At 35.9% G+C, this 72,089-nt stretch overlaps 4 protein-coding genes across 7 annotated transcripts; all 4 read left to right on the top strand.

Annotated features, from left to right (window-relative positions):
• Nucleotides 1-19,803: 19,803 nt before the first annotated feature.
• On the top strand, nucleotides 19,804-40,233 carry LOC145042167 (aspartic proteinase-like). Of its 2 annotated transcripts, none has more exons than XM_078990553.1 (14): nucleotides 19,804-19,906; nucleotides 20,094-20,474; nucleotides 20,579-20,639; nucleotides 34,865-34,959; nucleotides 35,249-35,361; nucleotides 37,770-37,938; nucleotides 38,123-38,162; nucleotides 38,246-38,310; nucleotides 38,815-38,928; nucleotides 39,011-39,075; nucleotides 39,192-39,348; nucleotides 39,435-39,554; nucleotides 39,765-39,853; nucleotides 39,967-40,233. In XM_078990553.1, exons 2-14 carry the CDS (start codon nucleotides 20,100-20,102, stop codon nucleotides 40,049-40,051), a joined length of 1,548 nt encoding a protein of 515 aa, XP_078846679.1. In that variant the 5' UTR covers nucleotides 19,804-19,906; nucleotides 20,094-20,099; the 3' UTR covers nucleotides 40,052-40,233. The 2 variants fall into 2 exon arrangements, with proteins under 2 accessions (XP_078846679.1, XP_078846678.1); XM_078990552.1 differs by having other exon boundaries at nucleotides 19,810-19,906; nucleotides 20,078-20,474.
• Nucleotides 40,234-47,362: 7,129 nt separating this feature from the next.
• Nucleotides 47,363-51,841, top strand: LOC145042166 (dihydrolipoyllysine-residue succinyltransferase component of 2-oxoglutarate dehydrogenase complex 2, mitochondrial-like). The gene is made up of 15 exons (XM_078990551.1): nucleotides 47,363-47,499; nucleotides 47,883-47,964; nucleotides 48,245-48,331; nucleotides 48,417-48,465; nucleotides 48,577-48,604; nucleotides 48,818-48,888; nucleotides 49,178-49,252; nucleotides 49,347-49,402; nucleotides 49,517-49,561; nucleotides 49,680-49,946; nucleotides 50,032-50,126; nucleotides 50,207-50,297; nucleotides 50,377-50,487; nucleotides 50,573-50,767; nucleotides 51,403-51,841. The coding sequence occupies exons 2-15, from the start codon at nucleotides 47,905-47,907 to the stop codon at nucleotides 51,592-51,594; spliced, it is 1,422 nt and encodes a 473-aa protein (XP_078846677.1). The 5' UTR covers nucleotides 47,363-47,499; nucleotides 47,883-47,904; the 3' UTR covers nucleotides 51,595-51,841.
• Nucleotides 51,842-52,724: 883 nt separating this feature from the next.
• LOC145042164 (orotidine 5'-phosphate decarboxylase) lies at nucleotides 52,725-56,274 on the top strand. 3 transcript variants are annotated; one of them, XM_078990550.1, is made up of 8 exons: nucleotides 52,725-52,825; nucleotides 53,235-53,257; nucleotides 54,140-54,386; nucleotides 55,172-55,294; nucleotides 55,384-55,542; nucleotides 55,609-55,781; nucleotides 55,862-55,967; nucleotides 56,115-56,274. In XM_078990550.1, the coding sequence occupies exons 3-8, from the start codon at nucleotides 54,165-54,167 to the stop codon at nucleotides 56,142-56,144; spliced, it is 813 nt and encodes a 270-aa protein (XP_078846676.1). In that variant the 5' UTR covers nucleotides 52,725-52,825; nucleotides 53,235-53,257; nucleotides 54,140-54,164; the 3' UTR covers nucleotides 56,145-56,274. The 3 variants fall into 3 exon arrangements, with proteins under 3 accessions (XP_078846676.1, XP_078846674.1, XP_078846675.1); XM_078990548.1 differs by lacking the exon at nucleotides 52,725-52,825 and adding an exon at nucleotides 52,881-53,005; XM_078990549.1 differs by lacking the exon at nucleotides 52,725-52,825 and adding an exon at nucleotides 52,914-53,005 and having other exon boundaries at nucleotides 53,213-53,257.
• Nucleotides 56,275-57,524: 1,250 nt separating this feature from the next.
• Nucleotides 57,525-58,907, top strand: LOC145038624 (wall-associated receptor kinase galacturonan-binding protein). The gene is made up of 3 exons (XM_078986926.1): nucleotides 57,525-58,379; nucleotides 58,463-58,501; nucleotides 58,641-58,907. The coding sequence occupies exons 1-3, from the start codon at nucleotides 57,584-57,586 to the stop codon at nucleotides 58,766-58,768; spliced, it is 963 nt and encodes a 320-aa protein (XP_078843052.1). The 5' UTR covers nucleotides 57,525-57,583; the 3' UTR covers nucleotides 58,769-58,907.
• Nucleotides 58,908-72,089: the final 13,182 nt, after the last annotated feature.

The following is a 72,089-nucleotide window of genomic DNA, read 5'->3' as shown; positions in this document are numbered from 1 at the left end:
ATGTTTTACCATTCTAAAATTTTCCAAATATCTAGCGCATTTAGAGGGAAAAGGGACTAGAATCGGTTTTGACTAAAATAATTAAACAACTATCAAAGGACAATCCAAAGTTTGAAGAGGATTGGTCGCTTGTGAGTAGTTGGAAGTATAGTATTGGAAATTATGGAAATGTTTCCATATTGGATGGACAATATCGACATCATTACGAATAGATAAGATTCTATTAAGAAATGAGTTTTCATATGGAAAATATGGAAGCGTGTCCATATTAGGAAGTAAATATTGAAAATCTATGTCTAGATTAGAAACTTTTATGCAAAAGGATGTTCAAAGGAATGTACTTTGAGTGAGAGACATCATATCTAAGGAATTGTCTTGTAACAATCTCCGATAGAGGACTTTGTAATATCATTGGCAATAGTCTTTGAGACTTTGGTGCAGTGACATTACAAAAGTATCGTTGCATAAAGTGTTAGAATCTAGTATATTCTATAAGTAACAAGAATTTGATATTTTTACACTTAAGAAAATGGATTTGGAGTTGTAAAATGAGAATGATTGGAAATGTGTTCAATTTGTCTATTTCACAAAAGTAAGAACCATAGGTAAACATTGTGTGCATGCTAGGAGCATGGGACAAGTGTTGGAATTCAAGTAAGAAGTTGATTACCCGAAACGACAAATAATGAGTAATCGATATGGTGATAAATAAAACGTGTTTTGTTTATACTCAAAGGTTTGAGGCCATATGGGATTAGTATTATTCTTGTGTTTCACCTTGCATGTTTTGACTTCCAGAATAATTGAGTTTATTAAGAATAATCGAATTATTCAAACGGGCCACAGTCGTTCATATGTTGGAAGTAGATATGAATGAAGACCGTCATGAATTGGTGTGTGGATTGTCTAGAAAAGTATTAGACATAAGCAAATGTTTGCTGCAACGTTCATGAGTGCTTATGAATATTATTTGAGCATTAGATTAAACCCACGCTCACTTGGATCACTATCTCGAGTGATTAGTGAGACGATAACATCTTATATTCTTGAAACCAAGATGTGTGAGTTGTATCTTGCTAATCGGTTGCACATTGATAATATGTAAACGCACTAGTAACTTGGTGTTATAAAACATATTGTTGTGTGTGATTTGGTTAGTGAGTGCAAGCAAGCATTGTATCAAAGTTTATCCGTTCCTTTTATCCAAGGTAGGATAGAAGCGATATCTTTGGGCCCCTCGATGGTTTAGTGATGACATACATACATGCTCAGCCGGGCTAGGGCTAATTTGATTTGTTCAATTACTCTGTCGTCATAAATCAGAAATCGAGAAGTAGTACAAAGAGAATGATTAGAAATCATATCTCATATGATATCTAGAATGGAGGAATATATGATCCCTTATCTAAGGACACGCGTATCTGATATGATCAGAGTTGACAGCGGCTTTGGAAAGCCACGATTGCAGATCAGGATCTGAAGTCATAATAGTTATTAGACTTATCCAAGTGAGAGACTGTTGGATTAGTGTCTAAGTCCATAACTATTTTGGTATGTACTTGACCCGATGGTGCATGGTCCTTTTGGGTTCCCTTCACCGAAGCAACTTGATTGGAGAAATATATATAGAGAGAGAAAGAGGATAATATGATTTATTAATATGTTATAAGAATAATATATTAAAGGAGAAATCATATTTGTTTAATTAATATTGGTCAATAATTAATTAAGAATTAGTTTTGTGATCAAATGTAATTAATTAAACTAGAGGGGCTGATTTGTAATTATGTGATAGTTACAAAATAAGGTAAGGATTATCTTATTTATATGGTGGACGAATTTAAGTTTGGAAAGCCTTAGAATTCGAGTATGATAAGGATTCAAGGATTATCTTATTGGTTGCTTAATGGATAATCAACTAGATAAGGATAATGACTGAAACCCTATCTCTACACCTATATAAACACCCCTAGGGTCATGAATTCGTGTATCCTTTCCCAAGAGGTCCTAGATACGAATTCTAACCACTCACCTCTCTCTTTATACCTTCTCCATTTGCTTATGGTGTTTGTAAGCCATTAGAGGAGTGACACTTGTGACTCTAAGCCTTCCAAAGTCAATTCAAGGAGGAATTGGGATTGTTATTGCTACATAACAATCAAGGTAAAACTATAAACTTATTCTCATGTTAATATGATTATATGTATGCTAGAATTAGGGTTTATAGTCTTGGATTCAAAGCATGTACAATAGAGAAACCTAGATCCAAGCATTAGGGTTTGTATGAGCACATAGGATGTCTTATGACCAAAACCCATCACGTACGTGTTGGATTGGGTGTCTAAGCCCATAACTATAATTAGTATATTGTTGGATTGCTATTAGCATCAAGGTATGAACTTTATACCTTCTAATGATGGGGAATGATGCAAAACTTCCATATCCAAGCTCGCTTCTAGCAATTGGATAAGATGGCTTTGTGTATGTGTGTATGTGTATGTGAGAGAGATTAATTTATTATGTGAATAATAAATTAAATAAATGGTTAATTAATGTATTATGAAAGTAATATATTAATTAGAAATCATATTATTTAATTAATAATTAATCAGAAATTAAGTGGAATTAATTTTAGGATTAATTGGATTAATTAAAAATGCAGGGATTGTTTGGTTATTTATTGAAAGTTGAGAAAAGAAGACCAATTACCTCGTTGGAGAGGTGGACGAAAATCACTTGGGCAAGCCCAAGTGTTTTCTGGCAAGCCCCTTGGATAAGGGGAATGGGCAGCTTAGTCACCAAGCAAAGGGATTTAGGGTTTCCTCTTTAAATCCTAGCTTTGGCACCAAGCTACCATAGCTATATAAAGGCCTCCCTAGCCCAATATTTCATCCATCCCTTCACTCTACAAGCCTTGGAAGATTTTGGTTCTCTCCTTTCTCTATACGCATCCTCTTGCTAGCTTAGGTGTGATTCCATTAGAGGCACGATAATTTTAGTGCTTGCTTCCAAGAGATCAACAAGAAGGTGTTCATTGTTATTTTTCTACAATAAAAATCAAGGTATGTAATCCTTTAACCTAATTTTGTATTTTCGAAAATATCCTAGTGTTCTTAGGGTTCGATTTTGATGTTCTTAGTTATAGATTCAATAGAGAAAACATAGATCTTTATTAGGGTTTCATGCATACTTAAGAGTTTAAGTTTTTTTTTGTTTTGCATATATCCCATTAGTGGTATCAGAGCTTGGCTAGTTTTCTATTGTATTTTGGTATAATGGTTGAATTGATCAAATTAGGGTTTATGACGATGAAACCCTCTAGGCCAAGAATTCCAAAATTAGGGTTTCTTGGACCCTATGTTTCGAAAATTTGGTGAGGGATGAAACCCTTACCTTGCATCCCATGTAATCGATTTTGGGCAAGGGTTTCTTGCCTTAAATTTCAACAAGGGGCTAGGGTTGTAATAACCCTAGCCTCCACCCCATTGTTTTCGAAAATAAGGTCTAGGGTTTGGAAACCTTAGCCTTCCTCCCCAAGATTTGGAATTAGGCAAGGGTTTTGAGAGTTTCATTATTTGATAATTCTAGTTTATTTGATTAAAAGGAATAATTACAATTTTGGAATCCTTAATTGATTTAATCTTTTTAATTGTTAATAATTAAATCGTTTATTTTAAATTAAATTAATTGAATATTAATTCGAAACTGAAATATAAACCTAGTATTTTGAAAAAGTTTTAAAATACACCTTATACTATATGTAAAATTAAAGGTTTAATAATTACTATATTTATAAAACTAAGCCAGTCGAACTGCTAGTACACCTTATTCACAAAGCTAGTCTATAAGGGAGCATAAGGAAACTACCTATAAAATGGTAGTTGAATGGGTGTTCACTCCCACTACCGCTTCCTTGATTAGTGGATGGTCGTTAGCCAAACGGGTTTGATAGGACAATTAATTATCATTAAAGTATAATAATATTAAAAAGTACTAGAACCTTCTTTTATTAAAATTCCAAATCTAGTTGCTTTAGGAAAAATGTGAAAAGTATGCTAATCCGTGAAAACGCACATCATACTATATATGTCATTAGTGGAGCGTGTGTGGACCGGAACACTAATAGGGACTATAAAGTAATATGATGGACATCTCAGAGAATTATTTATGTTGATGGAGAGTGTGTGGTTAACCGGCATATCAAGGTGATATGATTAATGAATTTTGTCAAGCGGGTTTGCATGGTTATTCATATCTTGTTTGTGATCCTCGGCATCCCTGTCACAAAAACAAAACCATAATCCGAGATTAAACATGCCATTGATTAGACTCATTGAACCTCAAAAGATCTAGGAGTTTCATAAGATTGAAATTGGTAAAAGCCTTACCTACCTAAAATAGATTCGAATTTGATTACGGCACCCCTCTTCAAAGTTCGAATTGATAATATGGATCGTAGCCTTAATTTAAAATTTATGGATTAATAATTAAGGATTAAAATCAACTAACTTGAATTCTCTTTTCTCCTATTATAGATGTCAAGTCAAGACAATAATGGTCTTCCTTATTCTTTTGGAAATGGTTTTCCTCTTTAATCTGAAGATGATCTTCCACTTTCTAATCAAGGTAAAAATGTTTTCTCTTCTTTGGGAAATGATGGAACTGGATGTTATGCTTCTCCAACTCTTCCTCCTCCTCCTCCTCCAATAATCTCCACATGTCATGTTTTCCTCGAGTTGAAAGATACAAAACTACTCAAGCCTTATTGCCATGTAGACATCAATATGGAAATTATGTGTGTGTGCATGTTTTGGAAATGAAATCGTACATTGATAAGTTGGAAAGAATAGGTGTCGTTTCCCCAATGGTGCAAGCCATTGATTTGGTCCTTCTTTCACTTCCTAATTAATATGGTTAGTTCATGGAGAATTTTCATATGAGGAATATCGACATGACGCTAATTGATCTGACCCAAATGTTGATTGTTGATGAAGCAGAAATGCTTAAGGGCACAAGAGAGGAAAAAGTGCTTGAAGGGTCTAATTCCAAACTTTCCATGAACATTGAAAATGGTGACAATGGTGGTCCAAAAATAATTTCTCTTCCCAATGGAAAGGGATCAACCAAGGTCAAACTGTTTGATCGTATGGTAAAGAGAAAGGCTAGTTCTGAGATAGTTTCATGTGTTAACCCTAAAGAGTCCATATGTTTCTATTACCAATTGAATGGACATTGGTTGTGAACCTGTCCAAAGTACCAGAATGGTCTCAGAGATAGTGAATCCAAGTTGTGTAACTCTACTTCATGTACATCCATTATCTAACTCCATTATCTTAACAAATTCCTATTCATAGACTCTTAGTTTATGATGTGATGATCACATTTTGAGGTTATTGTAGGATCTAAGAGAAAGGAAGAAGCTTAAGAAAAGTGAGGTAAATATGATCGTGAGAGGTGGACTTTGGTCACATGATTCAATGATCAGAATTTGGAGCTACTGCTTGGGAGTTAGGATAATTTAATATATTACTTAGGAGATGTCTAGAAACATATTTTTCAATTTTATGAATTGTAAGGACAAGTTCCATTTTTTCATTTATTATCAATAAAATTGAAGATTTGGTTTATCTAGTTGTCTTACTTTATATTTCATTACAATGGTATTTATGAAAGTGTTGGTTGCATTTCTATTATTAGCAATATTAATTGTTGATTTGATTCTTATGATATTGCTTAAGGTATTTTCATAATTAACTAAGTGATAAGGAATTCTCATCAACCAAGTTTCAATTGGATAGAAACTTGGAATCATGCAATCTAATTTGTGTGATGTATGGGAATCTTGATCATTGAAAAATTATGACTAATTCATTGATCACATGTTTATATAAGTCAAGTGAAGGACTAATGGATCTAGTACATGTTGATATGGACCATTCAGATCCACTACAAAGGATGAAAAATTTGTTCTTCATGATTTACTGATGTTTCAGTAAATATGATTGTGTTTAAAAGATTAGGCATATTTCTGATACTTTGAAAAGATTCAAAGAGTAGTAGAATGTATAATAAGAATCTATTATGCAGAAAGATAAGAGTTTCTTCAATCTGAAAGGAAATGAGATTACTTTAGCATCATGTTTATGCTCATCTTAATGATCGTTGAACTATATCATAATTGATCCTCGAAGTACATCTTAGTGCAATTGTATGACTAAGAAGAGGAATTAGATTTCATTGAAATTGTTCATTTGAGGGATGAGTCACACTTCGTTCCCAATCAAGTTTTAGAGCCATGCTCTAGTTACTACAACTTGTATCTTGAAAACTTTTTTCATACTAAGTAGGTTTATAACACCTCATGAAATGTGGAGTAATAATGTTTTCTTACTGTAGCACATTTGGAATTGGAATTTTTGATGTTTTGGTTAAAAAAATGGATAAAGTAAGAACAATTCCATGAAGTGTTTTCTTTTACAGAATCCATACATATTTTTTGATAATTTGTGTTAGCTCGTCAAGGAATATTCCTTGAGAGAGAAACTTATATGTCAATAAGTCAGTGGGAGTCTTATTGATCTTGGGAGTTTCAAGAACCAATCGACAATAAACCTTTTAGTTATCATTATCACACAACCTGAGGTTGACAACATATCGTGTTGAGTTGACACTTTCTTGTTTTTGTGTACCTTCCAGTTGAGTTGACAATTCTTATGAGTTCTATGGTTCTCATTTAGTTGTAAAAAGCAAAGAAAGTTGGTTAGTGAAAGTATATTGATCAGTATGGGTGAGCTGCTTAACACCATGGAAGCATTGGTAGGCCATTGTGCTACCAGATGGCAAGAAATTTAGAATAACGAAGTTTGGTCCATAAAGGAAAGCTAAATTTGAATTTGGTTTTCCCTAACATTATCTTATAATTGTTGGTTGGAAATGATAGATTTACATGGATGAGAATGAATACACCATAAAATCTTGGTGGAAAAAGGTTTCACTCGAATTTATGAGAATAATTATGAGAAAAACACTTTCCCTAGTAGATTTTAAAGATCTGATAAAGATCAACATGGTTAGTGGTTATGCTAATTGTGTTCTTAATTCATAATATGATTACAGCATCATTCTTCGTATTTTGAATTGTGAGAAATGGAAAGGAGTTGTTTGAACTTTCAAGATATATATCTATAAGTTTTGAAAGGGTGTAAACACACATGTAAGCTATCCAATGAAGGTGTATAAGCTAGGGGTGTTTGCAGTCTGGTTTGGTGTGGATTAGAGTCAAAACCGCAAACCACACCACATGTGCAGTTTGAGCTTTTCGAAAACTACAAACTGCACCACATGTGTATGTAGTGGTAATTCATCCTGGGGGATGTTTGGAGGTATTGTCAGTGTATCGGGTTTTCCAACCCGAGGGTGCTAGAGCCCGTTCAGCATGGGGTAAGAGATTGCGGAGGGGAACTCATGAGAGTTGCTATGAGATTAAGTGATGTATCATCCTGTCAGCATGGAGTGGGTAAAGTTGAATTCAAACCGGGATTCTGGTGGTTCAGGGATTAATTCTAACTCACATGAGTCAAATGATTGTTGTGAATCGGAGAGAGTGAAATATCAAGGAGTGGTACTCGGTGGTTAAGTGTGGTTATCAAAGGATGAGGCCGGTGGCCGGCTTGAAGCGGTGGTCGGGACACCACAAGAGGGAAATTTGGGTTTTCGGTTCCTATGACTGTGTTTTGAAGAATCTGGTCTAGTTAATGCCAGCAGGTGCATTGCAAGAGTAGTTCTAAAGTTGTGTTGCCGTAGGCTTCGAGGATGAAGCCTAATTTAATTGGGGGAGAACTGTAACATCCCAAGTCCAGGAGTGCAAGTTTGGGTTTCAAAGTGTAAATTTGAAGGGCAACTCGGCGAGTCCATGGGTGGACTCGGCGAGTAGGGTCGCGACTCAAGTCGTGTGTTAAGTGGCCAACTCGGCGAGTACAAAGTTGGACTCGGCGAGTAGGCGTTGTGCGAAAAAAAAAACCTAATTTCGGGGAATAATCCCTATATAAAGGACATTATACCCTCTCCCCAGCCTCCTTACCTTCCCTTGAAGTCCAAAAAACCCAAGAAACGTGATTGTGAAGGATTTGAGTGCATTTGAGCCTTGGAGAAGAAAGTTGGAGGAAGATCTTGGAGAGTTAGGAGGCTTGGAGCAAGGGGCTTTGTTTAGATTCGGATTTCCTTGTTGTTAGGGGCTTCTCTTTGAGGTATTATCTCGTTTTTGGGCTGTTATTCATGTAGATTCATCATTTTTGGGTTGTATGGAAAGTTTGGCTTCTGGTATATGGAGTTTGAAGGTTAGATCTGAGGTTGCTACCTCAGATCTGGAATGGAGAAGGTCTAGAGTGCATTAAAGTCCCTGTTATTGAGTGATTGGTGAAGCCATCTTGTCCCAAACCCTAGCCCTAGAGTGTAAAATGCCTAGATCTCTTTGGATTCACGTAAACTTTGCCACTTTACGTGATGGAAGGGTTGTAGAAGGGTAGATCTATGTTTTGGATCAATTGCATGGCCTGAAAGTCTTCTGTATGGGTTAAGAACAAGTGGTACTCGGCGAGTCACAAGGGTGTACTCGGCGAGTTGGTTGAAGGCGGACAGGAACTCGACGAGTTTGAAGAACAACTCGGGGAGTTGGTTGAAGATAGCCTTGGACTCGGCGGGTCTGTTCTTGGACTCGGCGAGTCTGTTCTTGAGGTCTTAGCCTTTCCTGGTTAAGCTAAGAATCGCTGAGTCAAGGGATGACTCAGTGAGTTGGAAGGGGGTCCTTTTCAGTATTGGAGGACTCGGCGAGTCAGCGTGCTGACTCGGCGAGTAGAGTCAGCCAGAAGGTTGACTTTGACCTTGACCAAGAGTTGACCAGTTGACTTCCAGAGGTATTTTGGTAATTATTGGTATTTATTGAGCTCAGTCTTTTGGTATTATCAGTGGTGGAGTTCGTGTCGGAGGTTGGAGCAGCGTGATCTATCTTTTCTGTCAGCAGTTGCGAGGTGAGTTATCCTCACTATATCAACAGGGTCTAAGGCACCAAGGCCGGCCCTTTATCGGATTGTAATTCGGGTATTGTTGTTATGTTGCTGTTTTACTATGTTTGCATCCTGGTAGTTAGTATGGTATTCGTTAGAGACCTGGTTAAGGTCGGTATCTTGGTATATAGGATGATGCTATGCTAGTGACCGGTTAGGTCGATATCCTGCTTAGAGTATGTTGTGTTACGTGATCTGCTAGATCGGTTTGATTGAATATGAGTTGTTATATGATTGTATGTTTATATGCACATGGTTGTTTGACTGGGGTTGGGTTGAGGCGGGACCTGCTTTGTGTTGTAGGCTAACATACCCAGGGCGGACCGGTTATTCCGAAGGCCCAGCGAGCGGTCCGGATAGGCTGTAGGTCCCACAAGGGCGGACCAGACGTGCCGAGGCTCGGAGAGTGGACCAGGCCGACTGAAGGCCCGGTGCGGGCAGACCAGTCATACTGTAGACTTAGAGAGTGGACCAGGTGGATTGAAGGCCCGGTGCGGGTGGACCAACCACCCTGCAGACTCGATGTATATGGCTAGACGCGGAGGGTGGACCAGGTGGACTGTTGGCCAGTGTGGCTTACCAGTCACACAGTAGACCCGATATGCATGGTTGTTCTCTGATTCGATATGATATAGCATGCTATATGTGTGGTATATGTGGTTGGTATTTTGGGGGTATCTTACTAAGCTTTCGGGCTTACAGTTGTGGTTTAATGTTTTTCAGGTTCTTCAGGAGACCGTGGCAAGGCAAAGGCGTGATCCTACCGCTCCTCGTGTTTACGTTTTATTATATGGACCTGGGAATACTCTGATAGTAAATGTATTGGAAACCTTTTTGTAATAATGTGATTAAAATAGGTTGTTTTTGAAAAGTTAAATTTTGTTGAAATTTTTGGTTGTTACAATATATATATATATATATATATATATATATATATATATATATATATATATATATATATATTACAGTGTAGTTTGAACTACAGTTTCATATTTAAAAGTCACAAACCGCACCGTGTAGTGTGGTTTGACAAAAATAGAAACCACAAACCGCACCGCTAATGTTGCAAACTATGTTATGTGGTGCGGTGTGGTGCGATGCGGGCGGTTTATGTGGTTTGTGCAGTTTTCTGCACAACCCTTGTATATGCTTAAGAAGTCTAGTTGGAGACTTATCGAAGCATCATTTATCAGAAATTTGCACTTTAGTAAGAAAGTCAAAAGTATTGATTTCTAGAAGTCCAGTTGATTTCTAGGTAATTGTTAAGCTAGTGGGAGCATAACTGTTATGTTAGAATTTTGTGTGTTGGCAATACTATTCGTAGGAAACAAAGTTTTGAATTTGCAAATTGAAAAGTTTGGGAATTGTTTATCTATGATAGACTTAAGGGAGAGGGCACTCATACTTCGTTTCAAATCTGAAAGTTTAGATTGAAGGGTTTCATAGAACTTAGTCTTGGAAATGTATAAATATCATGTTGAAATGATTCAACAAAGGAAATTCAGTATATGAAAATACCATAGCAATAGATACAAGGTCCTTATGTAAGATAAAAAAAAATCGAGTCCCATATGCTTCAGATACCGGATCGATTATATATGCTATAATATTCACTTGTCTGATTTTTCCAAATGTCTTGTGTATTGAGATGGAAAAAAGACTAGGATTTTGTGTGACTTGAGTTGTTAAGCAACTATGACACTTGATCAGAATTGATATTCATATTCAATGCCTCTAAGGTTTATTAATGTTCATAAACCTTAGAGGCATTGAATAAACCGTTCATATTCAATACTTGTGCAAATTGCAAGACCTGATGCAAGATAGGCGACGTGGCAACATCTGGACCGTCCATCGCTGATCAGTGCATGCTTCGGATTCAGACACGTAGCCCCTCGCATTACGCCCCGCGTACCTTCGGCCTTATCCAGGTCGTGTCCGAGTGTGAGCCAGTTGTGCACCGTTGGCAACCTTATCCAAGACTATGCCCAGCGTAGCTGTTGGACGCGCAGTATAGTCCGAGGCTGCTGGAGGCTGTAAATAGCATGTGAGCCTTTCCGAAAATTTCACACCTTTCTTCATTTCTTCTCTTACTACTTTCTCTCTCTAGGGTTTTGAACCCTCCCTAAAGTCTAGGTGAACCCCTAGGACCCGAAGGAAGCCCCGAGGCTCCCGAAGTCCCAATAAAAAGGGTCTTTCGGTTTCGAAACGTTGCTTCGAGCAAAGTCCGGTTTTCTTTAAAATCCGCTGTAAGTGAGCTACGCATACGCAACTTTTAATATATCTTTTAAATAATTATAGTAACATTATTAGGAACTTATAATGAGTTCACCGGTGTACTCCATCCCTCTCATGGTTGCCTTTAGGACATTTATTGCTGACGAACCCCCTTAGCAGTAGTGTCCATCCCGATGATGATCCTTAGGCTAGGTCCCTTATGATAGATGTTTAGGGACATAAAGTAAGGATAACGGGAACAGATAATCGGGTTATTGTTGTTTGATGAAATTAATAGAACTTATTTATTGTGGGTTGAAAACCTTATGTGCTCACCAAGCTCTCAAGCCTGACCCACTCAGTTTCTTGTATTACAGGTAGTGGCGCATGAGCATAGATGTTTGGATGAGAGATAATAGATTATAGGCCTGTAAATACGAAATAATGTAGTAAGGCTTATGTTGTACTGTTTAAGCTTTTGATCTGTATCGAACATGACATCCCGAGTCTTTTAATGAAATACATTTCTTTGGAAATGCTTTTGATAAATCTTTATCATATTTTGCTTTGGGACAAACTCCGCAACATTTTTATTTAAAATGTTACTTTGATTTTCAAACAAAGCATAAATAAAATCGGTCTTTTCTAGCCGTGAAAATGGGGATGTCACAGCGGGAGGGGTGGATTCGATTTGGGTCATCGTTGATCAGCTGACCAAGAGAGCCCATTTCATTCTGATTCGGGAGAGTATTTCGGCCGAAAAATTGGCCGACATCTACATCTGGGAGGTGGTGGCGCGGCACGGGGTGCCAGTTTCGGTGATATCAAACAGAGATGTACGGTTTACTTCCAGGTTTTGGAAGAAGTTCCATGATGAGATGGGTACTCGACTGCACTTTAGCACCGCTTTTCACCCTCAGACGGATGGTCAGAGTGAACGGACCATCCATACTTTGGAGGATATGCTACGTGTGTGCTAGACTTCGGTGGTAATTGGGATACTTATCTCCCATTGACTGAGTTCTCATACAACAACAGCTACCACATGAGTATTGACTGTCCTCCCTTTGAGATGTTATATGGGAGGAAGTGCAGGACCCCGATATGCTGGGGTGAGGTTGGCCAAAGGGTCATGGGGAGCACCGAAGTGGTGCTCAAGACGACATAGAGGATTCAGCAGGTCCGGAGTAGGCTTCAAACTGCATAGAGTCGACAGAAAAGCTATGCCGACAAGCGTCGTTCAGACCTGGAGTTCTAGGTCGGGGATATGGTTCTCCTCAATGTGTCGCCTTGGAAAGGCGTCAGCCGATTCAGGAAGCGGGGAAAGTTGGGCCCCAGGTACATTGGACCCTTCCGGGTTATGGCCCGGGTGGACATGGTAGCATATAGGTTGGATCTGCCAGCCGAGCTCAGTCAGATTCATAGCACCTTTCACGTCTCCTAGTTGCGGAAATGTTTGGTGGACGATTCGGCAGTGGTGCCTTCAAAGGATATTTAGGTTGATGACACCTGAACTACATCGAACGGCCAGTGGCAATCCTTGACAAGAAGTCGAAGGATCTGAGGAACAAGAAGGTGGAGTTGGTAAATGTGCAGTGGCAGCACCGCAAGGGCTCAGAATGGACTTGGGAGCCGGAGGACGATATGAGGGAGCATTACCCCGAGCTTTTTCAGGATCGAGCATCAGACATTGAGGACAAAGTCTGAAATAAGTGGGGGAGATTTGTAACACCTGATTCCCGGTACGCATTTAATTTAAGCATTTATGTATTTCCTCTAGGACACGACGAGTTGGTGGCCCAATTCGTTGAGTAGGGTCGCGATCCGCAAGCATTTTCAGTGACCTACTTGACGAGTCGGGAGACTAACTCGGCGAGTAGGTGCTGTTTGAGGGAAAACCTAAATCTGAGGGTTTGCACCCTATTTAAACGTCTTATTGCAGCTTCCATTGTCCTTTATGCTCCCAGAACACCTCTTATCTAAACCCTAGCCGCTTTGAGTGATCTAAGGCCATTTTTGGTGCTTTTGGGTGGTTGTGAAGCTTGGAAGGAAGGAGGAAGCTTGGGAATTCGAGTTGGGGCTTGTAGATCCAGAGATCTTATCCCATTTTCAGCTCAATCAAGGTAAATGCCCCCTGTTTTGGTCTTTCTTGTGGTTGTTCATCTTTAGGGCTTAGATTTTGGGTTCCTTTAGGGCTTTCTAAGCCATTTCCGGATTTGTGATGGGATTCATGGAGTTCTACTTTCAGATCTGAGTCATTGGAGGGGTCTCATGGTATAAAGGTGCCAACTTTATGGCCATGAGAGCCCCATGCACATTGTAGAGCACCTTTTATGGATTTTTGAGCCAAAAAACCCCATGCATGTGCACCAAGTTTGGAACTTTACGTATAAAATGGACATTAGGAGGCCAGATCTATGGTTTTGATGTGTTAAGGCCCATTTAAATCGACTGTATAGTATTGGTCAAGGATGGACTCACCGAGTTGTTCTTGGGACTCAGCGAGTAGAGGCATGATGACCACCAAATCCATTCTACGAATGGACCAGTTGTTAGGGAGGGGAGTCCCGTTGATGTTTAGATGCGAAAAAGGACCTGAGAACCATGGGACTCGATGAGTGTATGTTCAGACTCGGTGAGTTCAAGGCAATCTCCCAACATTTGAAGATGAACTCGACGAGTTGTTCATACAACTCGGCGAGTCAAGGGCAGGACTTGTTCAAAGGATGGTAATGAACTCGACGAGTTGTTGATACAACTCGGCGAGTTGGATGAAGGCTCATTCGGAGTTATTCTAGAATGAGAACTCGTCGAGTCGTAGCCAAACTCGACGAGTAGAGGCATGAAGAAGGCCAGATGAAAGGATAGGGACTCAACGAGTTGGCGGCCCAACTCGGCGATTCGGGTCAACTAGAAGTTGACTTTGACTTTGACTTTGACTTTGACTTGGTCAAGGGTAAAATAGTCATTTTACCCTAAGAGAAGTTATTAGTGTTTGATTAAGTGTTTTATGGATTTATAGCCGGAGTACCGTCGGTGTAGCAGTCAGACATCTGCAGATCAGCTTTTCAGCAGTCAGCCTTGCGATGATAGCAGCCAGTAGCGGTGGGTCTACGACCACAATGTCGGCCCACCAGTAGGAGTTGTATGTTAGATGAAGGTCTTTGTGATATCATCTAGGTTTGCTACTACCTGATATGTTATATGCTGGCATGATATGTAATATGTGATAGTGGTAGTAGGAGGGGAATAGTCCCCAAGTTTGGTTGTTAGGACCGAAGGGTAGGTCTGACACCCCAGATATGTCTGACAGTATGTTTATGTTATGATATATGTGATAGTAGCAGTAGGGGTGAAATAGTCCCCGAGGTTCGGTTGTTAGGACCGAAGGGTAGGTCAGCACCCCAGAACGGCTTGACATGGGTTGGTCAGCACCCCAGAAGGGCTTGACACGGGTAGGTCGGCACCCCAAAATGGATGTACCGGGTAGGTCGGGCACCCCAGAATTGTCTGGCCGTATGTATGACATGTGATTGTATGGTATGTGGTACGTTGGGGGAACTCACTAAGCTTTGTGCTTACGGTTTACAGTTTTGCTTTCAGGTACCACTTCAGCAAAGGGGAAGGAGCTGGCGCGGTAGCTGCACATCATACACACTCTCGTTACCTTCCGCATTATGAGATATTCTGGGATTGTACTCTGACATGTTATTATTTTCAGTATTTGGGGTTTCAGACATGATACGTTGTTTATGAGATGATATGATTTCACATTGTTACTTACAAATGTTTTGCAAATCCATTAATTAAAAATGAAATTTTTAGACATGAAATTTTGGGATGTTATAGACCTAAGCTCAAGGGCTCTTCTTTTGATGCCGGCAGAAAACACGAAGGAAGGGGCAAGACAAATCAACGATGATCGGGGGGAGTCTGCTCTTGTGGATCCGAAGAGAAGGGAGGAGAAAAAAAGGCGGGGGCCTCTTGCTCTCTTCATTGTCAGAAGACGCCACCTCCACTGGAGGTTTTCTTGATTAAAATTGAAGGAGGGATGAAAGAAGCAGAATAGAACAACAATTTTTAAGGGGTGTTTTGTTGGTTCAATCGACAGGAAGGAGGTGGAGCAAGAGGTTGTTGTCTCTTGATGATTTTCGAGGAAACAACGCCTCCAAAGGAGGTATTCTTGGCCATTAACAAGGTAGAAAAAGGAGAAAGCGAGAGTGTTTTGCTGCTTCAATCCGATTTCTACATGGATTGACTTGTCGGTTACATCGTCGGAAAATTGAGTTTAACCGAAGAAGGAGATCAAAAAACTCATGTTTAGCTGGAAACAATATCGGAAACCGTAAAAACTCATTATTACCGGTCGTACTGGTATAATGTATATGTTTCAACAAGTTCAAGTATGTTTCAACAAGTTCAAGTGTTAATAAAACACGGAAAATAATTTAGTGACCAAATATAACCAAAAGTTAAAGTACGTTACCCTCACAAGTAATTATCATTTATTTAAACTCATCTTTTTTTTTTTTTTACCAAACGTCTCTTTTTTTCTTATTTGTTTAATAGTTATATTTCTTTTTTATTTTATATTTAAGCAATAATCATTTTAATTTTGAACCACTTTACTTAAATTTATTTATTCTTTTTCTTTACTGTACGTCTTTTTTGTCTTATTTATTTAAACCATAGTAGATTTTGTTTTCATACTATTTCGGAAAAAGAAAAAAAAAAAGTATATCATTACTTCGATATACTTGCCATCAAAATATAATATATTTTTTCTTATTATAATAAAGCAACACATTGGCATATCTTTCAATTATAAGAGATTTATATCATATAATAAAAATATATTATTACTACTTTATATGTTTCATAAAATAGAAAAGGTTGATACATCGTTTAATAATTTATTTAGTAATAAAATTGATAGTTATTTTATTTTCTTATTTTTATTAGTTTATTTTAAACTTTTAGCTCTTTTTAATTAGTTTTGCATTTTATATTTTTATTTTCTTTATCATGGATCGTATCAGAGATTTTTTATTTTGCATAAGAAATTTTATAGGATTTTAAAGTTGGTTGTGGTTGCGGTTTGGTTGGAGTTGGGCTTAGTAGTAATTGAATATATTATCCATAAATATATTATTTGTTTTATTCCCTCTAGATATTTCTAGATTGTATATTCCTTTTATACTTGTACCCACGTTTCTATTTAATATTCTCGATCAATAGAATTATGAATTACGTTGAAAACTTATTTCCATCAATATGGTATCAGCCTAATTCCTGGTCCTAACCCTATTCATCTCTGTTGGCTCTGTTCCTTGTTCCATCTTCAACAATGTCGACCCCTTCTTCCTCCCCTAAAACCTCTTTACCTATGGCTACCCTCCTCCACATGCTCACCATAAAATTAACCCCATCAAATTATTTATCATGGCGTAATCAAGCTCTACCTCTTCTAACCTATCAAGATTGGTTCCGTTTTGTTGATGGGTCGTATCCGGCTCCACCGCCAACCATCACTATTGCAGACAAAACAAACCCTAATCCAGAATACACCTCCTGGCTTGCCACAGATCAAAAGATAATGCTTCTCCTACAGTCGTCTCTCATCGAAGAATCTATGCCTGAGGTCATTGGTCTTACCACTTCTCGATCCTTATGGTGTGCACTAGAAGCCGCTTACAGCCACTCATCTTCTGAAAGGGCTCAAAACCTCAAGGATTCTCTCCGTCAATTAAGAAAAGACTCTCTCTGTCTCTGAGTATGGCAGGAAATTCAAATCCATCTGTGACCAACTCACCACTATTGGTCATTCTGTGTCCGATGATGACAAGACCCACTGGTTTTTACGTGGATTAGGACCGGCTTTTGAGACTTTCTCAACAACCCACAGAGCCGTTCAACCTCGTCCTCATTATCGTGATTTGCTAGCCCTTGCGGAAGATCATGAGTTGTTCATCGCGTCCTTACACGGACCATCACCATCTCCTGCTGCTTTCAATACTACTCATCATCCTTCTAATCACTTGCATGCTTCTCGTGGATGTGGTAAGTCTGGATGTTCTTCTGGTGGTCGTAACAATTCATCCGGAGGTCGTGGTCGAGGTCGGCGTCCTCCCCATTGTCAATTATGTAGGCATAATGGTCACTATGCTAATATGTGTCCCGAATTACCAAATTATGGTCGCCAATCCTCTTACTCTGCAGCAAATCTCACTGAAGCTTTTCAATCAGATTGTCGCTTAAATTCCACACCCGATTGGTATATCGACTCAGGTGCTACAACCCATATGGATCCTTCGTCTGCCCATGTGGACTCCTCCATACCCTATCATGATCCAGAACATGTTGCCTTCGATAATGGTACTATTCTTCCTATCTCTCGAGTTTGCACTAAATCACTTTCTTCTAGATTGCCTTTACGTGATGTTCTTATTGTACCACATCTCAAAAAGAATCTACTTTCTGTGAGTAAATTGACGAAAGACTTACCGGTTGATGTCATTTTTTCCCGTTATTACTTTGCTATTTAGGACACCCAAACCAAGCAAATTTTGGCAAAAGGCAAGCATAAGGATGGGCTTTACATGTTAAGTTCGGAGCATCAAGCTTTATTGGCTTCTACTATTCCTTCTTCCAAAGCATCGTTCGAGACATGGAATCAACGTTTGGGTCACGTAGCATTTGACATTATTTCTTATTTAAATAAAAATACTTGTTTAGTTGTTACTTCACTCTTACCTAAACCTGTGATTTATTCTTCGTGTCAACTTTCTAAACAACGCCATTTACCTTTCAATTCAAATGAAAAGCGTGCTTTGAAAGTTCTGGATTTAGTTCATTGTGATTTATGGGGACCAGCCCCGATAACCTCTACAGAAGGATTTAGATTTTATGCTATTTTTATAGACGATTTCTCTCGTTTCATATGGTTTTATCCTTTGAGGGCTAAATCTGAATTTTTTGGGATATTAAAAATATTCCTTGCGTTTGTTCAAACACAATTCTCTTGCAAACTGAAGGTTTTTCAAAGCGATGGTGGCACCGAGTTTGTTAATCATCACGTTAATAAACTCCTCTTGGAAAATGGTACTCATCACCAGCTATCTTGTCCCTATACCCCATAACAGAATGGTCGCGCCGAGAGAAAGCATCGCCATATAACTGAAACTGGCTTAGCAGTTTTGTATGGTGCCAATGTTCCTGCTATATTTTGGGTAGATGCCTTTTCCTCTGCCGCCCACATCATTGATCGTTTGCCAAGTCCAGTCTTAGCTAATAAATCTCCGTTCGAGCTTTTATATCACTCCACTCCAAACTACACCAATTTCCGTGTATTTGGATGTCGAGTTTTTCCATACTTAAGGCCTTACTCATCTCATAAGCTTGAACCAAGAAGTATAGAATGTATTTTTATTGGCTACAATGCTCACTATAAAGGATACAAGTGTTTAGATCCAACAACAAGTCGTGTGTACATCACTCATCATGCACGTTTTGATGAAGCAAATTTTCCATTTTCTGGAAAGGCTCCAAATATTGATCTGAGGGACTTCAGCAATAACCTCAGTGTTTGTTCTTCTGACGGACTTCGGCAGCCTCCTTGGTTGTTCTTCTTATAATGTCAGCAGAAAACACGAAGGGAAGGGGCAAGGCAGAGCAACGATGATCTGAGGGAGTCTGATGTTGTGGATCCGACGAGATGGGAGGAGAAAAACAGGCGGGGGCCTATTGCTCTCTTGACTGTCGGAAGACACCACCTCCAGTGGAGGTTTTCTTGATTGAAATTGAAGGAAAGAGGAAAGGAGCAGAACGTAACAACCATTTTCAAAGGGTGTTTTGTTGGTTCAATCGACAGGAAGGACGTGGAGCAAGAGATTGATGCCTCTTGATGATTTTCAAGGAAACAACACCTCCAAATGAGGTGTTCTTGGCCATTAACAAGGCATAAAAAAGAGAAAGGGAGAGTGTTTTGCTGCTTCAATCCGATTTCCGATTTCTACAGGGATTGACTGATTGATTGGCCGGAAACATCGCCGGAAAATTGAGTTTGACTAGTGATGATGATCATATACATCATGTTTAGCCGGAAACATCGGAAACCATAAAACCCACTATTACCAGTCATACTGGTATGATATACACGTTTCAACAAGTTCAAGAGTTACTAAAAAACACGAAAAATAATTTATTGATCAAATATAAACAAAAGATAAAGTCCGCTACCCTCTCAATTCATTATCTCTTAAAATTATCCATCTAAAACATAGGTCAAAACTATATATTAGGGGCAAATGCTCTAAATTCCAAACTGTAACGTGTTTTTTGGGCAAATCATAAAAGATCACAAGAGTGACAATTCTGTATCTACTAGAAGCCGGAAGAGATCACGTAACCGAGGAATTGGACGGCTGCAATTGAGACGTATTGTGCATTGCGTTAGCAATATATATTCATTCACTCTATATGAACCCTAAAATCCTTGCGATTTACTGGAATTAGTTCAGTCAATATTTTATTACTTTTTTTAATATTTTTCCCCATTATAGGTCAAGGGTACTTGAGCTTGCATGCAATCAATTTCGGGTTAGATTTTTCCGCAGAAGAAGAAACCGGTATAAACTGTTTATTATTTCTTTGCTTCTTATATCCCGAATTCGTAGTTTGCCATTAATCAAATGCATTTTTACATCTTGAGTTTATATTATCTAAGCTTAAACTCTTAACTGATCAAGTTTTGTTGCTTTGTTAAATACTTTTTAACATATGCTAATCAAATCTTAAAGGTGGATTGACATGCAGGTCAACATGACAAGTGCATACGACACCCTAGCAATTTTCCTCTTCTTGTCAACCCTTTTCTGTACTCCAGTAGTAATTTCCACATCAACCGATGGGATTGTTAGGATTGGACTAAAAAGAGTAAAATTTGAGCGAATCGATCGTTTTGCTTCACACCTTGGCTTGAATGATGGTGATTACTTAACGATGTCTATTAGGAAGTATAGACAAAGTGCTAATAATCTTGGTGATTCCGAAGACTCTGATATTGTTGCATTGAGGAACTATATGAATGCTCAATACTTCGGTGAGATTGGAATCGGCACCCCACCTCAAAAGTTCAATGTGATCTTTGACACGGGTAGCTCTAACTTGTGGGTGCCATCTTCAGAATGTGCTTCGGTAAGCTTGTCTTATCTAGATATTTTATAATTATAAATGAAGCATCCATGTATATTAAGTTATGAACAGAAAGTTAATTCCCTAGGGCTTTGATACTCCTTCAGGTATCTTGCTTTTTCCACGCAAAATACAAGTCAAGTCAGTCAAGCACCTACAAAGAAAATGGTTCGTAAGTTACTTTTATCTTGTTATGATGATAAGTTGCAACTCCTCAATGTCATATTAATCGGTCTACTGTATTAAACTTAGGAAATAGAGAGTATATATAATAGAGTCCTATATTATTCGGATCACCGGATGTAATTCATAAATTTGAAACAAAAAGATAAATAAACACTACTAGAAAAACAGGAAACCCGTGGTTATTCCTTCGGTAAAGGGAATTACCAACGATTTTGCGACAGTTTTAAGGACGTCACATTTCAGCTTATGGGTAATTTTTACCGACTAACTATACTGACCGTCAAATCTGTCGCTAGTTACTAACGGAATAGCGATGGTACAGAATCACCTACAGAATAGCGATGGAAGCACGTTAATTAACCTTGTTTCCCAATGGATTTCCAACAGCATTTTTAGTGATGGATATTTCCGTCAGTAATCCGTCACTAAAAGTTTCTTTTTGAAGCAGTAAAAATTTATAGAAGCTCCGGTTCTTTTTATCCAAAATATTGAAAAACCTGTTACATTAAACCTATAATATTCAACCACAAAACTAATAATATTACAATAAAACTAATAAATACCGTCTAATAATACATTAAACATCTCTACGAATACACATTAAAATTGTAAATACAGATGTTTTTAAAGAATAAAACTAAGAATTATTTGGTGGATTACTTGGTGAATTGTCTGTTAAATTGAATCGATAAAGACTGACAACTTGTTTTTAAAGAATAAAACTAAGAATTATTTGGTGGATTACTTGGTGAATTGTCTGTTAAATTGAATCGATAAAGACCGACAACTGTTCTTCAATTTGCGTTTTGATTCAAAGTTCGTCAATTGTTCATGTTTCAACACACAATAATCAATCATCGCAAAATAATAATAATAATAATAATAATAATAATAATAATAATAATACAAAGGGAAAATGACATATAGACCCTATAATACTTTTAGGATTTACCCATTTAGCCACTTTATTTATTTTTTGGCCTAATAAGGGAACCAAGTAGTGGGAACTTGTTTATTTAGCCATCTTCACCTCTTTTTCCCGGTTTTATTGACAAATAGTCAAAAATTGTCACATTAGCCATTGGAAAGTAATATCACATTTGAGCATTTCTTTCCGGACACAAACCCATCAGCCTCTCTTGTTTTATCACAGAAAATCTATCATTTCCTCCTTTTCAATTTCCAAATCCATTCTCCTTTCTGGAGACGAACCTATCATGGCTTACTCTTAATAGTTAAACCAGCACCACCTCTCCAATCATTTTCACTGTAACATCCAAAAATTTTACGCCAAATTTAAACTTTTTCAATCATAGATAAAATCAAATAGTATTTGTTTACAAAATGTTTTCAAATCATTATTCATCGGAGTGTCCCAATGTTTTCAAATCATTATTCATCGGAGTGTCCCAATAACTAGATCAAAAGGATGAAGAGCGGTACGGTCACGCCTTTGCCTTGCCATGATCTCCTGAAGTACCTGAAACAATAAACTGAAATTGTAAGCCCAAGGGCTTAGTGAGCTACCCCCAAAATACAAATACCACACTGATTATACCATATCAATAACAGACAATCAACAACATGCATACTGGACCATCGGCTTGACTGGACCGCCCTGCAGGGCCTATAATCTATTTGAATCTGTCCCAAGCCTTCGACATAACTGGACTGCCACGTGGGCCTACAGTCTCCCCGGACCGCTCATAGGGTGTGTTGGCCTTTAGCACAAAGCAGGACTGCCTCAACCCAAACAACACGCAAACAACCATGTGCGCATAACTAGCATATACTGGCATATATAAACACAGACATATATATCTCACTGATCATCAATCATAGCAATCTCTCATAACTAGAGCATCGACCTAGCAGGTCACTATCATACCAACCCTTACGGATCATAAGAGCATAACATACTATCTATCCTGATTCTGATATAACATATCATAACCATAGGTAGCATACCATAACAATAACAACTAAAGGGCCGACTTGGTGCCTTAGACCCTATTGATATAGTGAGGATAACTCACCTTGCAAATGTCGACTTGGTAGTTAAACTTTAACCCTCAGATCACCTCCCCAAACTCCACCACCTGATACCATAGCATAATCATAGTCATAAGTTCCCAACCTTTCAAGGTACCCCAACAGTCAACTAATCAAACCCTGGTCAAAATCAAAGTCATCAGTCAAGGTCAACAGTCCATGTTGACCTTAACTCGTTGAGTACCCTCGACTACTCGCCGAGTTCCTTGAAATACTGTCCACTCGCTGAGTCACGGAGTGACTCATCGAGTTCCTTTAGTTTACAATCGAACTCTAAGGCCACTCGTCGAGTTTTCCTTCTTGCAACTCGACGGTTACACACGCATGCATAAATTTGGGAAAGCTCATCTGACTCGTCGAGTTGTTCATCCAACTCGTCGAGTCTACAACAATCTATATCGGACTCGCCGAGTTGCTCATACATCTCGTCGGGTCCAGGCTCATCTTCGTGAGACTCGCCGAGTCAACCTTGCGAATCGCCGAGTTCCTACAGTCCTTAAGCCATACAGACTCTTTTAATTCATGCAGTGACTCCAAATTATAGATCCAAGCTTCTAAGGCATGCTTTTCACGTAAAGTTGCAAACTTTACGTGCATGCATAGCTACAAAGGCTCCAAATGTCAAATCCAAGCTCACAATGGGGTTTCATACTTCAAAGAGGCTTCATACATGACCATATTCGAGGCTTTATGACTTTAGAACCCTAAGAAGGGTCCAGATCTAAAGTTACAACTTCAGATCTAGCTCATATCTCGCATTATCATCTCAACCAAACCATAAAAACCCTAGATCTCAACCAAAAGAGGTCTAGAAGAAGAATGAAGTAAAGGTGACGACTTGATACCTCCAAATGATGCTATCTGAGGTAGATTCCTGATCCCCTCCCCCCCCCCCCACACACACACACACACCCACACACATATATACATATATATATATATATATATATATATACACACACATTCTCATAAATTTTCAGATGCATATATATATATATATATATATATATATATATATATATATATATATATATATATATATATATATAGACACACACATTCACAAACATATACACATTATGTATACATACATACATGATTGTAGAACTCGCTACTCCGTACCTGTTCGACCGACTACCGAGTAACGAGTACTCAGGGAGTACTCGGATTCAGTAATTGATGTAGAAATACTTTTAGGGAAATTATATATGTCAAAATCATAAGTTAAAACCATAATTTAATTGAAATATATAACAAAATTAGATACATGTGAATATACAAAAACTAAAAAACACACATGATGTCACTTCGTGAATAATTAATGAAAATTTAAGATATATATGTAGTAATAATCACATGTGTGTATGTTAAATAATAAATCATTAAGTATATTATACATATTAATCATCAAGTTGGCCGAGTTTTACAATATTGTTCGTTTCAGTATGGGGCTGATCGGGAAGTACTCAGATTTTGCAACTCGTCTCGATAAGGGGCCGAGTATAGATTACTTGGACGAGTAATCAGACAATTCGACGAGTTTAACAACACTGCATTCATACATAAATCCACATGCATGTATTGTTACTGTTGTAGTTATTATTATTATTACTCCCTCATTCCCAAATTAATTGTCCACTTTTGATTTTTGAAGTCTTTTTTCTTCAATTTTGACTTTAAATATTTATATTTGTTGTATATATTATTTGATGAAACTTATAACAATAGAAAGACATTTAAATACAATATATTTATATATTTTGCATTAAATATTATATATATATATATATATATATATATATATATATATATATATATATATATATATATATATATATATATATATATATATATATATAAGGTAAAAGTTGGAGAATAAAAACTTCAAAAGTCAAATATAGACAATCAATTTGGGACGGAGATACTATCATCATCATCATCATCATCTTTAGTAGTAGTAGTATCATCTTCATCATCATTTTCCATTATTCAAGTGGCAAATATACATTTTTTGCTTCATTATTTCACATATTTATTATTATTATTATTATTATTATTATTATTATTATTATTATTATTATATATATATATATATATATATATATATATATATATAAAAGCATACATATAAATTTTATATGTATACTTACATACATAACATGCAGCAATAACAATAACAACAACAACAACAATAATAATAATAATAATAATAATAATAATAATAAAGATTTATGTGCATATGCATTGTAAATATATGGAATAAAAGCATAGTGAAAAGACTAAGTTTAAAACTCAAATAATAATAATAATAATAATAATAATAATAATAATAATAATAATGTATTTAGGATGAGGCTTATAGCCGTAGTGGTAGTTGCTTCCCTACCAAACAACAATGGCTCGAGTCCGAACCTCGACATTTCGTTATTTAACTTTTAATTAATAGTGATGAAGTTGTGACGACAAGTAAAAAATAGTCATTTATTGTGGTTTGTCAGTATTCCAATTGTGTTTACCAACATATTTTCGATGGCGTTTAAGTCCGTTGTTATTTCGTCACGAATCATCACTAAATTAGGGCTTCTCGCTCTGTCTGCGAGTATTTTATAACGTAATGTTTCCGCACGAAATAATCTATAGGAAAATGCCAACTTTTCTAGTAGTGAAAGAAGATTAACATATTATCAATGAACACATTAGGGTCATTTGTTTTGTTTTGTTTTTTTTTTCTTTTGTGCTAGCTTCTTTGCTAGTGATGGATTCATACGGTCGATCCAAACATGTACCGATCGCAACTCAAATATATCGAAATATCAAACATTCTGTCCTATGAACGAAGTTTAAAACCCAACGGGTAACAAACTATGAGGAAGGAGATAAAAAAATGTGTAATCACGATAGCAAAACATACCAAGTTATAGAAAATTTTGGCCGCAAGCAAAGAAACATATAATGTCACTAGAATTTAACATGGTTCCACCATCATGAAGATAGTGCATGTCTGCATGGGAGAGATGAACAACTTGTACTATTGATCAATAGCTAACCGGTTATAAATCACTTGCAAGTAATTAAAATGATGAAACAAATGGGCACCTTAGGTTCTGAGCAAGTGCCGATGACTATGAGCTTTTGAACTTGAAACATTAAGAAAGCTCTAATTAGGGCCACTTTTCAGCTACCTCAAGTGTAGACCAAATCACCAGCGTGTCTAGGGCCGACCACAAGCAAGTTCAGGAGGGTCTCATTGATGGGTTTTATACAAACAATCTTATGTGTGCATGCAACCCTAATTTGGATCTATGTTTTGCTATTAGATACACAACATTATGAACACAAGAATAAAACCCTAAAGAACAATGCTATTTTTGAAATTAATATACAAGGTTAGATTACATACCTTTTGTTGTTATATTGCAATAACAACTTAAATCTTCAAACCCTAAGTCTTGAAAGCAAGCACCACAAGTGTAGTGCCTCTAATGGCTCACAAACACCACAAGCAATTGGAGAGGCTATAGAGAGAGAAGGGAGGAGGTGGAAATCATCCTTAGGACTTCTTAGAAGCATGTACACGAATTCCCAAGGCCTAGGGGTCCTTATATAGGGTTTAGATTAGGGTTTCAGTCCTTATCCTTATCCAGTTACTTGCCCACCAAGCAACCACAAGATAAGCCTTGAAAACCCTTATCTCTTGGACCTTGGACGATTTTAAGGATATCCTTATCCTTGAATTCATCCATCCTTAAACAAGGATAACCATTGCCCTATTTTGCAACTATCACATAATTACAATTCAGCCCCTCTAGTTTAATTAATTACACTTGATCACAAAATTAATTCGTAATTAATTATTGACTAATATTAATTAAACAAATATGATTTCTCCTTTAATATATTATTCTTATAACATATTAATAAATCATAATAACCTCTTTCTCTATTTATTTCTCCAGTCAAGTTGCTTTGGTGAAAGCAACCCAAAAGGACCATGCACAACCGGGTCAAGTACTTGCCTAATATAGTTGCAGCCTTAGACACTATCCATACTTCATTAAGGGCCCAAATATTTTATCCACAAAATACTAGCCTGTATTCATTTAATCATTTAGCCCAAATTCTCCAAACTCTTTACGCCAATCAAACAACGTATTCAGAAAGGCAGAAAGGAAAAATACAAAAAAAAAAAAAAAAAAAAAAAAAAACCCAACCATTTATCTTCTATAAAAAAAACTAACTCTTATATTATGTTTACATTTACAACAACCATTATATTATGATTTAACTTTCAATAAGGGGGTGTTTGGCTTATCTTTTGAGGGGCCAAAAGTTCTTTTTGAAAAAGATAGAATGCAAAAGATGTTTGGTAAAACCATTTTAAAAGCTATTTTTGGATTTTGTATATAAGGAAAAGTGACTTTTTGGAAAAGTCGGGAAATGCTGTCTTTTTGTAACTTTTGTCAAAAGGGCTTTTGCTCCCAAAAAGATAAGCCAAACACCCCTTAAAACCCACCTAGCGTGTTCTTTATAGAATGACCGGATGATTTAATGACATGGTATAAAATACATAAAAAAAGACCTTAATATTTTTAGCTAGCCCACATTAAATCCTTAGAAAATGCAAGATTATCATATTACCAAGTGTCGATGACAATGAGCTTTTAAGGAATTAAGGGAATTGGAATCCACATCTTTCCTATGTTTGGTTCAATTTATGCTAAGGAATCAAATTCCTAAATGAAAAACTTTCCATTAGTGGGAGGAAAGTTCATTCCATTAAAGGATGGAAGAAATTATTTTCAAAAAAGAAAATGCAAGATTATCATATTACTATCTACCACAAATACTCACCGTCACTGCCACCAACACCATCATCTCCCCCTACTACCACCATCACCACCATAGCCACCTTCACTGCCACCATCAGCATCTTTACCATTGCCACCACCACCACCACCATCACTTATCGATATTGTTACTATCACTGCTACTACCCATACCTACCACCACCAATCACCTCTGTCATCGCCACCAACACATACCGCCATGACCACCACCCATCTACACCCCCATCACGACCACCACCACCACTACCTGTGTCATCAACACTTATGTCGCCACCATAACCACCAACGCCATCACCACCTACTATAACCACCACATCCACCACCACTGCTACCAAAATTATCATCATAACCATTACTACAACCAACACCCGCCATAACCACCACCACCACTATCACCACAACTGCCAACGCCACTACCACCACCACCACAAACTGCCACCATCTACCCTCACCACCATATAACTTGTAAAAAATTAAAATTAAGCAAAAAAACAAGAAAATCAGATTTTTCATTTTACATCATTCCAATTTCATTTCCTTCCAACCACAGAGATTATGCAAATTAGATTCCAATTCTATTTCTTACTAACCAAGCAAACTATGAAATTAGATTCTCACATGTTCCAATTCCTTCATGAACATCATGCGAACCAAACGTCACTGTAGTGTGCCTTACTTCTCTTTTTTGATCATTTCTTTTGCAGTTAAATAAGAAAAATACACTCATCCTTCTTTTTTTTCCCGTTTCACCATAGTAAGTAAAAATCAAACCCCTATTTTTGTATTTATTTAGATTAGTAGAGTAGTTCGAATGGAGAGTATTGTCTATGGTGGTTGTTTTGTGGGTTAAATGTTAAGGTAGGGGTGGTACAGTAGTTGGAAGTTTTATAGTGGTTTTTAAGGGTGGTATGGAAGTGGTAACGGTCAAACAGATTTTTACGTTTGTGATGATGGCAGAGAGGATGGTTCTTGGTGGTGTTCGACTAGAAACATGTGGCTTGAAGGTTGTTGACAGGGATGTGTCGGTGAAGGTGTACTGGTGGTGTAGGGTTGATGGTTGATCACAATTAAAACAGGTGGTCGTGGTTATGCAACAGCTTAGAGTATTTCTGGTTGATGTCGTAACAGGTTCAAGTGAAACGGGATATGAAGATTTTGATAACATTGTCATATGATTATAATAAAGAGAAATTACAATGGTTCTAAATGAAAGGCATAAAGACTACAAAGAATAAAGCAGATATAAATATTAGCTAGACAAAACCCTAATGGGCTAAATACTAAAGAGCCCATAAACAAGTGGGCTAATAATATATAGGCTAACACCCCCCCCCCCCCTTTAACTCATAATGCCACAAAAATAAGCATTTAGAGTTTGTCACATAAGAACTGAAACCGAGAAGCCAATAGAGCCTTCGTAAAAATATTTGCAAGTTGCAAGGTTGATGAAACAAACGGAAGCGATATGGCCCCAAGCTGCAGGTGATGACGGGTAAAATGACAATCAATCTCAATGTGCTTCGTCCGCTCATGAAAAACCGAATTCTTTACAATTTGTATCACACTTTTGTTATCACAATGCAAGGGAGTAGATGAAGAAATATGAACTACCATATCTGCAAGCAGGTATCGTAACCAGATAATCTCACATGTAATTATAGCCATAACATGATATTCAGCCGCCATGGAAGATCTAGAGACAACGTCCAGTGTCTTGCTCTTCCGTGAAATGAGAGACTCTCCGAGAAATACGCAAAATCTAGTGGTGGACTTTACGATCATGGAGATCACCATCCCAATCGGCATCACTATAGGCACGTAACTCAAGAGAAGACATTGAGGGAAATAAGAGGGTCTGAAACTGAGTGTCACGAAGATATCTCAGAATATGGAGAACAACTCCCCCAATGAACAGAGGTAGGGGCAGTAAAAACTGACTGACAACATGAACAAAATGAGCAATATCTGGATGAGTAACTGTGAGATAGACCAAACTTCTCACAACAGTGTGATAAAGGTTCGGATCGAACAAAGGAATACCATCAGTAGGAGAGTATCGTGCATTGGTTTCAAGAGGAGTATCAACAGTCCTAGAAAGAATATATATTTAGTCTGAGAAATAATATACCCTTTCTTATACTGATCTACCTCAATACCCAAGAAATAACGCAGCAATACCAAATCCTTCATAGCAAATCGATAAGCTAGATCATGCTTCGAAGACTCAATACCACCGTGGTCATCACCCGTAATAATCATGTCATCCACATATAAGGATAGAAGAATTCGTCTTGCACTCGAGCATCTAATAAACAAAGCAGAATCGTGATTACTCTGGACAAATCCAAGACAGGTAATCACTATGGAGAATTTCTCAAAGCAAACACGAGGGTCTTGCTTGAGACCATACAGAGCTTTGCGAATCCGACAAACCTTACCCGTCCGGTGCTAAATTCCTGGGGGAGGAGTCATATAAAGCTCTTCATAGAGGTCACCATTCAAAAAAGCATTATGGAAATCCATTTGAAAGATCTTCCACTATCGAATGGATGCAACTGCAATCATAGTACAGACTGTCGTCATCTTTGCAACTGGGGTAAATGTCTCCTCGTAGTCAAAACCATACTATTGGAATACCCTTTGTTACAATTCTGGATTGGTACCACTCAACAAACCCATCAACTTTTGTTTTTATCTCGTACACCCAACAACAACCTATCGTATGTTTCCCAGGAGGAAGGGAAACCAAATCCCATGTATAAGTCTAATGAAGAGCAGTGAGTTCCTCAGCCATAGCATTCTGCCAAAGAGGATCTAAAACAGCTTCTCTATATGATTCAGGTTCAGACAAATGATGGATACTCGCTATAAATGAATCAAATGGTCCTGAATATGTAGAGTAAGTAAAATATGGAAGCTTGGTGGACTTGACAGGACGAGTAGATCTCCTGAGGGGTGGGGGTGGAGGTGGATCCTCAATTTAAACAATCGGAGGAGCAGGCTCAGGAACAGGGGGGTTGAGGAACTCTCTGAAGAAGTGGGTGTGTCATGAGCTGAAGGATCAGGTGGCATAGATGGATATTGAGCCTCTATCTCTTCATTAAAAGGATCAATATGCAGAAGATCGAACTTCGTAACATTGTGGGTTGTAGCAGAAATCGAGTGGAAAGGAATATGTTCCAAAAAAGTGGCATGCCAAGAAACATATAACTTCTGACTTACAGGAACATAGCAACGGTATCCTTTTTGTCCAATACCATACCCAAAAAATACACATATAGCATATTTTGGCCCCAACTTGTTCCTCTCAACATGAGGACGAAGAACAAAACAAGTACATCCAAAAACTCGTAAGGAAGAGTAGTCTGGTTGATGGCCATATAGCTTCTCAAAAGGAGACATTTCGGAATTCAATGAAGTAGGGATACGATTAATCACATACACAACAGTTAGGAATGCTTCTCTCCAAAAGGCACTAAGGACATGCGCAGATAGGAGCAATGAGTGGGCAGTCTCAACAATATGACAGTGTTTTCATTCTGGCATGTTGTTTTGCTGATGTGTGTCAGTACACGAGGACTGGTCTATGGTATCATCAAAAGAAATTAACTGAGTAAAATCATTAGAGGTATATTCACCCCTAACTCACACCTGAAGCACTTAATCACATCCACATGTTGAGTTTTAACAAGAGCTCTAAAATTACTGTAAATATCAAAGAAATTAGATCTGTGTTTCATAAGATAAACCCATGTATATCGAGTATAATCATTTATAAAAGATACATAATAGGTTGACGCACCCTTTGTGGATACTGGTGCAGGACCCCATACATCAGAATGAATAATGACAAAAGGAGCAGTAGAACAAGACATATTTTTATTGACAGGTAAAGCAGAGAATTTTGTCAGTTTACAACCATTACAATTAGAACTATCACAAGTGTCTAAATGACCCAAAACACCACTAGATGCTAAAACACTCAAACGTGATATAGACACATGTCCCAAACGAGAATGCCAAAGATAAAACTCAGACAACAAAGGACTCAAACGGAAAGAAGATAAATCAATGTTGCAGGCAGCAACAACAGATACTTTGAGAACCTCCAAGACATACAGTTCCCCCACCCTACGACCGATCCTAATCACCTTGTGGGTGTGTTGATCCTGTTTAACACAGACAGAATTAGAAAAGAACACCCAATTACCAGACTTACATAACTAACTGATTGAGGCAAGATTCAAAGTAAGTTTGGGAATCTAATAAACATCAGGGAAAGTGATATGAGAAATAGAGACAGACCCAACACCCTACCTAACATAGATGCATCACTAGCAGACTTAATAGAAATATATGACACTTGCGACAAAGAAGTAAATGATGACAAATGATGAGTCATATGATGGGTTGCACCAAAATCTAAAATCGACAAAGATAAGGGAATACCTTATGTACTAGATGAAGTAGGACCAGATGAGACATAGATGCAGACATGGCAGTGGGACTAGAGGCCAAATACTGTCTGAAACTCTCAAACACCTTGGGATCCAATGCAGATGGTGGCATGTTTCCAACATAATCTGTATCAACTGGTGGTATAGCAGCAGCAACAAACTGCTGAGGATGAGGGATCTATGGAGGAGTACCAGACGAATGTTGATAAAACTTCTATTGACCATACCCATTTTGTTGTCCCGGCTAAGGTTGACTAGAATTACCCTTGTTGACTAACAATGGACACTGAGCTTTCCAATGATTTTTTTGTTTGCAGAATGCACACTCATCATAAGCAACCCTTGAAGGTTGTCAAGACTGATTAAAGGAAACATTAAGCATAACAGGAGAAAGAGTAGGAATAGAGGTTACTTTAAACCTTGTATCTGCATGAGACTTGATACGAGTCTCTTCTGCAATTAACTTATGGACAACAAAATCAACTGAGGGAAGAGGAGGGCGATGAAGAATTGTTCCACGTAGACCTTCAAAATCATAATGCAAGGCCATCAACAACTGGACCAAGCACTGTTCTTCCCTCCTAGCAATGTAAGTCTCAAAGTATTTTAACTCTTTAGATTTAGTAAGAGCCAATTGATACCACAGATCAAACATAGCAACATAGAAATCTTGAATGCTCTGGTCATTTTGTTGAAGAGCATGAATATCATATTCCAACTGGTATTGCTTAGCAAAGTTAGACTGAGTATACAGCATATCCAAGTGATTCCAAACTTCCTTTGTTATGTTATATTTAGCTAACTTCATACCAATAGACCGAGTGACAGAATTATTAATCCAAGTAATTACCTTGGAGTTATCAGTCTCACAAACATCAAGTAACAAATCAAAATTTTCAGTTTGAGGTATTGAGGGTTTCGCTTTAGTCCCGGTGACATAGCCCCACATATTCTTTCCACGAAGGAAGTTCTTCATAACGTAACTCCAATATGTATAATTCTTTCCATCCAAACGAGTACTGACTGACTGAAGGGAATCATCCTTTCCAGTCATGTTGACAATGAATAAGTAACCACAATGATAGTATAGCAATCTGAGAATGAGGGGTAACAAACCAACAGAAGCAATCAATCGGACAACAAGAAATCGAACAACAACAACAAATCAACAACAACAGCAAACAAAATTCACCAAAAAAAAAAACACATCAACAATGAATCAATAGCAACCAACAACGAATACCATCTGCTGCAGTAACCCTAGAAAATTTCGATATGCACCACAGATGACTACTACAAAGGCTTCTAACAACGTATCAAACCTCTGCTCTTATACCATGATAACATTTTCATATGATTATAATAAAGAGAAATTACAATGGTTCTCAATGAAAGGCATAAAGACTAAAAAGAATAAAGTGGATATAAATACTAGCTAGAAAAAACCCTAATGGAGTAAAGACTAAAGAGCCCATAAACAAGTGGGATAATAATATACAGGCTAAAAGATTTTAACAGTAATGATGGTTAAATTGGAGGTTGTGTAGGTTTGTGGTATTATTAAGGGCGAAACGAAGTTGTATATGGTAATTGGTTGTGGTTTGATTTTCTTTATTTTCGGATGTAACATGTATGATGATGGGTGAAGGCAGGTGGCTTCTCAGGTGGTGGATAACCAGTTCTGTCGCTTTTATTGATGCCAATGGTGGTGATTCATATTAAGGTGATGATGATGGTATATGTTGGTAAAGGGTAATGGATCAGATATATAGAGGAGATGGTGGTGCATGGATGGTGAGATGGTGAACCAGTGTTGTCGATTTTTAGTCAGCTAAAGTGGGTGGTGGTTTCAGGTTCTGCAGGTGGTATAAGGGTGGATAAGTTGAAGATAATATGGGGGATTTTTATTTTAATGGAAACCAAATAAACATTAAAAATATCCATGACATTTTTTATATTATTTTATGCCAATTCTATATATCTAAATCATCATGTCGTTTTAAGAAAACATGCTTGGTGTCAGTGGATTTTATTGAAAATTTATAAGAAAACTGGATTGTGGGTTTTATTGATATGGAAGGGTAAATGATAATGGTCTTTCTCTGAATATAAACATAATTCAAGGATTTTTCTAAACATTAAAAGATAAATGGTTGAGTTTTTCTGTAATTTTCCTGCGTGAAATTGGAAAGTGGGGATTTCGTTACTGGGTTTCTCGATGATACACATGACATTAATCTCAATGATGGAAAGTTTGACACAATTCATATTCTTGGTAACGGTCTTCAAGTGGGAATTTCGTTTCAGCTTTCAAGAATATCAATCGACTATGTTCTTTGTCTTCACTCTTCGGCCTTCAAAAATCATTAATCACCATGACTATTCTATTATACTCTTTTAATATTTTTGTCTTTCACTTAAACCTTCAAATTTTACTAGTTCTGGGTTCCAATTTTTTAATAGAGTTTAAATATTATATCATAACTTGAGGGCATCGCTACATCAACATCATTTGTTTTGGTTAAATATCTATAGGGGCGGAACTTCAACATATGATTTGGGGGGGGGGGGGGGGGGCGAAAATATAATATGTATAAAAATCAGTAAGCCGGGGGCACCGCCAAAATTTTATATTTTTTGGTCTAATATGTATACAACGAAAGTATAGGGGCCTATTTGTAACAAAAAAAATCAGAAGGGGGGGGGGGGGGGGGGGGGGACAACCCCCCTCACCCTAATAAAGCTCCGCCCATGAATATCTAATCAGATTGCCCTATATTTCTACTCTTTATCTCGTCTTAAATAATTTCATTATACATCATTAGAAAAATACTTGTCTCTATGCTCACAGGAAAACAGGCTAGTATCGACTATGGTAGTGGATCAATATCTGGATACTTTAGTGAAGACAACATCAAAGTTGGGGATATAGTAATTAAGGATCAGGTGAATTTGGAAAAAATTTCGCCATGAGCCATTTTTCTTTGGAAAATTAAATATCTTCATATCTTTTGTTCCTACTTATCCTCCTGCTCCTATAAAATAATGACATGTTGAATCCACTAATTATCTCTCTTGATCTTTTTTCTTGATTTTGACACTTGTCTTGATCTAATGAGTAGTAAGATTAGTAGGAACAAAAGGTATGAGGATATTCGATTTCTCTTTTTCTTTGCATGTAACTTGGTTAAAAAAAATTGGTTTTGAAAATATTTTAAATCTATGATCAATTTAGGAGTTCATCGAAGCAACAAGGGAACCTGGTATTACATTATTGGGAGGGAAGTTTGATGGTATCATTGGGCTTGGATTTAAGGAGATCTCTCTTGATTATGTTATCCCAATATGGTATGTTTTTAAGTAGTTTTGTAGATATATATATAATGTTAAAAAAATCAACTATCTTAATTGTCCATTGTTAATTTCTCATAAACTATTTTATTGTCAAAGCCCATCAACTTAGATTTTAGTTATGTTAATGTGAAGAAGATTAGAAGTTGATGTCATCTTCTTAGGAGAGTGGTCCACCGATAATATTGTTACTCTTTATGCGTCTTGAAATGTTTTCAACATGTTGCAGACCTCAAAGTCAACCTCTCGAAAAAAACAATGACTTTTCTTTTGGTGTGAATGATGGTAAGATTAAGTTGATGGATTAGTTATAAACTGTAAGAAAGGCACCATCTCCTCCCTTAACCTCAAGATCACTCTTGGTACTAATCTTAGGAGGTTTTTTGATTGGGCCTTTTGATTGAGAGGTTTAAAAATGAACTTTCTTTTTGGAAAGAGAGAAGATTATCTTTTGGTGGAGGCTTACCTTGTCTAAGTTCGTGCTTATGACTCTTGGCACATATCTCTTTTCCATTTTTAAAGTCCAATACAAGGTACTCAACATTGTGGAAGGTATTTATAATAAACTTTTGTGGTTGGTTCTGAGGGGAAAAAAGACTTCAACATTCATATTCTTGGAATATGGTGGTGGTGTTTTAGATCAGGTATTAGGGTTCTTTGGAAGGAGGTATTTTTGGCTTTAAATGGTCCTAATATGTATAAAATATGAGACGGGTGTTAGGGTGATTTCCAGTGGACTTAATGAAAATAAAATATAGTTCTCGTTAAGTAAATTAGAAGATCCATTAGTCCAAAACAATTTCCTTAAGTTCTATACGGATCTGTGCTGCAATAATATTGTTTCGCCAAAAGTTTTCCTTAGGATTTTTACATACTTTCGACTGTTTCCTGAATTGATTCATTGATATATGATTCAAATTTTTAAATGCTTTGAGAAAATGTCCACTTTTAGTGGGGTTGAGAAGGGGTTCTAATAGGTATTAGTGATGACGGGGACCTTGATTCTTTTAAGAACCAATATTGTCAACTTTCTTTCAATAAAAACTGAGACAATTATATTTATATTACTATGGAGTTGGATGAGATTTTCTTAGTTGCATCCCTTAGAAGAACAATACAGGGTTTCTTTGGAAAATAACAACCTAGTGGATTAAAGAGGCGACTAACAAGGTGAATATGTTTGCTTGGAGTCTCGTCTAGGGAGGCTCCCCATGTGATCTGTTCTTCCTACGAGAGTAAGGTGGAAAATGAGGTACAATTTATTCTTAACAATTGTTGGGACTTTACAACTTGCGCAACCAATTTGTTGGATGATCTTTTCTATCACAACCCCTCTTTGACGGTCTCTAATTATCTATGAATGTTATCAACTTACAGTTAGACACTATTTAAATCAATTACTGCATCTTCTTACTCTGGTGTAGAAGAATAACTTATAATTTTGAATAATATCATTAACATAATGACTTGCTTGTTTAATAATGAGGGTTAAATCTCGTATAAATATGGACATATAAGGAGCTCTTGGCATAACCTAATCCCCAAGGACCTTGGGCCTAAACCATAGATGCTAACATACTAAAGGAGCTCTGGTTTAAGGGTAGGAGATTGTACTACTATTTAGGAGGAGAGAGACGACATGGGAAAATATTGAACCTAATGAAGGCACCTCTCAAGACTATTAGAGAAGGTTGTTGGAGGTCAAAGGTGGCGGCAACGAGTTGTTGTCAGCAATAGGGTTTTAATCTAGATTTCTGATTTCATGATATAATGACTTGTTTGATTAATAGGGAATGTTAAACCCATACAAATAAGGATATACAAGAGGCGTTGATCTAACTTAAACCCTAAGGACCTTTGGCCTAAACCATAGATGTTAACATACTAACAATATCTAGTATTTGTCTTTATCTAGAATCGCTCTAGGATTGGTAGCTTGACTTGATGGGAAAATATGTATTGTAGCCTAGATCATGACTTGCTCTGGGAGTAGTATGTCGATAAGATGGAAAACTTTTGTGTCATGCCCATCTTTGGATAATCGATCCCATGTAACCATGCATTTCTTGCTAGCTTTTGTTCCTCAATACAATTTATTGTGTTTCACAAAAAATTAAGTCATTTTAATATCAAAACAGTTTGGACAAGATTTAGTTGATCTCTCAAATAATTGGTGGATTTTTTTCAATGCCAACCCATATAACAAATGAAAGGAACCTATATTTTGACCTTTATTGGTAAACATCTAATAGAAACTGCCTGATTACAAAGATCGTACTAGTTATACAAATAGTGGTATTCTTATTGTCACGCAGGTTCATGTGCTTTAGTTGGTCGGGAGTTTCGATGGGCATAATGTGTGATCTAACTCTAATGTATCGATAGTTCACATTTATGTTATATAGGGACAATATGGCCAATCAACATCTAGTTAAGGAACGCATCTTTTCATTTTGGCTTAACCAAAGAGGTAAAGAAGGAGAAGGGGGTGAAATCATCTTTGGTGGTGTTAATCCAAATCACTACAAAGGTGTGCACACATTCGTTCCGGTCACTCAAAAGGGATATTGGCAGGTTCGTTTGTTAACTCCCTAATGGTAGTTCAAGAAATGAATGAGTATATATATATATATATATATATATATATATATATATATATATATATATATATATATATATATATATATATATATATATATATATATATATATATATATATATATATTCTAAATCCCTTTGTTGTTATGCTTTTTGCTAGTTTGATATGGACGACGTACTTATTGGTGGGGAATCAACTGGTATGTAACAGACCAACGTTATATTTTACTACATGTTGAATATTTGAACACATATATGCATGATGCCTAGTGGTTGTTTCCAGGGTTTTGTAAAAACAAATGTGCAACTATTGTCGATTCTGGAACTGCCTTGTTAGCTGGACCAACGGTCTGTAATTCTCATATAATCATTAACATATTATAATAGGTCAGCAAATAGTTTAACATAGATCTTTCGAGGAATAACAATTAAGATATACAAACAAAGTGTAATTTCAATAAAAATATAGTGATATTGATTTCTATAAAATTTGATTGATAAGAGCTTATTAGTAAGTATTTTTGTTGTAAAGTATCATTTTTTATGTAAATTTAATATTAGCAGTTGTTTTTCATAATATTTTTTATAAAGCTATAATATTTAATACACATTTCTCATGATTTACACATATAGTTTTTCAATAATCCGTATAAATACCGTTTCCGTTGTAATAAAAATCAAAGGACCTCATCTTTCCATTTGATTCTGCTTGGATTGTTTGTTACATTATCCAATAAAAAAAATTTTGTATCTAAAATTCTTATAACTAGGATGGGTGTGATCGATCTTATTATCATTAGTATTTCTAGTTCTTAAGTGTGCTCATCTACTTTTGTGCTCGTTAACTTTCAGAGTGTGATCACCCAGATAAATCATGCCATCGGGGCTCAAGGAATTGTAACCGAGGCGTGCAAGGGTTTTGTCTCTAAATTTGGACACATAATATTTGGGCTGCTTTCGACATTTGTATACAACTTCCAATTCCCACATCAAAATTTATTAGAAGTTCGATTTTTTTACCTCACATGTTAGTTTAATTCCTGAACAGGTCAATACGAAGACGATATGCCCATTTATTGGATTCTGTTTTCTTGATGGGGATCGTGAAGTTAGGTTAGCTCTCTAAAGCTTTCTTGTATCTTTTTATCTTGTCTCCTTCACCTAATGTAACATAGATAAAACCATCATCTATCTTTTTTCTTGAATGGTGATTTTATCCTTTCGCACAGTATTGGCATTGAGAGTGTTGTAGATAGGAGTGATGGTGTATCGCATCCATCTATAACCACACCAAATTGCATTCTCTGTAAAGCAATAGTAGGTCTTATGCATAAAATGATTTCCAACAACAACACACAAGAAATGATTTTAAAAACATTAGGCAATGTGAGTTTTCTTGCTAGTTGTTTTTTATTATTATTCGTCACATAATTTGCCATTTATTATATAATATGATGAGTCCAAATTTGCAGCTATGTAAACTGGTGCCTATCCCAGTAGAAGAGTCGATGGTTGACTGTGCGAGACTTCCTTATATGCCTACTATTTCGTTTACCATTGCTGGCAAAAAATTTGAACTTTTACCTGATGAGGTTTTATTAATTTTGTTGTATATATATATATATATATATATATATATATATATATATATATATATATATATATATATATATATATATATATATATATATATATATATATATATATATATATATATTATCTTTTACAGTTCATAGAAACACAATTTTATTTGATCACAAACATTATCAATACCATGTACTTAGTATGTGTTTGTTTCTTAGTACATACTTAAGAGCGGGGAGGGTGATGATGCACAGTGCGTGAGTGGTTTCATGCCTTTGGATATAACTCCTCCACGTGGGCCACACTGGTACGTGTGTCTCCTTCGGGTTTGACTATAGAATTTTACCTTGATTTTAGATGTTAAAACCTATAATCTTTAAAGTCAACTATTAGAGGATTTTTATGTTTCATGTGATGCAGGATATTAGGTGACTTGTTTATGCGTCGTTACCACACTGTATTTGATTATGGCAATCTAAGAGTTGGATTTGCAGAAGCCGCGTGAACAAGACCTTTTCATCTTAACCATATAGATAATTGTTCGGATTGATTTGATTTAATGAGTGGATCTATTATCATATTTTGGAAAACATATATAAATGAGAGTGAGTGATTGGCCATTAGTATTTTTATATTTATATGATGTTGGAAAATTAGTTTTATTAACTTAAAAAAATGTTTTTCCCATTTTTTAATAAGAATTTAGCACTTTAAATATAATCAAACCAAACAAATGATTTTATATTTGTGTTCTCTCCGTGATATATTTTTTTGATATATCACACGTCCAAAGCGGATTAAAAATGAATGATAAATTATTTATCAAAGTATGGTAGCTGGAAAAAAATAACAAGTGGGTTAATGACTTTTAACTCATCCTACATTGGTGAGAGTATGAAAAGAAAATGAGTTTATAACTATAAATACTTGTTAGTTTTGTAAGATTTATAAACTCAAGACTTATATCTTCCTTTTTCTACTTTTGTTTCTTATTTTTGCTCCAACCAAGGTATTTTTTTAGGCCAATGTATTTTCCTCTTACTTCTGCTTGGGTAATCTAGAAGGTATTTTCCTTTTACTTCTCCAACCAAGGTATTTTCCAACCAATTGAGGGTTTGGGAAATCTAGAAGAATCAACTCATTATTTATTTAAATGCATCAATCAACATATAATAAGAAAAAGAACACTTAAGTAAGATCTTGGATACCCTAACTTATAACTCTTAACACTCTTATAATATAACTCTCAACATTCTTTCTAGATCTAATACAAACAAACAAGTTGGTATATATGTTGGAAATTATAGAATAGATATTGCAAGTTGGCAAGTTTTCTCTATCCCACATTGGCAGGGAAAAAACGTTTTGTGAGCTTATAAACCATTTCTATATTTTCCTCTTACTTCTCCTTGAGGTTTTGGCAATATAGAAGGTAGTTTCCTCTTATTTCTCCAACCAAGGTATTTTCCAACCAGTTGAGGGTTTGGGAAATCTAGAAGAATCAACTCATTATTTATTTAAATGCATCAATCAACATAGAATAAGAAAAAGAACACTTAAGTAAGATATTATTATCTAAATGCATCAATCAACATAGAATAAGAAAAAGAACACTTAAGTAAGATATTGGATATCTGATGTGTGCAAAAATATATCTATCTAACTTTAAATTTATAACCTAACTACTTATCTACTAATTCACGTATAGGTAGTGTATTTAGTCAGTTTATAGTATACTAAAGTAAGTTGAGTATCAAACGCAAGGAATGGATTCAATATACTAAAATAACTACTAAAAATTAATCTAAAAGCAAACAATAATTAAAAGGGATTTTTATTCTGATTTTGCAAGTTTAGACCAACTTAAGCATTCAACTAAAAATGAATGTAATCAAGATATCCAAAAACACTTTCGTTTAGTTTTGAATCCATCTTTTTCCTATGGTTAGCTCTTGTTTATGGATTAATAAAGTTGGTTACCAATTTATATATAATTAACAATCTTTATCCGATCTACTAATATTTTTACCAATTCATGTACTACTATGTAATGGTCATACACAAGCAAACATAGAATTGATTAATAATGATAATTGGGCCATGTAAGATATATCTAGATAATTATCTGTCACCAAGACAATTAAACAACCACAATTATGTTCTCCAATACAAGTAAAATTGTTACCTTTATTACTTATCTAAGATGTAATCAACCCTAACTCTAGTAATTTAATGTTCACTAAACTACTAGGTAAGAAAGTTCATGCAAATTAATGGTCACTAAACTACACTTAACTTGACTTAATGCAACAAAAATCAAAACTTTAACACGCTAGTTAATGATAATCAAACACACGAATAAAACCAACTTCATAAAATCCATAAAATAATAAGCTAACTCATAGTTTTAAGGTTTCATCTAACCAAACGAAAGTCTACTAATTTAGCTACTCATATCTGAAAATAAACACACAAGTTCATAAGAAATTGACATGATTAAATAAATGCAAACCAAATGTAGTGTTTTAATCATCAAATTCTTGATCTTCAAACAATCTCTCCTTCCAAAGGATGTTTTTCGCACTTTTCTAACCTCCAAACTCGGTTATCTCTCCACAATATGTCTAAGACAACCTTCTCAATCGAATGAGCAAAGGAGTATTGATAGTTTCCAAAAATTGTGTCTCGCATCATGAGAATTAAGTTCTCACATCGTGATCTCGGTAGAATTCGTGTTCGGCAAGGAAACTGCATTCCGTGTAGCTATCTTCTAGAACAATCAATCTCACATCGTGAGATTATATTGCTCACATTGTGAGAACTACAGATTAGCATTTAGCATAAAAATGAAAGTCATCCGAAATTTTGTCTAGTTTTCAAATCATTTTGAATCTCATCAATCGGAGTTACGAGTCATGAAATATGGCCAAAATGTGACGAGGGGTCAAGCTGTCCACTTTTGGTTGCAAAAAACAATTTAAACATTATAAATACCAAATATCTTTGTAATTAACCAAACTATAGCTTAAAATATATTAAAATACTGACTCGAAATGTGTATAAATATGGCACTGTCAAAATACCCCACGCTTATCTTTTACTTGCCCCCTCCCCCCCCCCAAGCAAAACAAATCTTTTAAGTTAAACTTTCATCACTAATATCACATAAGACAATCTATTTAGAACCCAGCCATTACACCAAGACCGCAATGCACAAATTTGTGTCTATGATTCCTAAAAACTTCCCCAATCCTAGATACTCACACTCCTTATGAACATTCACCCCCTAGTTTATACTAAACTCATTTTTGCAACCCCTCAAATCCATCATCATAAATATTTCTTAACCTCAAGGTATTTTTGGTTAAGCTTCCTAAGCATACATATATTCTAAAAAGAAATTACAACTTTGATACCACAATGGAGCTCTTCGAATTCATCTATTCTTTGATATATTCTCTTTGAGTTCTTCGAATTCAACACATTTTGCTTGATTTTTGGTATCTTCAACTTTTGATTCTTCAGAATTTTGATCTTTTGATCTTCATACTTTGATAGCTCCAAAATTCTTACAACTTTTTTTGTAATTTTCTATCTTTTTTAATATCTCACTTTTTTTTGGTCAAATCCTACATGCTTAAGCAAATGAACCTTTATCGGTTAAGGTACTAGTCTAAGTGCAATGACTACATAAGCTCTCCTGAATAGATTTCAGGTACACGCTGCAAAGCTTTTTATGTCATTCAAACTACCAGATTAAATTTCATATCTTATGACTTTTCACTAAGAATGAGAAGCCACAAATATACTATAACATATGTTGGCTTAATTAAACATTTGAGCTTGCATTGGATCATCCCACGGAACACTAGCAACTTAAGTTTTTAATTATCACTAGTTTTTAATCTAAAGCATTTTTTCCAAGTCTTTTTGTTTTTAATTTTCAAAATTTCCTAATCTAGCAAAAATTTTAATTTTCTAATTTAAACTTAATTTCCTTTTTTGACCCCTACCCCACACTTACTTCATACAATGACCTCATTGTATGCACAAAACTATTTAAGCGGTAAAAATGGAGAAAAAAGAACAGACTCCCCTAGTGTAGTAGTGGTGGGATCAATTTCTTGAATGAGTGTGGAAAGTTTGAACATCTTGAATTTGTAACTTGAACTTGGACTTTGATGGTACTTGTGAATGTGCCGAATAAAATGTGAATCATAAACTTGCATCTTCAAAAAGTGTGGTGCAAAAAATCTTCCAAATAATGCATTTCAATGTGGGAAATCATATGCCACATTGTAACGTTGAAAGAAAAGAGTGTAATGAGCGATCTTTGATAACTCACGACGTGAGATTTGAGAGGTCACGACGTGGGTATAGTTAAAATCGAATTTTGAATTGCAATGGCATCTTCCTCACGACATGAGAAATAAAAGATCATGTCATGAAAACTGGGTCTTGGCAAAATACTTTTTTTTTTCAACAATTCTTCTATGTATGTGAACATCCATTGTCTTCTTAACTCATTAAGACTTGTTTTAAGACCCATTTTTATGGAACTCTTTCTTTTCTCTAATCGATCTTCGCACACGAATGTCACCGGTAACCCCACACTAATTAAAAAGTATGGTATTCGATTCTTATCTCTAACTCTCACGACCTTCTTTTCTCTCGTCATTTTAGTAATTCTGCAAACAAAACAAACCATTGGTTGCAAGAAGAAAACCAACATCTACCATTTGGTTACATGTCTTTAAACAATCCAATAAAAACACACCAAAAATAAACAAAGAAAAATTAAATAAAATAAAAGGATATAAATTCTTCAAATATCGGGTTGCCTTCCGATAAACGCTTCTTTTTGTGCGAGTCTTGAGCTGGACTCCCAACTTAATAAACTGTCAATCCGCTTGTTATTATGTAACAACACAAAAACTTAGGTGAAAGTTTTCATTTAATAATTAGAAATAACACCCATATTGCTTTCCAAAAATTCCTTTGCATAACACATTGTTCAAAAGATCAGAGTATCCAAAAGAACTAGTGCGAATACTGGAGAGTGCACACTGCGCCATCAAGTCGGGCCCTTTCCCTTAGAATCTGAATTACCTGAAACACCCAACAAAACTGTAAGCATATGCTTAGTGAGTTTCCAAAAATACACAAATCATATAATCATATAATCATATAAGGTCATGCACATATACACATAAAACTGCCATGGACTCCCTCCATGGTCTTCAACCGGGATGCCATGGGCTACCCCCATGGTCTTATACCCCAAGTATCATGTGCTCCCTCCATGTTCTTCATGTAAATCAATATACACCAAATAATAGACCATTGCATAATTAGTTATAGAAATTTCACATCAAGTAATGGACCGACATTGTTGCCTTCGACCCATTGATATAGTGAGAAGACTCACCTCAATCTGTTGAACACAAAGCTGCTCGACTACTAGCCCACGATCTTACACGGAACAATATACAATACATCCTAATTAGGATTGGGTCACAACTTAGACAAAGGCCTAACATCATAATTTATGGTCCACCATTAAAGCCCAAATGTCTAACTTACATTAATGGGCCAACGATCATAGTCTAAACTATAATAGGCCACATAGCCTAATAAGGTCCAATCATGACATCAATGCCCCAATTAGAACAAAAGTCCAATAACTATGAATAGGTCTAGGCCTAAGGCTGAATAGGGCCCAATAAGCTCGCAATCCCAATGAAGCCTAATTCTCCTATAGTACGTACGCCCAACATACCATATCAGTACACTTAGCTAACTAGACCCTTTGGCCGTACGTGCTGCGTACGTGACCTTACACCCATCGTACAACCATCCTTTGCACAAAAGTCTATTAAGATGTCAAACTTCGGATCTGAGACTATTAAGATGTCCTAGGGTATAAAGTTGGCAACTTTATGCCCTTACATGCCACATGGGTGCCCAATACTTTATTTCTCCCGTTAAGACCACATTTAAGACCTTAGACTCATGCATGGTCTCAATACAACCTTCAAGATGGCAACTTTATGCATCAAGCATGCTCAAGGAGCTTAGATCTAATAATCTATAATCCAAACTTTGGGTAAAATGACTATTTTACCCCTAAATCAACTTGCACCAAAAGCCCCAAAACCAAGAATCCATAAAGGCCCACTTATGGCCCAATTTTCCAAATCGGCCCTAATCCCTATATGTATCTTATCCTAAAGCCCAATACCCCTTTAGACCAATAATTAGTCCTAGACGACTCAAAAGGCCCAAAATACAGCAAGCCCAAAGTCCACTCCGAACGCGGGGCGTACTCTGGAGGTACACGTGGCGTTCCCTCACAAGGTCCAAAACTCCATTAAGAGTTTAATGGTTTAAGCTCTTACGTCTATGCTTTAGATCCAAGGCCAAATGATGATCTAAGTCATAAAGTTCCATACTTTATGACTTTGCATGGCTATAAATTGCTTAATGTACAAAACCCTAAGTTCTTGACCCAATAAGACATCACAATTCTTGCATGGAAGGATTAGAAGGGCCAAAATCACATTTTTATAGTTCGTAATAGCTTTATAATGGATAAAGTTCCCAACTTTATCCATTATAGTGGTCCCAACAAACAAGATCTAGATTTTAAGTCTTAAAGGGACCCAAAAGTTCATCTTTTTCAACTTAATTCATTAAGTACAAGTCTCCAACTTTCAAATATGAATCAAAATGATGTGTAGATGGTTAAAGTTTCCAGCTTTATCCTTAACAAGGTCACAAACTTCCAAGATCTAAACTTTATGCACTAAAATGACCAAAAACTCATAACATCCAAAACTAGTTAGATCTAACAAATGCATCAGCAAGATTCAAACTTTATACCTTTAGAAGATAGATCAATATGAAGAAAGTCCAGATCTACAACCTCTAAGGAAACCAACACTTCTCCAAGGTGCACCATGCATACTCCAAAGCACTCAAAAACACATTCTTTTAGCATAAAAGGCTCAACTAGGGTTAGGGTTTCATGGAAGGGGTGTTAGAGGGGTAAGGCTGAGAATAGAGTGGGTTTGGGGGATTTAAGGAGCTTAAATAGGGCTCAAACCACAAAAATAGGGTTTGGGCATTGATTACTTACGCCCATCATACTTCTGGTATGCCCAACATACTCAAGGGTGCTTTAGTACGCCTAACGTACTCCTTTCTGTACCCCCAACGTATTCAACATATCCCAAAACCAACCAAACTTCAAACGAGCATAACTTCTTCGTTCTAACTCCTGGCATTCTTTATATCCACGGAAAGGTAACGAGAAGCTCTACACATCTATCAAATTATCCTTACCTCAAAACTTTCCGAACAAAAATCCAGAATTCATAAAGAGCCTGAACTGCCACTTCATCGATATACCCCTTGACTCAAAGACACAACCCAAACTCCTGGATTACCTCAATTACATTATCCGTACCCAATTGGGTCTAGATTTCCCTTCTCCAAAGGCTCTAAGCCCTATGATAACCTATCTTCAGACCACAATATCGCGTTACAGTGTTGCAGATCATATCGCGGGTCGTGTTGAGAATTGTCATATCTAATATAAATGACCAAATATATAAATAAATAAACATAATTGACTAAATATATACACAATCTAAATTATATTACTTTTTGAGTTGGTTATCCCTTTTAGAAACTCCCATTTTTTTGGTAATTTTTTTGAAAATTCTCAAATATAAATTATATTTTTCAAAAATTTCAAAAGAAAAGCATATCCATAATTTTATATTTTATATAATTCCAGTCTTTATTGACTAATAATAATTCTAGAAAGAAGCTGAAAAATTGGCTGCTCCCCTGCTTGTCTCCCTCATCATTCGAATAAATTCTTTCCCGTGTATGTAAAAGAACAGCAAGCACGTTACATCTGGAGTTCGTCGTCGCAAAAAAACCCAGGTACACACTCGATTTTGACTCGATTCCTTCAATTTTTCATCTAATCCGTGTAGTGCTATATGCTTTTCTCGTGATGTGCGTTCTAGTTATTTAAAAGATCAAATGAATCTGCAAAAAATCAAATCCTTATTTTGTTTTTTCATCGTATCATCGTGGTTCGAAACCCTAACGGTCTCGCAATTTGGTATACCTGTTTTCTTTTTCTACAACATTGATTGCGATACTTCATTTTAATTATATTACAAATTAGGGCTGGTTTTTCCCTTGATGGTGTTTTAAAAGAGGGTTTCAGATCTTTATACGTGAGATCGAGAACTATGCAATCATTGCGTAGATTAGATTATATTCACTTGTATGGATATTGAATGTTTCATATTGTGTAGGAAACATTAGAGGCAAGGCACGATGCTGGGAATCCTTAGGCGGAAAGCTGCTTCTGCGAGCTCATATAATTTGGTGAATTACGTATGTATGCTTCACCATTTTCGTTTCTGATTTCTTCTTGTTATGAAAACCTGTAGCTTTATTCTTGATACGTTCTATTAGAAGATGTTACATTTCAAAGTAATTTATTCAATTTTTTCTTATGGAAACTTGTCAAATAGAAGAATATTTGGGGAAATAACAAACAGTGAAGCATGAGTAAGGATATGTGTGTATACGTATATGTACACACACAGTATACATGTGTGTATGTGTGTATGTATAGCCTTGCATATACATAACTTGTTTGAATTGTTTCCAGGGCTCTGTACAATCTATAGGGAGGGCTCGGCCTGCATTGACAGGATCCAAGTCCCATGGTTATGTTGAATCAATCTTGGTGCCTGAGGTAATGCATTCATCACATTTTTTTTTTCTCATTGTTTATCATATTAATTTTATTTATTTGTTGATGTCATGTGCCATTATTATAGGCACAAACTCTTGGAAGAAATCATAACCTAGTACCACAAATTCATCAAGGTAAGTTCTTTATTCCAAGTTCCAACACAAAAAGATTTGTTTTTTCACACTCAAAGCTTCTTGCATGCATTAATCCATTACTTTCTTAATCTGTTGCTTAAATTTTTACAGGTGCTCCGGTTTATTCAATGCCTTTAAGGTTTATATACTTTTGTACCTTTTCTCTATCTCCACACACACACACACACACACTCAATAAATCATTTTGAAGAAATTTGAGGGATCATGTTATACAAATTAAGAAAATGGCATTAAACATGATTAGTTTCTATATCATTGATTTACATTGATGCTAAATTGGAATAATCTGTTTTTTAACCTTTCTTTACTTAAACATCTTTATGTTATACAGGAACATTGCATCATCACTTAAAACAGATTTTTCAACACAAATGTGGACCCGATCTTTTTCTTCAGACAGTGGTATGTTTTTTCTTATGGCTAAATGCAAGACAACACATAATAACACACTTTCATTTATTTATATGTTGTAGCATCTTTTTTTCATTTCTTTCTTATTAATCATTCTACTTCAAAAAATCCTTCTCTTTTTTTTTTTTTTTTTTTTTTGTCTAACATTAAAGTACGAGGTTATTATAGGAAGAAATGAAAGTAGGATGCTGTAAATATAATAAACAAATAAATGAAAGTACATTTATCATTTCTTGTGCTTTATAATCACTAAATTATATCCTTTTTTTGTGTTATGAAGGTGACTTGGTTGATGCTGTTGTCCCTTTTATGGGGGAATCCATTAGTGATGGGACTCTAGCAACCTTTCTAAAGAGTATGTTTAAATTGAATAGACAAATTATTTCTCTCTTTCATTTGTATAATTTTTTTTTTCTTTTAATAAAAAACTTTGCTTTTGTTGTTCATAGAACCTGGAGATCGTGTGGAAGTTGATGAGCCAATTGCCCAAATCGAAACTGATAAGGTACTAATGTTCTTTTTTTTTTGATGATGAGGGCATTTTCGTCTTTTGCACATACAAGAGCTTGAGAACAATCTCTGTCTGTAATTATGAGTTCTAAATTTGTTAATCATGCAGGTGACAATTGATGTTGCTAGTCCTGAAGCTGGAGTTATCAAAGAGGTAATTATCCTCCTTGTTAAAATTACTCACATGCCCTTTTAACCTTACAATTTCACATTCCAATTCCTTTCAAAACTTAATACTAAACCAATTTTATTTATTTCTTTATTTATTTCAGTTTGTTGCAAAAGAGGGAGATACAGTGGAACCAGGTACAAAGGTTGCAATAATATCAAAATCCGGTGAAGGTGCAACCACCCACGTGGAGCCATCCGATTCCGACCCTCAGCCACCTACCAAGGCGGCACCTGAGCCCACTCCAGCCAAAGTTGAGAAACCACCGCCCACTCCACCGCCAAAAGAGGCACCAAAAGTATCCTCTCCACCACCTCCAAAACCCTCAGCATCTGAACCTCAACTTCCTCCAAAAGATAGAGAAAGAAGAGTAAGTGTAGTCAAAGTCAAAGTCAAAGTTAAAGTCAAAGTCAAAGTCAAGATTTGTTTATTTAATATTATGGAACTTACTGTAGGTCCCGATGACAAGGCTGAGGAAGCGTGTGGCTACACGTTTGAAAGATTCTCAAAATACTTTTGCTTTGTTGACTACCTTCAATGAAGTTGATATGTACGTCATGATATTATATATATATTTAAATAATTTATATCACATTTTCAATGAGTTAAAATTTATTTTATTTAATTTAGGACAAATTTAATGAAACTTCGATCCGAATATAAGGAAGCTTTCCTTGAGAAGCATGGAGTGAAGTTGGGACTCATGTCTGGATTTGTGAAAGTAAGTTACAAATCCATTGTTTCTTGCATTTTATTTTTTATTTTTTATTTAAATATGGTTGATGTGTATTTTTTATTAGGCTGCTGTTAGTGGGCTCCAAAATCAACCAATCATTAATGCTGTGATTGATGGAGATGACATCATATATAGAGATTACATTGATATCAGTATTGCTGTTGGTACTCCAAAGGTATGTTTCCACTTTTAACCTTTTATCTAGAAATAATATTATCGATATAAAATTAAAAAAAAAATAATATGGTTTTGAATTGTAGGGTCTTGTGGTTCCTGTGATCCGTGATGCTGAGAAAATGAACTTTGCTGAAATAGAAAAGACAATCAATGGTCTAGCTAAAAAGGCCAACAGTGGGTCCCTCTCAATTGATGAAATGGCTGGAGGTTCTTTCACTATCTCTAATGGCGGTGTCTATGGAAGCCTTTTGAGTACTCCCATCATAAACCCTCCTCAGGTATCATCATCATCATCATCATTCATTTTACTTTCCATTTCAATCTTTTTTCTTATTACAACATTCTACTTAAAACAAATCAACCATGTCATTGCTATGATTAGGTAGAGCTTTTAAACTACAATGTCATAATAAGAAAAAAAAGCCAAATAAAATTGTTTTTTTGTTCTACTAACATTAGGGGTCGTTTGATAGTTGCTAATTGAGTCAGATCTAATTAAGTCTATGGACCCGTTTGATAGTTGCTGTCTCGGCAAGTTTACTGACTGGGAAAGAAACCATGCTGTTTGATTGTACATCTGACTGTGCTAAACGATAAAAAATGACCATTCAGTCAAAAAGATATGGTTTTGGAGCTTTCTAGGAAAGATATATCTTACCGGGAAACACACCTTTTTTTATAGAATCAAACAGTCTTTCCGGCCCATTCATCCAGAAAGATATTTTCGAACCTGGAAAAATGTTTATCAAACGGGCCTTGAGTCAGTCAGACACATCCTCTTACGGAACATTTTGAATCTGTTACCAGACTCAGTAAGAGGCATATCGAACAGTCCCTTATGTTGTACATGTCAATAATGGTGTATAAGAAAAACTTTTTTACATTTTAATTTATTATTTTTTTTTGTGTGAAGTCGGCAATATTGGGAATGCATTCGATAGTGAACAAGCCGATGGTTGTTGGGGGTGAAATAAAGGCGAGGCCAATGATGTACATCGCGTTGACTTATGACCATCGTTTGATTGATGGTAGAGAGGCTGTGTTCTTCTTGAGGCGTATTAAGGATGTTGTTGAAGACCCGAGAAGATTGCTTCTTGACATATAAAGAAAGAAAGAAAGAAATGCAAGGAAGGAGATTGTGTTTATTTGTTTTTGTTTTTGTTTTGGTAAAAGCGGAATAAAAACGAGTCCTTGAGATTGTATAACAAAAGAGCCTCGTAGTACTTTAGGGGCTACAATGATTCATTTTGGGATAATATGTGCATTTGAAGGTTTATGTTGTTGGATTTTTTAGGGCAAATGATATATGCTCTCTTGTTGAAAAGGTAAACAATTCTACTTTGAGTTTGTTACATTTTGATTTTCAAGGTAAGACATTTTTCTGTTTCTTTTTTCATTATGTGTTGTGTACCAATGAGCAAGTGTTTATTGATTTCTTGCATTGTACTCCTTAGATTCATTCCTTGTTATATTCATCTTGCACATCTGGGGCTTTTAAAGATTGTATGCATTTATAAGATCAATAGATAAAAAAAATACAAATCAAACACGTTAAGAATCTAATCATGCATGTAAAACAACTAGCAAATGGAGATAATCTTTGGCAGTGTCTAGGTGAAAGTGCAGAAGGTTGTAAATAACTTACTTTGATGTATTGTATTTGGAGTATCACGTTCTTCACAATCATCTATTTCTTATGACATTTGTTGACAAGTCAAAGAAGTGATAGGATTATATCCCAAATTGGCTCCATGATTAACATAATTAAATGGAAGTAAATGAAAGGGATAGATTTCAAAGGGAAAAAAAAGCTCTAATTTTCTTTTCTTGTTTTCAATGAAACGTGAGAACATACTTTACATAGTGTTATAGATTAGACATAATTGGGTTACAAATTAATCGAATATATTATAAAGCCGAGTGCATTTTCTTGAAAAATGATCGTTAGTTTGTTTACAAGGTATGTTATATGTATGGTTATTTTTTTGGTGAAAAGAAAATGGTTTTATAATTATACTAAACATAATAGTCTTATATTTTTGCAGCTAATCCTCATATAAATTTTTTTAGAAATAATATACAAATTATATAATCTTTTAATACATAAAATATTATATATAACATTTTTTTTTTTGGTGAAGGAATGACTTTCTCTATATTTGTTGTCGAGAAAATAAAAGTTGCAAGTTGCAACTGGATTGAGATGCAACTGCCACGTACTACTAGGCGACCACACGGGAGAAGAAATCCAAAACACGAGTGGATCATATCGATTTGCATTTGTTGAAATGGCATTAAACATTTTTGGAGCAAAAGATTCATAGCCATTCATACAGGTTTGTGGCCCCATCGTTGATTCTTGTTCATTCTATATGCTTAATATCTATTTACATGTGGCTCTATGTATGTACACACCTCCTTTTCATCTTCTCAACACACATTTATTTCATTAAATTCCTCTAATAAACCTTGATTCGATTTTAATCTTGTTTTAAATTTCCACATATACTGATCTGGTGAGTAGCTAACCCTAGAACTTTTCATCTTTTGTTTCTTTGGATTTTTTTCGAATAACGTATTTGCGATCGAATATTCGTCGACGTTTCGTTGGTCAGTTGTGTTTCCGATCGTTCACATGCTACACCACGTTCTGTGAATTTTGGAGTTGTTTTGATTAATTCGTCTTTATTTTAGAATAAAGTTTGATTTTATTCTTAATTCAGCTACCTTTTGTTGTTGTTGCAGACGCCTTCATCTTCACTGATGAGGTACGCAATTCTTTTTTAAAAAATTTGTATATCTGTGTAGCAATGTTGCAATTGAATTGTTACCAAGAGGTTTTATTGAAAATTGGATAGATTGATTGATCCAATTTGGTGTTAGTTTATTTCATTCATCAGTTTCCTCGTTATTTTATAACAGGGTTCTCCCAACCTTTAGTGATAAAGAATCTGATTGCTAAAAAAAAAAAAAAAGATTAATGTTTACATTAGCAATCAATTCATACTGGCATGTTCCATGTCGTTGATTAGCTTAAGTTATAGGAGAATTTTCACAAAATAAGCATATAATCTTTCTTTTAAAGGTTAAATGCAAGAAATAACAAGGTACTTTTATTGATTTTGTTTATTATAGCATCTTATTTTCATTTCTTCCCATTAGAGCATTGTTCTTTGAAAAATCTACCTAACTATAACAATGTCATCCAAATACAAAACAATTTTCTCTACTATAATTGGTTAGATTTCCAAACTATATGTTCTAATAAGATAAAAAGTTGAAAGTATGATGCTATAATTGGGATTTGGATTTGGATTAAACGTTAAAGCTAAATGCAAGAAATAACCACATACTTTTGTTCATTAGTTTATTATAGTATCATACTTTCATCACTTTTTTTTTTTTTACAACATTCTACTTTATAAATCCTCTAGCAAGTCATCCAAATACAAACCATTTTTCATTGTTACAATTAGGTAAGTTTTTCTAAGTATAATGTTCAACAAGAAATACAAATCCAACGTACAATGCTATAATTGGATAAAAATTTCAGAATACAATGCTATAATATAATACCCCAACTAAATGAAAGCATATTGCTATGAAAATTACTGCAATTTAATCATGTATTAGAACTTGTCATTTTGAAGGTGGTAACCATATCATGGTTAAACCATGGTGATGATGACTCAAAGTCCAGGAGTTATCAACAACTTTTGCTTATTTACGGATATTGCCACTAGGCTCGATCCAATCACTCCTTGCAAAGTTAGTGTAAATTCTTGTGTGGTGACAAAGGGATGTTGCAGTAATGGATTTCAAAGTTCACATTTTTCCTCAAAAAATCGTGACAAAATTCACCGATCATCACACCAAACAACATCCAAGAAACTACTAGTAAAAAAAACATCCTCTTCTTCTCTTCTGTTTTTTTTTCTTCATTAAGTGTTGTCCATAAATGATGTTTTATAAAAATTTGAGAGAATCAGAACATTTCTGCCAAACTTAAGGACTTTAATGAATCAGAAATATGTAATAGGGTAAAACTGAACATTTCTGCAAACGTAAGGGCTTTAATGAACCAAAAATACTCAAAAGGGTAAAATTGAAATAAAAAAGTTGCAAACTTCTAGCTTTAATGAACTAGGAATACGCAAAAGGGTAAAACCGAACATTTCTACCAAATTTAAGGGCTTTTATGGGTTAAGAGCCTTTTTCTATTAGTTGTATATGTACTCTAATAATATCCCAATATTTTGAGTCAGTTTACGGTTTAATCTCAACTTTTATTTTTTCGACAGAAAAGTCCTGATTATTTTATATTTTGCCCAAATTAACGAAACAGTTCTTATTATTATTTTTTTTTTCAACAGAAAATGACAGATTATCATATAAAATTAGATAATTGAGACTCTTCTTTTCAAAAAGTTAATGTTAGAATTAAACCATAAACCGATCCAAAATATTGGGAGGTTATCGGAGATTTCCCTTGTATATATTAAAAAGTTCTAATTTAAGTATCTTAAATGTCAAAATTCGTCATGTCACATAGAATTAGTCATTTTTTATTCCACATCATTTGTAGACATAAAGGTAAAATAATTCATTTTGTTCAAAAAAAAAGAAAGTCATTAATCATACAACACTTGTCCCAATTACGTCTGTTTTCTTGAATAATTTAGTGCCAACAACAAGACGCGATTTCATCAGACGATGAAGAGTATCGATCATCACGCAACATAGCAATAAGCTTGTTTAAAAGATACCGCAACTTCATAGACAGAGGAGGAGCTGACAATCTAAAAGTAAACTCTCTTAATTAATCTTTTTTTTTTTTTTTTAAAGTGTGAAGAAAACAATTTTATTATTAAAATTTTTGAAATCATCCAATCAGGAATTCATTAGTGCTGGGGTAAACGCATATGCTTTGGGGTGCACTGATGAAGGGTTACGAAAAGAACTCACAAATATCAAAGAATCCGGTATTGAGATCCATGAAATGCAAACTTATGGTGGGGCCACCAGTCTTAAATCCAAGATTTGTTACCAAGAGGTAATTTTTTTGAAAGAAAAAAGGAATTTCCAAATATACCCTTCTCATTTATATTTCATGATACAGGTGAACGAGTGTATATTGTGGTTGAGTATCATCTTCATAACCATATTGTGTACACCACAACCCACCGTAGTTCGGTGGTCTCCAACGCCACCTGTCTCAGATGAAATCAAGCTTCAATGGAAAGGATTTTGTGCCATCATAGCCAACGCCTACTATTTAAGAGGAATGGCATGGTAAAAAAATAAAATAAAAACATTCTTTTATATCAAATTTATTTTAAAATCAATAAAACCTAACTTTTTTTTTGGGTAAGGCTTCCGGTGAAAACACTTCAACTAGAGCAAATGGCGGTGGTGGGGCGTGCGGAAGAGCCATCGGTTGTTGCTAGCCGAATGAGACTAATTTTTAGCACACTCGAGGTCAGTGTTACTGTAACAGGTTGTACTGTTTTTGGCTTGTATTAGACACTGATATTAATTAATGAGACAAAATTTGCAATTTTTCGTTAGGACAAATTGATTTTTTTTTTTTGAGAAAAGCTTACAAGTGTGTTGGTTTTTGTGTAGGTTGTTAGTCCACAATGGCCACGGGTATAGCATGGCGATTAAGGTTAAGGCTTTTAAAAATATTTGTTCGAAGTAAACGATGTGTAAAAACGAAAAACTGTTTCTGGCTAGCACTTCATTTATACTTGATTTAAAGAAAGGGTGATATATTTTGTGAACATTATATTTTGCATAGTGTTTTTTGTCTTTTTTTTTTCTTTGAAATACATAATAAATAGCATTGTATCTTACAATAATTGTTGACTTTAGACATGATGTGCAAACGTAAAAATAATCTCTATCTCACATGTTTTTATTTCAATATTAGTCATATTACAAAATGTAATGTTTGTTTTGCATTTTGTTAAAGAATATTATTGTGAAATCTTTTGCAAAAACCATTTACTATGGCTACAATTTCTTATCAGGGCTCCGATAATATAAGCATGTAAATAAGTTTGTTTGGATTAGTCTATAAATTATATATAACCAATTATATGACCTCAAAATTTTGATCATATACTGGGGTGGCTTTAAATCTATAAATTGTGAAGTTTGACATTCAAAAACCAAATTCCAAGAATGGAAAAAGTGAAAACATGTAACGCGTATTGATATCGTCATATACACATATGATGAAAAACAAAATCAACTTTTGGAAAAAAAACAAAAAAAAAAATAATAATGAAATAATGCATATAATAGATTGGTTCAAGTATATTACTATATTTAGGATTTTTCTCCAACACATCTGTTTATCAAAATACAACATTTTATAGAATATAAAAAAAGAATACTTAATTAGAATTCAAACACGATCTAGATGTGAGATACTGTTACTCCCTTTACATCCATCATATGTAATACCATTTTTGGAGTTGCTCCTACCATACTACGAACAAAAGGGAAATGGAAGTAACATGTTGCTAGCTTATTTTTCGAGCTTTTTTATGTTGTCGTGTTTGGTAAACAAAAAAGTAACTTATAAGCTAGCTTTCTAAAAAGCTACTTAGACTAGTTTTTTAAGAGCTTTTTAAAAATTTTCTAAATACACATCTTAATTAATTATAAAAACACATACTTTTATATGTCATTTTATGTAATTTTATATATTTCAGTTAGTTTATCAAACGTTATTTTTTATCAGCTAGCTTTTCAGTTATCAACTAACGTTTCAATTAACAGCTAGCTTTTCAGCTAGTACGCCAAACATAACCTAAGTATTATTATATTATTTACTCTATGATTTTCCATACAAACAAATCCCTTCTAACTTAAAAATCACTATAATCTTACTCTAAAAGGAAAACAAAGAAGAGGAAAAGCACTAAATGAAGTACCGAAAAAGGAAAAGACAAAAGAAAAAGTTGATTAAAATCACAAAAATACCCTTCAACTTGATTGTCTCTTCCTAAATCCTCACCAACGTACTCTTCTTTTTGCCTATCATATTTCTTCCTTCTTCTTCGCCTTCCTTAAAACTCTCTCCAATGGCCTCTTTTCTCATTACCCTACATTTTTTAATCTTTACACTTTGCACCCTTGTAAAATCCCAATCAAATCTCTGCAGGACCTCCTGTGGCGACACACAAATCAACTACCCTTTCGGCATAGATGACGGCTGTGGCAGCCCATATTACAGAAACATCCTCGTATGCTCCGAATCCAACCACCTCGAACTCAGAACCCCATCAGGAAAATACCCAGTTCGTAGAATCGATTATTCAGATCCCCACATCCTCGTTACAGATCCTTCCATGTGGAACTGCCAAGACGCTACCCATTTCAGACCCCCTCGACCCTTTAGCCTCGACACAAGCATCCACTTCTCACTTTCCCCACAAAACGACTATCTTTTCTTCAACTGTAGCGAAAAGGACGTGATCGTGGAGCCTAAACCGGTTGTTTGTGAAAGGTTCCCTGATAGATGCGACTCGACGTGTGATAGTGCTAGCTATTTGTGTAGACACTTACCTGAGTGCACACATGCATTAGGTGCTAGCACTTCGTGTTGTTCGTATTATCCAAAAGCCACTGAGTCGTTAAGATTGATGTTGAAGTATTGCGAGACTTATACTAGTGTGTATTGGAGGAATTTAGGAGAGTCACAAACGTATAACACACCCCCGGAGTATGGGATTAGGATCGACTTTGATATTCCTGTTACTACTCGGTGTTTGCAATGTCAGGATGGGATTAAAGGAGGTGGTACGTGTGGGTTTGATGTTGGAACACATGATTTTTCGTGCTTATGTGATCATGGAAATGTTACTACTTATTGCAAAGGTACGTTTAAAGATGGTTATTTGTTGTGACAACTTAACTTTACTATTGTTAAAGGAATCAACTTACGGGTTTATGTTTTGTAGATCATTCTCAACATGGGAAGAGTAATCGAGTAGTTGCTGGTGAGAAATTTGTGTATTCTACTTTCTTTTGTGTGTTATTGAGTTGAACTTAATAGTTAATACCTTATTCATTGATTATCGTGTCATTAGTATATAAAGATGACGGTGGGTGTTGTTAAATAAGCATTTGATTTTGTAGGGACTGCAACGGCAGTTTCGGTGGCCGGAGCAATTGGAATAGGGGCAGGGGTGTGGTACTTTAGAAAAGTGAAAGCTCAAGCACCAGTCACACATGGAGTTCAAAGCAATGAGAATAGGCTTTTTTGATTCTTCAATATATTTATTATTACTTTATAATATTCCTATACAATATATTTTATATGGTTCTTTTTTCTTTTTCTTTTTGATCTAAATCGTTGTGTCATATTGGTGATATTATATAAAATTTTATTAGAATTTGTTTAAAGTATGTGATTTCTAACAAGAGTAAAGATTGATATGTATCTAGTATTTGGTTGTTACACAATTGGAAAACAATTTATGATGGAATATTTGGGTAAATGTTGATCATTATAATTACTTAGTTAACCATAGGATATAAGTCAAAAAATTAGTAAGTCGAAAAGGTTGACCTATATTGAGGAAAAAGAGTGTTAGGGTACCAAACTATCAACTAGAGGTGAGCGTGGTGTGGTTCGATGCGGTTATTAGCCAAAACCTCACCACTAACTGCAAATGCGGTTAATCCATTTTCAAAATCGCTTGGTGCGGTTATTTTTGCAATGCGGTTAGGCAATTATTTTTGCGGTGGGGTTTATTTTTGGGGAAATGTCACTGTAGTCCCACAAACTTTTCCATTTTGGTTTAAAAGGTCCTTATTGTTATTTTTTGGCTTTGTAAGGGCATGAATTCTCATTTTACCGGCTTTTAAGGTCATTTTCTAGAAAGTGAAGGGGTCACCCGGTCACCCCTTTCCCAATCAGCTGATTATCTTGTACACGTCAGTAAAAAAAGTCAACTCATTTGCCAAATCGGATGCCACCTAATGTATCGTTAAATGAGATGAACATGAGAACATGGATTTGGGGGAGAACAACCATATGGAATCCATCACCATTATCATCACTTCCCCTCAAAATCGTATTTATCATCTCTTTCTCTGTCACTGCTTCTTCTTCGTCTTACTCTCTTCCAACCCCCAATCCCCGTTATCATTCCATCTCAGTTCTGAAAGTCAACTCCAAGAAACCCTCAGCGACCACCACCGCCGCTGGAGACATACTCGCACTCCTTGGCACACCTCAGCAGGCTGTATCCGTCGACCCCCAAGTTGCTACTGAACTTCAATCCCGCTCCAAGTTCATCGTTCCTTTTAATCATACTACCAACACTCCACCTGATTACTGTTTAGTGTTTTAATTTAATAAGTCGGTTGAGTCAATCCCTAACCAAATCAGGAATTCAACCACCGCCACTGCTGGAGACATACTCACACTCCTTCCTTAATTCTTCACCCACCCACCCTTCTTCTTCTCCTCCTTTTTCGTCTTCTTCCTCATTTCTTCCTCTAAAATAACCAGTGTGTGTGAGAGAAATTGACCACAAGATGAGGTTCTTCTTCCTCCTACTGTTGTTACAGTGCATTCCCAACTCATTCGCTGCCAAAATCAGGTTGATTACCGGAATACCAAGCACTAATTTCCCTCAAATCCGCCATCTTCGACGACCCTCAGTCCTCCATTTCCACTTGGGACCTTTCTACCAGCCATTATACTTGGTTCGGTGTCACCTACGGACGAGCTCACAGGCTTTTTCCTCCCGAAATAGGAAACTTAACAAACCTCCAACAACTCTACCTTGGACACTACAATGGTTACACCGGTGGTATTCCTCTAGAAATTGGTAATTTATCAAGCCTCATTCACCTCGATGCTGCCAACTGTGGTCTCTCCGATGAAGTTCCTTCGGAAATCGAGAAGCTTCAAAACCGGGACACGGTGTGGTGATTAGAGGCCACCATTGTTCATGGAATTAAGCTTTTCCCATTTCCCAATGTTGAAAAGGATAGAAGAAAAAATCTGAAATCTTTTTTTTAGGTAAGAAAAAGTGTCAGAGTAGTGCTTATATAAATCCCCAAAGTTTCTTACGAGGCAAAAGTCTACTAGGCTCCAAGTTTTGCTGATGAGGTTACATGTCATCATTTTCTAACCTATTTGGTAGATCTAACAGGTTATAATGGGTTCTTTACCCAAATTAGCAGGTAAAACACAAGTTGATGCCCTTAGAAAGCAAAAAAAATAAGATGAAGGACCTTTTAAACCAAAACACGTAAGCTTTTTGGGCTATAATGACATTTACCCTTTATTTTTTTGTGTAGTTTTTAACCATAGTTTAAAGCTCAAACGGTTTTAAGAGTTCAAACATATTACTTTTAATGATAAAAAACCATAAGGTATAAGACAATTAACTTAAATCACAAACAATTAATATCTTAAAAATATCAAATCAATAGTAATTAACAATAAATATCTTAAAATTATTTAATTTCACCATTTTTCAAAGTTAAACATAACAAAAAATCAATACTTTTGTCTTCTAGTATTTTATCTATCTTTCATCCATGAAACTTGTCTTATTTTTAATATTTAATATAATAACAATTAATAAAAAAAATTGTATGTAATATATGCGGTGCGGTGCGGTTTTTTTGCGGTTTTTGAAAACTAATAAACACACCGCACCGCAAATTTGCGGTTTTTGAAAAACAGAAAACCTCACCATCGGTTTTTATTGCGGTTGCAGTTTATCGATTGTGATTTATGTGGTTTTTACGGTTAATTTTAGTTGCGGTGCGGTTTTTGCTTACCCCTACTATCAACTCACAACTACAACAAGGCAGGGATAAAACACAAAGCATTTATACGATTCATTGGATCCGGATAATTGTGGTACGTTTGTGGTTTGCAGTCGAACTATAGATAATTTGTTTTATGGAGCAGTAGATCACCACAAGGTTGAAGCATACTAGATTGGAAGCATAATATTGTTAGGCCCAATTAAGGCGTTGTTCCCTCATTCTGGTTGGGGAGATCCTATGGAGGATCTTTGACTACCTAAGGCAATCCATGTATACTATAAACATATCAATATAAGAAAGAAAAAAATAACACAAAAGTTATTAAGTTTACATCTAAATTCTACTTTGACATTATGTTTTTTTTTTCTCAAATTTGACATTGTGTTTCCCAATTTGTTACAATTTTGACAATTTAACCGGTCAAACCGATTGCTTGCTGACGTGACATGATGATGTGTCGCTTTTGATGGTATGACATACTGACATGTTAAAATTGATTTTTTTTTTCCACAAAAGATACTAAGTTTTCACTTTTTTCAGTTTTAATATTAAGTATTTTTTTTTTTTTTTTTTTTTTTTTTTTTTTTTTTTTTTTTTTTCAATGTTGATCATTTTTCATTTGAAACCATATAAATCTTTTATTACTTTAAACCGTATAAAAACATTTATTTCATTTAAAAACCATATTTTTGTATAAATACAATGTTCTTTTAATAAATATGTATTAGTTATATAAAAATTGTATTTTGCATTAAATATACAACTTTAAAATGAGTTTGAATGTTTGGAGGCATGTATTCGTTCAAGACCTAGAGGCCAGGTTTGCAACCCGTAAAATTTTTACATCTCATATCAGATTCATAATATTATTAGGAACATCTTGAATCTCATAGTGTAACTCCCGAATGGTATCATGACTTAATCTTGAATGGTCATTTAATTATTGAATGACAATTTAATTATTTTGGAGGTATGTAATCACTATGTCTATTAACAATACTGAAAATCATATTTTTTAGCTCAATTTTTCAAAAGTATTTATGAATGATAAATATCACAATTATTACATATATTTAAGTATTTTCATTGAATTTTGATATTTTGTTATATATTTCCCAATCTCTTTTTCAATGCTTCAAGCGAACGTTAGATCCAACATCACTATATACCTAATATAATTATTTATTTGTAAATAAAAATTCATGTAAATTCTACATTATGGTTTGAATTTAAAAGAGCCTTGTATTTATACAAAATGTGGTTTTTAAATGAAAAAAATGTATTTATAGTCATATGGTTTAAAATGTAATAAAAAATATTTATATGGTTTCAAATGGAAAATAATCAACTTTGAACAAAATTGGAAAAAAAATGATAATCGATTTGAACAAAAGAATATAGTGTCAAAAATGAGAAAAAAAAAATTAAAACTTAGTGTCAAAACTGAAAAAAGTGAATACTTAATGCCTTTTGTGGAAAAAAAACAATTTTAACACATCAGTATGTCATGCCATCATGTCACGTCATAAAAAAACTAACACATTATCATGCCACGTCTGCAAGCAACCAAGTTGACCGGGTCAAATGGTCAGAATTGTAACAAACTGGAAAACATCGTGTCAAATTTAAGATAAAAAGCACAACGTATAACACCCGTTTCCTCATGTACTTTTCTCATATTGTTATTAAAGCCTTAATTTTATTTTGGAAAAATTGGTCCTACGAGGGGCGTAGGCAGTCACCTACGCATGACGTAGGTCAACAAGTCCTTGCGAGGGTTTAATGCCTTACGTGGGGCGTAGACATGTTTACGTATAGCGTAAGTGCACTTGGTTCAAACCCTAATTGTAGGGTTGTGACCCCTATTTAAGGACCTTAACTCTTTAAGACCCTCTCCATACTCAGTCTCCACCATTTCTTTCATTAATCTCGAAACCCTAGCCCTTTGGTGTGATATTTGAAGCATTTGAGTGACCCTTTTTGTGTTTTTGGTGAAGAAGGAGGCCTTAAGGGTATGCTTGGGAGTCCATAGCTTTTGGATCCAGATTATACTCTTCATCAACTGTAACATCTCAAAAATATTGACATAAAATTTCATTTTAATTATATAATAAGTATCATCGATTTATTGTTTCAAAATCGATACATTACAATCAAAGTACAAAATCCTATAACAAAGTCAAATGTGGAACATAAAATGTGTGTGCCATGCAATCAACCCAAGCCCTTCCTTTTTGAAAACCGAAGTACCTGAAACATAAACTGAAAACCATAAGTAGAAATCTTAGTGAGTTCCCCAAGATACCACATACCATACATACATAAATCACATACTGGGTCCCCGCCCTCAATCGGGCCTCGCCCGACATCGAGCCCCGCTCGGATTACAAATCTGTCATTCTCCAGGCTCCGCCTGACATTGGGCCTCGCCCGATACTCACATAATTATATACCCATATAGTCATATAATCATACAACCTACTAACACATGCAATAATCACAAAGACTATAGCATTCCATACAATCATCGAGCCCAGCCCGACATCGGGCCTTGCCCGGTAATCATGAGACACATAATGATAATTAACATATGATAACCTCCTCAGGCCTCGCCTGGCTTCGGGCCTTACCCGGTAAACATATCATCATATAATACATGCACGCGTCGAACTGTGACATCCCCAAAATCATGGCCAGAAAAGACCGGTTTCATTTATGCTTTTAAAATAATTTCAGAGTAAATCCTTTTGATTTAAAAGAGTTGCGGAATTTGTTCCCAAAACAAAATATGATAAAATAAAGTTTATCAAAGCATTTCATCAAGAGATGCATTTTCATTATATAACAATGTTCGGGATGTCATGTTCCGATAAACAGACCAAAAGCATAAACAACAAAAGATAGACCATACAACAGTTACATATAACAATTGGTCTAATATCAAAAGATCTTGATAAGTCATCCAACTTATGCTCTCGCGCCACTACGTGTAATACAACAAAACTGAGTGGGTCAGGCTTGGGATCCTGGTGAGCATATAGGGTCTTCAACCCACAATAAATAATTATATTTAATTTCACCAACCAACAATAACCCGATTACCCATTCCTGTTATCCTCACTTTACGTCCCTAAGACAACATCTATTACCAGGGACCTAATCTAGGATTTTCATTGGGACGGACATTACTACAAAGGGGTTTCCTCAATAATAGATGTCCTACAGGCAACCATGAGGGGGATAGAGTACACCGGTGAACACATCGTTCACAACACCTATAGGTTATGAACCTACTAGTGTTCCACAGGACTGTCTAGAAAGAGTCTATGGTTATCATCCATACTCCGCTAGATGACTAGGTCAACAACAACATCGAGGCCTCTCACCTGTTTATCACACATCAACTATCTACCCATGTTCTACCCAACATATTAGTAGATAAAAAAAAAATTTATACATAGTTTAAAACCTGTATAACATTCTCATTCAATACATATTCCAAACAACAGATGAGACACATATACATAACACGTATTTGATATAGAACAAATCATATCTATGAGATAGAAGAAAGTGAATATACATTCACACATATACCAACAAAATATACACATAACACGTATTTCATATAAAATATTTTATAATTATGCGTTAGAAGAAAGTAACTACACACTCACTTGATCAGAAGATGATCGGACAACACTATGGCTTTCAAAGTAGTATTCTTTAGTGAAACCGGGATCACTTCGCACACCGGGCTTCTCGCGGGCAGAGCTTCGGCTCGGAAACTCTTTTCTTCTCGGGATCTTCGGGCTTCGGGACTTGCTTCGGGTCTCGGGATGATACTGGGGCTTCAGGGGTACTTCTTTGCATGTAAATTGAGGTAGTATGGGTGAGAGAAGGGTGAATCAGCAACCTTGGCCGACTACCCCTTCAAATCTATTTATAGGGCAAATTTCTCATTTTCCACGTCGTGGACTTGGTCGTCACTGCATGCGTCGTCGTCCACTTGCTCTGTCAGGCTCTAGAAGGTGTCAGAAGCCATGCCACATCGTGGGCACTGTTTCCACGTCGTGGTCTCTGACAGTTTTGGGGTTTCGCGCCCCGAACTTCAAAAATTCATAACTTTCGCATACAAACTCCGTTTTCGACGTTCTTTATATCGATGTGTAGCTAAAAACAAGATATACAACTTTCATTTAGACTCTGTTGGCTAATTTTGAATTTATTTCTATTATATTATTTTTAGTATGCCGGGATAGGAAAACTCCGTTAGAAATTCATAACTCCTTCATCTGATGTCTGTTTTCGTCTATCTTTCCGTCGTTGCACTACTATTGATGAGATATTTGATTCTAATTTATAAAGTTTTGGATAAATATTTCTCAAATATTCAAACTTCGGGCTGTAAACTGTTAAGTCGAAACTTCGAAAAATCATAACTTCCTCATACGAAGTCAGATTTAGACGTTCTTTTTATGTACGCTCTTGGTTTAACATATTCTACAACTTTAGTTTAGATTACTAAGGCTAGATATCTCTCTATCTTAAATTCATATTTTACTTCAAACAGTATCCTGTCGGTTCTATCGCGAAACTTCGACAGATCTTACCTTCTTCGTTATAACTCGGATTTCGGCATTCTTTATATATTCGGAAACCTCGTCACGACCATTACATTTTCGTGTATCAATATTGGGTTTATATAACATTTCATTTTCATGCTTATTTTTATTCTTAATTAACTTAAGCCACACAATTAAGCAATTAAGCATAAAACTCATAATACTCAAATAATACATTCTTATTATTTCAAAATGGGTTACAAAGGTCAACCTAGACATTCATATCATCATTAATTCCTATCCTGGAAATACGGGCGTTACAATTCTCTGCACCTTAGAATGATTCCGTCCCCGGAATCACACATCAACAAACAAATGCGGATAGCGACTCATCATGTCACTCTCCGTCTCGCAATTGAGATTTGGACCATTCGTATGTTTCCAACATACAAGCACTAATTCGACCATCTTGCGTCGAAGATTTTTAGTCTTTCGGTCAATAATTGTCTGTGGTTCTTCAATTAACCTCTTGTTTTCATCAATTCTCAATTCAGAAATTGGAATTATATCAGGAACTTCTCCCGTGAACTTCCTCAAATAACACACATGGAAAGTGTTATGAATTCCATTTAGTTCTTCGGGTAATTCGAGCTTGTAAGCTTGGTTCCCAATCATCTGAAGAACTTTAAACAGTCCAATAAACCTTGGACTTAACCCTTTTACCAAATCTTATAAGTCCTTTCCACGGCGAGACTTTAAGCAAAACCGAATCTCCAACTTCAAAAGTCACCGGTCTTCGTTTTTTGTCAGCATAACTCTTTTGACGATCCTGAGCGGCTAGCATTCTTTCCCTAATTATCTTCAACTTTTCAGCGGTTTAATCAACCATCTCGGGTCCTATAAATTGCTTTTCCCCAGCCTCTAGCCAACAAGACGACGTACGACACTTCTGTCCGTACAGAGCTTGATAAGGTGCCATATTTATGCTCGAGTGGAAACTATTATTGTAGGAAAATTCTACCAAAGGTAAATGTTCATCCCAGTTACCTAGGAATTCCAGACTACATGCTCTCAACATATCTTCAAGTGTTTGTATCGTTCTTTCACTCTGACCATCAGTCTATGGATGGTAAGCTGTACTCAAACACAACTTGGTACCCAATTCCTCTTGTAGACTTCTCCAAAACCGCGAGGTGAAACGACTGTCACGATCTGACACAATCGTTAACGGAACACCGTGAAGCCTCACAATTTCCTTCACGTAAGCATTCACAAGATTTTCCATAGACCATTTATTATTGGCTGCTATGAAATCTGAACTCTTAGTGAATTGATCAACGACCACCCAAATCATGTCGTGACCATTTTTCGTTCTGGGCAGTTTAGTGAAAAAATATATAGCAATGTCTTCCCACTTACCCATAGGCACATACAATGGTTCTAAACTCCCGTACGATTTCTAATGTTGTGCCTTGACTCTCGCACAAGTCACACACTCGACCACATACTTCGCAACATCAAGCTTCATCGTCGGCCACCAGTAGTAGGGTTTCAGGTCCCTATATATATTAGTGCTACTAGGATGAATCGAGTGCATGGTCTTGTGAGCTTCTTTCATCAGAAGATCTCTGACTCCTCCTATCTTAGGAATCCAAATATGATCTTGGAACACATTCAGTTCATGACTGTTTATACCGAACACCAACATTTTGCCCAAACGTTCTTATTTTCGATCATTCTTCGCAGAAGCTTCCTCTTGAGATTTCTTTATACTCTCCACAATTGTTGAGACAACTTCTATTCTCAACGCTCTTGGCCTTTTTCTTTCAAGATTGGCTTTCCGACTGAGAACATCAGCAACAACATTAGCTTTACCGGGGTAGTAAAGTATCTCACAGTCGTAGTCCTTAAGTAATTCTAGCCAGCATCGCTGCCTCATGTTCAATTATTTATGACTAAAGAGATATTGAAGGCTCTTATGATCAGTGAACAATTTGCACTTCGTGCCATAGAGGTAATGCCTCCATATCTTTAGAGCGAAAACTACCGCTGCCAACTCCAAATCACGAGTCAGGTAGTTCTTTTCATGCTCCTTCAACTGTCGAGACGCATATGCTATCACCTTTTCTCTTTGGGTCAAAACACAAACCAACCCAACACCAGACGCATTGCTATAAATAGCGAAGTCATCAACGCCATCGGGTAGAGAAAGAATCGGTGCCTCACATAACTTCTTCTTTAGCTTCTCGAATGCTTCTTTATGCTCATCATTCCAAGCATAAGTAGCTTCCTAACATTTATTCATGGGCCGAAATTGGTGCCTTCGACCCAATAAAACTAGTGAAGAGACTCACCTCGATCCGCTGCTGCAAATAACACTCGGCTGTCGAACCGAAAATCCCACACTAACAGCCAATAAATCCCAATTAATAATTATGCCATAATCCATTAACCATGGTCTTAACTCATAAGTCCTAAATCCTAGGGTAAAATAACATTTTATCCTTTCCTTAATAGGCCCAACCTAAAACTTGACCCAAGGCCCACTAATGGTCCAACAACACAACTTGAGGCCCAAATCAAACCTAAGGCCCACTCAAGGTCTTGAGGTCCAACCAGAGCCCAAAAAGATAATTCATATCCCAAAGAAACAAGCCCAAACCCTAAAATAAGTCCATGACCAAAAGCCCACTGATGAACCACACGCGCTGCATTCCCGAGATAAACGCACCGCGTTCCCGACCATTGACCAAAAACCACACCAAACATCTTAATGCCTTAAGTACAACGTCCAAATCCTCTAAATAGCTTCATATCGGTGACTTAATCCATAAAGGTGAAGGGTTTTAGCCTTTGCATGGTTCAAAAATGTCCAATCATGATTTCAAGCACTCAAACTTCACCAAGAGACCAATAACTCATGCATGGGAGAACTTAATGCATCAAGACTCCAGATTTATGTCAAATCCAACTCAGAAAGGCAATATCTACAATCCCAGGCTCTTGGAGTGACTCAAACTCACAAAGAGCCTCAAAAGACCATAACATGCATAATTCAAGCCCTAACTTAGATCTTATGATGTAGAAGTATCAAGATGAGAACTTTATACCTTCAATAGTTTGAAATTGTGATGAAGAATCTAGATCTAGAAGTTCAACTCCAACCAAGGCTTGATTACCAAGTTTCTTCTTCTTCAAGGTACAAAACATAACAACTCAAGACCATAGTAGATCCATATGAGAAAACCATCAAGGCTGAGACGTTACACCACCAGAGGCTAGATCTATCTGAATAAATCTTGGATCCAAAAGCTCCAAGCCAATCAATGATTCTTCAAGAAGCTCCTTCTTCCTCCACAAGTACCAAAAACACACTTAAAACACTATAAAGCTTAACAATCACTCAAATGGAGGCTATAGTTTTGTTCTTAGGGTTAGAGAAGATGGAGGCTGAAATATGGAAGAGGTTTGGGTCCATAATTATGCTTATAAAGGGGACAAACTCTAAAAACGAACTTCTATAATAGTCTAACATTCCCTTAGGAATGCATAAAATTCCTAAGTTGGCCCAAGTCCAATTTCCTTTTTGAAGTCCATGCGTTCCTACCTAGTACGCCATGCGTACCCGTTTTATTTGTTAGATCAAGCCATTTATGGGTTTAATGAGCTTTTTGTCCCTTGACCTTGGTCCAAGTGAGTATGAGCTACTCCAGACCTCATGGGTGACATTTTCCACCATTTCAAATCTTGTAGAGTGATAAAAATGCGATCTTGGTCACTCCTATCCTTTCATGCTTGTGTCTTTGGGAATTAAAGTGTGTTTTGAACTTAGGGTTTGGTATTATGCGTCATTAAGCCATGAAAGGCATAAAGTTGATGGCTTTATCACCTAGGATGATATTTGAGACCATATTTAAGAGTTGGATGTTTGGTCCTTATGGATTAAGGATTAATAAGAAATTGGCAAAATAAAGCATTACGCGGGGTGTAATCTTGGCTACACAGGGCGTAGCCTGATTCTGTCCCGATTCCATCTGAAGTCTCTACGCTGGGGCGTAGCCTAAAAGTAGATTTCTGATCAAAATGGGTTGTAGGTCAATTTGAGTGTATTATGGCCATGGAAGGGTAAAATGATATTTTACCTAGAATGAGGGAGTGACTATGGGATAAGACCCTTGAGTGTGAATTATTATGTTGATTTTCTAATTTTCCGCTCGAGTGTGAGATTCGTTTCTCTACATTGAGGCGAGTCTTCTCACTATACTCGTGGGTCGAAGGCACCAATATCGTTCCAATGGATTATGCTAGTTGTCTTTGTGACTATTGCATGTTATGTTGTGATGGGCCCATTTATTTATGTTGGGTTGGGTCTATTTGTATGTTCGGATGGGCCCATTTGTATGCTAGCATGGGCCTATTTATTTATGTTGGGTTGGTTCTATTTGTATGTTGGGTTGGGCCCATTATTATTTATGTTGAGCTAGGCCCATTTATATGTTGGATGGGCCCATTTATATGATATGTTGTATTTTGCAGGAATTCACTAAGCTTTGTGCTTACGATTTTATGGTTTAACATTTTCAGGTACTTCCAGTTTCAAAGGGAAGGGCCTAACGTGATCACACAACAACCTCTCGATTTTATTCTGCACTAACATCTGCTTTTACTCTAACGTTGAAAATATTTTATACTATGGTTGGTTTGAGACAAATTGGTTGTATTTTTGGGTGCTTGAAAAATGAAAATTTTACCATAGTTTTTGGGATGTTACACAGTGTCAAATTATAATTTTGGTGTAAACTTAATGAGTTTTTTACTATTTTCCCTATAAGAAAGAATGGAAAAGAAATCACCACACAAGTCATGGGCATTTACTGTGGATCAACCATTGGGGAGATGGTGTATTTAGATTTTAGACAAATGGCTTGTATTATTGATCTAAAGTTAGATTTTTATGCACATATGGGGGCCAAGCCTGTATGGAACTTTGATGGCAACTTTTTCAAAGGTTTAAATGCTTTCTTTTTGTGGTGAGAATTTAATAGCTTTAAGATGTTTTTTCTTAAAGGTCTGTGAGTTGCTTTCATTTATATTGTAAGGTTGATTGATTGAGCTAACCCTTAATTGTTATAACTGGATCTTCCTAGCAAGAATGATATCACTGGAAGAAGCTACTTTGGTTTACACACTCATGAACACATACACACTGTGCACGTTACTATAATTAGACATATTGTACGATACATCAATGTTTGGTAATCAAGATTAGGTGGTATTATACTTAATTGCTCAAAAATTAACCTATTTTGAACTCAAAAGACTTATGATTTTTCATCCGAGTTTATTTTAGATGCTATTCTATTCCAATGAGTAACCGGTTTCGAGAAAACCATAGAATTACATGAAACCTTAAATTATTGATTACTACATGGTTTTCATTATTTGTAATTCATTTCGGGAATAATATAAAAATCATATCCGGTTGATGTGGATTTTAATGACGGAAATGACGCGATAATTCTAAAAATAATGTGTGTGTATGTCTATATATATATATATATATATATATATATATATATATGAGGGACATATTTTATGGTCAATTAATGTAACACCGTATTTCAAATCATTTCCTAATGCGGGATCGTGACCCAAAGACTTGTTATCATAAGGTTTAGGGCCTTTGAGAAAGGGGGATTTAGATCCATTTGGGTGTGGATAAGGTAGGATAGATGTTCTGGACTTTCAGTTTGTGATTTGGAGCCTAAGGGTATAACCGTAAAGTGGCAGTAAGGCCTTTTATGAATTTTGGATTTTTGTTCGGAAAGTTTTAAGGCAAGAATGAGTTGATAAAAGTGTATATCTTCTTGTTACATTTTCGTGGATATAAGGATCGTCGGAAATATACTTATAACGAAGAAGTTATAGCCTTTACAAGTTTGAGGAATTTAGGGTTAACTGAGTACGCGGGGCGTATACAAGTGTACGTAAGGGGTGCTAATGTAAGGCTAGTATATGGGGCGTTCATTGGTGTATGCTGGGAGTACTAAGTGATATGACCGTAAAGCCTTAAGCTAGTACGTTGGGCATACCAGAAGTACGTTGGGCGTACTCTAGTCAGACCCAAACCCTAATTTTGGGTCTTGGACCCTATTTAAGCACCTTAACTCATCACCAAACTCTATTATCTTTAGCCTCCATCCCCCTAAACCCCATAAACGAAATC

The sequence above is a fragment of the Lactuca saligna genome, chromosome 4 (assembly GCF_052625555.1).
Source record: "Lactuca saligna cultivar CGN05327 chromosome 4, ASM5262555v1, whole genome shotgun sequence".
In the NCBI taxonomy this organism is placed as follows: Eukaryota; Viridiplantae; Streptophyta; class Magnoliopsida; order Asterales; family Asteraceae; genus Lactuca; species Lactuca saligna.
The sequence above is the reverse complement of the archived record's forward strand: the minus strand, read 5'-3'. Positions and strand labels throughout refer to the sequence as shown.

What these genes read in the sequence shown, in the direction of transcription:
- LOC145042167 (XM_078990552.1), top strand. Translation starts at nt 20,088, where the DNA reads ATGCAGGTCAACATGACAAGTGCATACGACACCCTAGCAATTTTCCTC. An exon ending in CCTTGTTAGCTGGACCAACG is followed by an intron (nt 38,311 to 38,814) that starts GTCTGTAATTCT and finishes GTTAACTTTCAG; the next exon opens with AGTGTGATCACCCAGATAAA. An exon ending in GATGGGGATCGTGAAGTTAG is followed by an intron (nt 39,076 to 39,191) that starts GTTAGCTCTCTA and finishes CCTTTCGCACAG; the next exon opens with TATTGGCATTGAGAGTGTTG.
- LOC145042166 (XM_078990551.1), top strand. Translation starts at nt 47,905, where the DNA reads ATGCTGGGAATCCTTAGGCGGAAAGCTGCTTCTGCGAGCTCATATAAT. An exon ending in AATCAATCTTGGTGCCTGAG is followed by an intron (nt 48,332 to 48,416) that starts GTAATGCATTCA and finishes CCATTATTATAG; the next exon opens with GCACAAACTCTTGGAAGAAA. An exon ending in TTGCTGTTGGTACTCCAAAG is followed by an intron (nt 50,488 to 50,572) that starts GTATGTTTCCAC and finishes TTTGAATTGTAG; the next exon opens with GGTCTTGTGGTTCCTGTGAT.
- LOC145042164 (XM_078990550.1), top strand. Translation starts at nt 54,165, where the DNA reads ATGGTGATGATGACTCAAAGTCCAGGAGTTATCAACAACTTTTGCTTA. An exon ending in CCAAGATTTGTTACCAAGAG is followed by an intron (nt 55,543 to 55,608) that starts GTAATTTTTTTG and finishes TTCATGATACAG; the next exon opens with GTGAACGAGTGTATATTGTG. An exon ending in TATTTAAGAGGAATGGCATG is followed by an intron (nt 55,782 to 55,861) that starts GTAAAAAAATAA and finishes TTTTTGGGTAAG; the next exon opens with GCTTCCGGTGAAAACACTTC.
- LOC145038624 (XM_078986926.1), top strand. Translation starts at nt 57,584, where the DNA reads ATGGCCTCTTTTCTCATTACCCTACATTTTTTAATCTTTACACTTTGC. An exon ending in TGTTACTACTTATTGCAAAG is followed by an intron (nt 58,380 to 58,462) that starts GTACGTTTAAAG and finishes TATGTTTTGTAG; the next exon opens with ATCATTCTCAACATGGGAAG. An exon ending in GAGTAATCGAGTAGTTGCTG is followed by an intron (nt 58,502 to 58,640) that starts GTGAGAAATTTG and finishes TTGATTTTGTAG; the next exon opens with GGACTGCAACGGCAGTTTCG.